General features: G+C 48.9%; 2 protein-coding genes and 1 long non-coding RNA gene across 5 annotated transcripts; 2 read left to right on the top strand and 1 right to left on the bottom strand.

Annotated features, from left to right (window-relative positions):
* The first annotated feature begins 9,073 nt into the window (after nt 1-9,073).
* On the top strand, nt 9,074-10,821 carry LOC149364895 (uncharacterized). The gene has a single exon (XM_089568767.1). It carries the CDS (start codon nt 9,074-9,076, stop codon nt 10,259-10,261), a length of 1,188 nt encoding a protein of 395 aa, XP_089424893.1. The 3' UTR covers nt 10,262-10,821.
* A 3,670-nt stretch (nt 10,822-14,491) lies between these two features.
* LOC149364896 (uncharacterized) lies at nt 14,492-15,970 on the bottom strand. The gene is made up of 2 exons (XR_016288633.1): nt 15,649-15,970; nt 14,492-14,682 (listed from the first exon to the last, which is right to left on the bottom strand). It is a non-coding gene; the product is annotated as an uncharacterized LOC149364896 (long non-coding RNA).
* Nucleotides 15,971-36,582: 20,612 nt separating this feature from the next.
* On the top strand, nt 36,583-58,136 carry LOC149364897 (tRNA (cytosine(72)-C(5))-methyltransferase NSUN6). Of its 3 annotated transcripts, none has more exons than XM_089574853.1 (9): nt 36,583-36,904; nt 37,197-37,334; nt 39,215-39,404; nt 42,429-42,584; nt 44,768-44,958; nt 47,249-47,381; nt 51,422-51,564; nt 54,115-54,240; nt 57,916-58,136. In XM_089574853.1, exons 1-9 carry the CDS (start codon nt 36,734-36,736, stop codon nt 58,078-58,080), a joined length of 1,413 nt encoding a protein of 470 aa, XP_089430979.1. In that variant the 5' UTR covers nt 36,583-36,733; the 3' UTR covers nt 58,081-58,136. The 3 variants fall into 3 exon arrangements, with proteins under 3 accessions (XP_089430979.1, XP_089430978.1, XP_089430980.1); XM_089574852.1 differs by having other exon boundaries at nt 42,429-42,582; nt 44,757-44,958; XM_089574854.1 differs by having other exon boundaries at nt 37,210-37,334; nt 42,429-42,582; nt 44,757-44,958.
* Nucleotides 58,137-59,135: the final 999 nt, after the last annotated feature.

Here is a 59,135-nt window from a genome sequence, read left to right on the forward strand (position 1 = left end):
TAGTTGAAATCAAGAGGAAGAAATGGGCTTGGGCAGGGCATGTAATGCGAAGGCAAGATAACCGCTGGTCCTTAAGGGTAACGGAGTGGATTCCAAGAGAAAGCAAACGTAGCAGGGGACGGCAGAAAGTTAGGTGGGCGGATGAGATTAAGAAGTTTGCAGGGATACAGTGGCGGCAACTGACAAAGGACAGGGTTAATTGGAGAGACATGGGAGAGGCCTTTGCCCTGCAGTGGGTGTAGTCAGGCTGATGATGATGAGGTGATGGTTTCGCTAAGTGTTTCCTATTCACCGGGACAGAACAGGTTAGCGTTTCGCGCTGCCTGCGCAACTTAAGACAAGGACTAAAAGCGCCACAGGAGTTAGTTGTTTAGACAGTAACTACACGTTGCCACAACTGTTAGTCCGTCAAAAAGACGAGTCGTTATTCCCTCTGGAGAGCAGCGGTTGGTCCCGGGTGAGTGACGTCAACCTCCCTTGACAAAGGGACGTTAGTCACATTCAGTGTCCATAGGGAGTTCGTCGCAACGACTGAGTGGTGCAGCTGTTCCCATTTTACCCGGTAGTGTTCTTGTAATTGAAGAGCACATATTCGACAAAAGCTGTCGAATGGTTACGGTCTTTCTTGGCATTTGTCGAATGCGTCGCGACGGCGGAACAATTGCCGGCAGTGTAATGAAGGCTAGTGCTGTCTGTCGCTGCAACCACTTCAACTTCTTCAACAGGGCGGCTTTTCTAACCAAACAAGGCGGCGAAGCCTACGTTGGCGACAAGGACGACAAAAATTACATGCGCTAAAAACGTTCCAAAATTTTAAAGTCTTCACCCTGGAAATGCCAAGAAGAACGGGTCTCCTGTTCCTTCAAACCACATCTGTCAAGTTATGCTGAATGTCATAGGGTTCCGCGAAAACACAGCTCAACTGGTTCCGTTTGACGTGAGGGCTGAGCAAGCGCTGTAGTAATGACATGAAAATCGTCGTGAACTGTTAGTGCCCTGAAAAACTACGTCGGATTAGGTTACTCCTTAACATGAACAATTAAGCGAAATGCTATGGCAGCGGCTGCGTTCTCTCAGTTGTTCAATTCTGCGAGCACGCCCACCGCCACCGCTATACTGTCGACCTGCAGGTACCCAGGCCCACCCCCCCTTTTAAAGTTAAAACATTACTTCACATAAAAACGTCAATAAGAGTGTGCAAATCGAACCGCTATCGCAGCTTTTTCGCATCGAATTTTATGATCGTCCTGCCATTTTTTGTTCTTGTTGTTGATGATGATGATCAATATTTAGGGCGCAAGGCCATCTGCGGCCAAAGAGCGTCATTACACAGGGTATTTTTTGACTTCTCGAGGTAGGGTCAAAGACCCATTTCCCAAGCATTTCACCCTGAAGAAGCCGAGCACCAGGCCAGGGGAAAGCTTGTACCCATTGCATAACCGGTTGGTACCCGGCGGCACTGGGGATCGAACCCAGTTCTTGTTGTTGCTGTTAGCCATAGACCACACAAGAAAAATATGATTGCTCACTATTGTGGGTCCGCATACTACTCGCATATGCATTAGAGCGACCTTTCCAGCTCCCAGACAAAGCTACCTCCTACTGCGGACTCACTCAGCTGCTCGTTGCGACGCTGTTTTCTTGCTCCGTGCGTGGCCATTAATCATGCCAGCTGACGAACCGTGGCCCGCGGCATCCAGCCTTGGGCGTCCTTGGCCACATTCCTCGCCAATGGAGACGCATCGCGGGAACGTTTCTTTTGTTACGGGCGCTTTATTCTCAATCTGCATGCGGGTCTCGCACGCATGCGGGGAGAGATCCGTGCGCACAACCAACTGGGCCTCGAGGCTTCACTTGCCATCTGCTCACGTCGTGCTCTCGAGAGTGATTAGAGGGAGGCTCGCACGGCGGAACGAGCCACTGCAGAAGACGCCGGAATTCCTTCGAGTGCACGCCGCATTCGGAATAGTCCTCCAATTAGCGCGAGACTCGGAGTGGTGCGGCGAATGATGCAAGTGCTGGGCGCGCTGCTGGCGTTGTTGTTATTGCACGCCGCTGGCTCCCCTGGCCGCGATTGAAAACGACCGTGACGAACGGCGAAGGTGTGTGTGTGCGTGTGCGCGACCCGTTTGAGGGAGCCCCGCTGCCAGTTTCGAAATTCATCCCGCAGAGTTCGCGAGTGGAAAGAAATTAACCGTCACGAGAAATCCGTTTCTGCTCCGCGTCCGGGTGCGCTGTCTTCGAGGCCGTTTTGGACCACTTGAGGTTTGACCTGACAGCGACTCCATTTGCGTATACGTGGCCAGCACATGCATGGGGCGCATACGGGTGGGGCCCGCCGTGCAGCTCGTAGCGCGTGACCTCGTTGAAAAATCGCCGAACTAGGATACCCCGTTCGACCCCATGCCGAGAAAGAGATGAAAACACGCGCATACGCGTTCGAACGCCGTATCCGCGTCGAGGTCAGCGAGCAGCCGTAGAGAGCAGTTTGCCCATATACAACTCCCGCGCTGTTGGATGCAGATCACGCGATTAACAAGATGTGTTGCCAGGGCTGTGTTGAAACGGTCGCTGAACGCTAAAGGAACGAAAGCTCGGAGAGTACAGTCGTCCACAGACCTGTCTAGAGCGCTCGAACTCCGCGCCGTCTGTGCTCCGCAGCGCGCACAGTGACGTCTAGCGGGAGTGCCTGGTTCGAGATTGCGCATTTTTGAGTGTCTTCTGAGCATCAGACATGCGCAATCTCGAACCAGGTGCTGTGGCTAGACGTCGCTTTGCGCGCTGCGGAACGCATACGGCACGGAGTTCGAGCGCTCCAGACAGGTCTGCGGACGACTGTACACGTGGCCTATAGGCGGTGCTTGGGTGATTCGCTTAAATGAGTGGTGTTCGCGGGCTTGCTGTTGCGTTCAGCGAACGTTTCAACACAGCCGAGGCAACACATTTTGCTAACCGCATCAACCCTACCACACTGCAAGTTAGTGCGTAAAAAGGCCTATCCGGCCATGCAGGTCAGTCAGAAGTCAAAATGTTGGCTCGGCAATGCAAGCGAGTGAGTGATCTATTAAGCAAGAAAGCCTGTTCAGCAGTGCAAGTGAGTAAATGAGCAAGCGATGAAACAAAATTAACTCGTCAGTACAATGACTGAGTGAAACAGTTGGTCTGGCAATGCAGGTGAATGAACGAAAATATTTTATTTGGCAGAGGCATCCGAAGTGCACGGCGTCGCGTGGGATATGCACAAGAGAGGCATCGAGAGCGGAAGCTGTAAGAATGGAGCGTGAAGCTCAACGCTTAATCAGCCACGTGAGGCGATTCCAGGTGCGCTTCGAAGCAGTGACATTTGAGCGTTTTACAACTGTCACGAATTTACGCAAGCCTCTGACCTCGCAATGGCAGCTGAAACTCATGGGCTATAAATGCAAGCAAGACTTGTGGTTGTAACAAAAAGAAATACGTAATTATGATTTGAGTGTAGATAACTTTCAAGCCTCAGCTCTTCAGTGGCGACTGTATACTACGCACTGCGCACACTTCTATGAAACTGAAACTAACATCTAGGCGTTCACGTCAAACCCTCGTCACCATCAGCCCAACTACGTCCACTACGCCGCAAAGGCCTTTCCATATATCTCCAGTTAACCCTGTCCTGTGCAAGCTGTGGCTACCTTATCCTCGCAAACTTCCCAGTTCATCCGCCCACCTGACCTTCTGCCACCCCTGCTACAATTAACTTCTCTTGGAATCCATTCCGTTATCCTTAATGGCAGCAGGTTATCTTGTGTTTGCATTGCATGCCCTGCCTATGCTCATTTAGTTTTTCTTCATTCTGAACAGAATACGTTAACTCGCGTTTGCTCCCTGACCCAGTCTGCTCTTTTCCCGTCTCTTAACATTACACATATAACTTTCCTCCTCATAGCCTGCTGCTTTGTCCTCAGTTTAAGTTCAACCTTTTTCCTTATCACCATAGGCGAGTACTGGTAAGATACAGCTGTTATATATTTTCCTATCATATATCCGCCACCAAAAACTCGAATTACGGCAGAGGTACTATGTTACTACCCGTAGAATGTTGTAAAGACCGCAAAATCTGCTTCATACAAACCTCGACGCAATATCAAAACAATACAAGCAACATGTAACTGTGGATTACACAGCGCCTAAAAGAAGAAAAAAAAACTAAAAAAAAAGAAGAAAGCGAGAGAGAGAGACGAGAATGGTACCACGGACAGTAACATCTTCACTCAGTGCATGGTATACACGCTACTCGGCTGCGCAAAGCCCAGATGCCCTACGTCCTGGAGTGCAGAGCAGGAGGGCGTGTGCGTATCATCAGCGCCAGGCGCCGCGGACACGTAAAGCCGAGAATAACTGTGTCGCAGTGCCGAGATCGTGCCAGCGCACCCAGCGAGCACACCTCTTAGCGCCGGGGTCGCGTCGTACTCGGGCGAGACACGGAAGCCTGATGCCCTCCGAGGGGCCACTTCCGAAGTCCCATCGAGAGCACAAACAAAACATTGCCGAGCTCGGCCAGACGCCTTTCCGAGCAGGGCACGGAAGAGCTCAGGCCGGGGTATACATACATACCTGCATTCACACAAAAGCGCGACATCCAAGGCACACACGGACATTACACGAAGCCCCGTCTCGACCCTGTGAATCGGCGTGAAGAAACGCCTGAAAAAGAAAGAATGTCGTTTCCGGCCAGGCACAGACGCGCACTGATGCGCGGCACTTGTCTCTGCGCTTTTAGCGCCTCTGCAGCGTCGTCGTCGCGCTGAAGGCGCGGACGTGTGTTACTCGGGCAATGCGTGAATGGTTGCAGAAAGCGGTGCTGTGTGACCGACGACTGACTGGTCTGCGCCGTCTCACACTACGCGTGAAGTAAAAAAAAAAAGAAAAAGAAAAAAGATTTCGAAAAAGTTGAATGGAGGATGAGGGAAACGCCACCTTGCTGACTTCATGACACGGAGCCCTCCCGCACGAAGTCACGGAAGAGACATGTAACTACGGAAGTCGTCACGGCGGGCAAGCCCACTCATGACTCCCCCTTCCACTCTTCCTTGACTTGGCAGGAAGTGTAAGGAACGCTGACATAAACGAAGTGCTCTTAGTGCTGCACCTGTGCAAAGTGTACTGTGCGATGTCAGTGCACGTTAAAGAACCCCAGGTGGTCGAAATTTCCGGAGCCCTTCACTACGGCGTCCCTCATAGCCTGAGTTGCTTCGGGACGTTAAACCCCAATAAACCAAACCAAACAAGTAACCACACAATTTCTTGTAGCGGAGTAGAGGGAGAGTAGGAGTGCAGCGAGTCGATAACTGAATGAGCGAGTCCGGGTAGAGTGCTCTCAGAACAATTTGACATACTCGTTTATAGGTAAGGTTTAACATCTCAAAGCTATATGGTGGGCTATGTCGGACGCCATTGTGGTCGACTCAGGATTAATATCGACCACGTGGGATTCATTACAGGGACACTGAGGACAGCTGCATCCTATCGTTGTTCTGAGTAAAAATGGATCCTTTGCAAAATGATATGCATTTATCGGAACAAAAAACAAATTAAAATGTTTTAACGCCAGTCGATTCAAACTCGTGGTGTCCTTACCGAAAAGGCCGCGTTGTCGCCGTTTTGATGTTAATGGCGGTTTAATGAAGCCTCCGGGATCCGAGTAAAATACACCGGTGTCTACGCACAAAGTTTACTTGCGAAATCGGCGGTGATGGGGGTACCTCTATTTCGTTTCTTGGTCTCATCTAGATTTAAAAGCTCTATTTTCGGGAAGTGTGGTCTCTTTGAGGTTAGAAAGCGGTATAGTATTGATACAGGCCAACTTACGTTCGTCCTTAGGGCCTCTTTAACGTGCACTGCCATCGACCCATTCCACAGGTCATATTTCGCCTCCGACGAAACGCGGTCGCCGCACGGCCGAGAGTCGATCCTGCATCCTTGGGCTCTCAGCAGCCACGCCCCGATACCATTCAGCCACCGTGATGAGTTTTCATATTCTGAGACTTCGATCTACTCGTACATGTCCACGCTAACATTATAGCGAAATTGTGTGGACAAGTTTTCCTATTTGGATTATTTTCTTCAAGGAGTACGTATAGGGGTGGAGAAGCTGGGTCTGCTAAGTAGAAGCCGCCTGTAAGTTAAACAAGTAAAATCAAGGACATAGTTCGAAAGCCGCTACGTTCCCGCTGCTTGGTCGATGTCACGACCTTCTAAATTGAAAGGCAGTGAAATAGTGAACAATAAAACTTCAGTTTTTTAATTGTCAAACGTTAAAAAAATGCACACAGCCCTGCATACATGCCCTAGAAAAAGTGCCTTCTTCATTGGGCTCTCTTTTGGCTTATGAAGCAAAAATAGAAAGAGAAAAGAAGAAGGCCTTGACCATGAAGCAAAAATAAAAGCCGCCTGAAGAAGCACTCGCGTCTTCCTCGGCGCTGCACGAACTCGTCGTCCAGGCGATGTCCACTCGATGGTTGCCAAAGCCACGCCGGAAGCAAAGATGGAACAATAGTGGGACAGACACCGGTTATACTGGCCTCAGCCGCGGTCAGCGAGTGAGCCTGCGACAGCGCCATCCTTCCTCCTAGCGGCTCTATATACGACAAATAGAGCGAGTGTTGTGCGTGAGATCTCGGCTACGCGACGAAGGCCGTTCGGTTTCCTTATGTGTGCGCATATACAGAACGTGACTCGAACACGTTCGCTGCTTAAGCTTCTCGGTGCGGGACGGGAACGTGTTTTAGAATGCCGAACAGGTATCTTCTGCGATGTTCGACGTCTCCGACTGTCCCACGAGCTTCCGGGCTTACGGGAAGAGCTCGCATGCGCACTTTTTTTTTCATCTTGTTATTAAAGTAGTTTGTTATATCGGGACACCTTTTATAACCTAGAACATTACCTTCCTTCTCACGTTTACCCTAAACTCCTGAACAGGTATTACCCACGACCTACTGTATAATGGGCGACCTGCGCGTGCGCCGTCGCCCCAGCGCCGAAGTTTTGCTTTTGCTTGTGCTGTATTTTTTAGTTCTCTAAGCCGCCACCGCTGAGAGTGGCGCTGTAACTCACCCCCACGTAGGGTGCCTCGATGCCAGCGCCGCCCCACGACGAAACTAACGAAACCGAAGAGACGGCGACCGGCTGCGGAGCACTGCAACCTACCACGCGTGGGCCCTCGATTTACGTGCTGAGCGGCCGCTAAGCTGGGTGCCGAAGAGTTCTTTTTAAGTAGGCAGGTTGTCACTTAACCGGAGGAAGCTTTGGCGTGCCGTGTGCCTGTGGGTGGCGGCGAATGCCTCCGTGTTTGCGGCATCTTCCCGCAGTATGGTCTACTGTTGCGTGCCGCTCTGCAAGTCGAGCGGGCGAACGTCAACAGGGATCTCCTTTCGTGAAAGGACTGCAGCCACTAAAACGGTCCGCAGCTGTGGTGCTACCGTCAGCTGCAAAAAATCCACTGTTTCAGTGCTCCATGGATGACTGTGTCCCATAGAATGAGGCTTGTGAAGCTCGTGTCACAAATTCATGAGGCCCTTTCTCACTAACTTCATTGGCCAGCTGACTGAGCGCAATGCAAAAAGAAAATTATTGAACACGAAACCTTGCTCTCGAAAAGTACTGAAAGTATAGCACTTATTTCTGTGATGGTGCGATAACGCACCACTGACACTTATTTCTCAGCACATGCTTTTGGAATCATTTGTTAAATCTGCATGAACAGAACACTCGCAGCTCAGCTCACCCTGAAAATTTCCACAAATATTGCATGCATTAAAGTTGACAATCTCGCCCTTTCAAAAGACTCATCACTAAAGTTTGTGTTCAAAAGCTTAAGCGCACGACAAAAAGCAAGGGGGCAGAGGCCGAGCTCGCGTATTGCACTGGACAGCCTGCCCGTCAAATACGTAACACCGAGGAATGAACGTGCGCGGGAGTCGAGAAGGGAGACTGCCAATCTACTCCAACTGTGTTGCTATCGCCCGCCAACTAAAAACAGTGAAAACGCGGTTAAAGAGCAGAAAAGGCGAGTGCCGTCGCCACTGGTCGTAGCAATCGCGTCCGTCGAAAGAACGACGGTGGCATGACCTCCCGCCGCCGCCGCCGCCGCCGCCCCCCAGCCCCGGAGCTCTTTCCCGCAACATTGCCACTCTCATTTCACTGGCCCGCGGCTTTACCTTGCCGCAACCATCTCTCATGCCAAATAATGGCTTCGCAAACTATTCCGCGGAACTCCGCGCCGCGGTCGCCGGTCGCTTGCAGGCACAGCCGAAGCGCGTGAAACGCTGCTGAGGGGGTGAGTTTTAGCGGCACCTACCGGCTGGCTTGGTCCCTACTCAGAGGTCACGTGGTATTTCTTCGGCCGCGCGCTCCCGTAGAGGGTGGCGCGATGCGCAGGTCGCCCATTATACAGTAGGTCGTGGTATTACCTATGGTGGAGCAGCATTGAAGCGAAAACACAGTCAACGCAAATGAGTGAAAATACATCAAATTCAGGCAAAAAAAAAATGCATTAGTAAAATAAGCAGAAAAATACAACTGCATTCATACAAACAAGATTAGCTACAACGAGGAATTAAAGCGTGGCGTGTGTGTGTGTGGCAGTGTGTACATCCCTGCGTTTTTCTGAAAGATGGGATATGGGGGAAAGGGGGTCGAGATAAATCGATGCGACGAGCACTATAATGCGCGCACTGCTATCATTCCTCTTCGTAGAAAGTCGGCGCTCATCGCTATCTCCCTCCCCCCCCCCCCCCCCACCCCCCGTGGGAAATCGACTAAATGCGTGAAGCTCACTGCGCAGTCACGGACACGATAAGACAGGGATAAAAATGACAGGAGCAGCTTAAAAAAAAATTGGGGGAACAAAAAGAAAATGAAGTTCGATGGCAGCTCGTATTACTTAAAGAAATGGGGAAAGAGTACAGGTGGTAACGGCAGAAAAGCATGCTCTTCATGCGGAGTAATTTACGTAAAAGCATGCGGAGTAATTTACAATGCGTACAACGGATGCCCACTGGCAGAAATTCGCGCAGGATTCTTGAAGAGGAATGAAGACATGGAAATTTTGGATGCCAGACCTTTGGGCAAGTCAAAGGCGATTCAGATCACGTTCGGGGGGAAGCGCGTTCCCCGGCAAGTCATCTATTGGAACTGTCTGTACGCTGTGATCCCATATAGAGAGTTAGTCGAGACCTGCTATAACTGCAGACGAGTGGGACATCGGGCGGACGTTTGCTATCGTCCGAAGACTAATTTGTGTCGCCGCTGCGGGAAAGAACATCCTGCACCACCGGAGGGAGAGTCGCTGACCTGCACGCCGGACTGCATCCTGTGTCATGGGGCGCACAGCACGGGAAGTCGGAACTGCAAGTTTCGCCTAGCCCGTCAGCAGCCGATGGGTCTGCAGCAGAGCAACGAGGACAAGAGCCAAACTGGCAAGGAGGAGCGACGTTCGAGGCCCAGGAAGCGGTCATCTAGCGGTGTGAGAGGCGATAGCAAGAGCAGGGACCGGTCAGCTTCCTTCCCGCCACTGCCCGGACCCGAGCCTGGCAAAGGAGGAGGGCAAGGTTCCGGTCATGGACGAAGCCCAAGTGCCACGAGGAAAAAGGTGAGCTGGCCCAACGCGGGCTCCCAAAATGAGACTGCTCGAGAGAAGGAGCTACAAAGGCAGGTGCTGCAGCAGGCCGAAACTATCAAAAAGATGGAAGCTAGGATAGCAGAGATGGAACGCGCGCTTAAAACCGGCAGAGTAGAAAGGGTACAGACGCCGTTGGCCCAGGCCCCACAGCAAGCGGCGCAGGCGAACGTTTCTCGCGTGGACGATAACACAGCTATGGAAGTGGAGAAAATGGAGAATCGGGGGACGGTCAAAAGGCCACCTCCGGCAGATGAGGGAGCTCAGGCAAAGAGAGTAGCAGAAACTTCGGCGGCGGACACGCCGCAGCCAGTATTTAAAGTCACTTGTCTTAAGAGGGACATGCTTACCCTTGCGGAGAGAGTAGGAAAACTGGAAGAAAGACAGGATAGGTTGGAAGGCCGGGTCGACAGGATAGAAGCTAGACTAGGCAACATTGAGCAGCGTCTTGACGCCTTCACCAATGACATGCGGGGTTTCCAGACCCAGGTAATGGACATGTTTAAACAGCTAAATGCTATGCTAGAGGTTAGATTGCCTCCCGTAGTCGGCCAAGCGCCGATGTTAGTGAACCTAGGGCCTCACCATGGCCCCTCGCCAGCAAATTGAGGTTTGGCAGTGGAACTGCAGGGGCTTCCGTCGCAAGCGGGGGAACCTGCAGTTGCACATACAAAATCTGGATAGTAAGCCGGACATTATAGCTTTGCAGGAGGCTAGCGGCTCGGTGAAATTACCGGGATTTAAGACATTTACACCACCAGAGATTGATCGAGGGGGCGTATCGAGCGTCTTCACGGCCGTGTTAGTCCATCGCAACACCACAGTGATTCAGCATACCATAGATAGCAGCAGGGAGGACTACGTCCTGCTGGAGATTTTGCCCAAAAGAAAGGACGATAAGAGTCTATTTGTTCTTAATGTGTACTCTTCTCCAAAAGATAAGGGGGTGGGCTTGCCAGACCTTCTGATAAAGACGCAACGGCTAGCGGCTAGGTCTCAACTCATCGTGGTGGGAGATTTCAATGCGCCTCATCCGGAGTGGGGCTACATCCGAGCCAGCCCGAAGGGAAATAAGCTTTGGCAGGTTGCCCAGGACCTGCGATGGACGATCTTGAACAACCCGCTAGATCATACCAGGATAGGCAACAGCGTGAGCATAGACACCTCTCCAGACCTCACATTTATGAATGGTATCAGGGATGCAAAGTGGGTAAACACGGGACAGCCACTTGGAAGTGATCACTATATCCTTTCCACGATATTTAGTGCTGCTAAGCACAAAGACACGGTGAAAGGAACTCGAGTGACGGACTGGGACCGATTTCGGCAATACAGGAATGACACAGTGAACGGGGAAATCGAGGACTTAGGAGCCTGGATTGTCACACTCAAGCAGGCCGTGAAGAGTACCACAGAAGAGGTTCCGACGGAGGAGGAGGGCTTTACGGCTGACTCTAGATTGTTACACATGTGGGAAGCACATGCGAGTCTCCTTCGGAGGTGGAGGAAACAAAGGCATAATGGTGTCCTCCGTAGGAAGATGGCCAAGCTAGAACGAGAAATCGAAACGTACACATTGGAGTTGCAGTGCAAACAGTGGGGGCAGATTTGTGACCGGATGAATGGGCAATTCGGATGCAAAAAAACATGGCAGTTGTTGAGGCACCTTTTAGACCCGGCGGCAACCAAATCTGCGCAGAAGGGGCAAATGGCTAGGTTAGTGCATCGGTATCAAGGCACGATTGGGGAATTTATACATGAACTCCGAAGTCGTTACATAAACAGAGAGGCGGGCGGTTGCTTGCCGGATTATTCGGGGGAGGAAAACCTTGAATCGGATGCAGACTTTACGGTGGCGGAGGTAGAGTTTGCAATGGGCCAGCTTCGTACCACGTCAGCAGCGGGTCCGGACGGGGTTACTAATAAAATGCTGAGGAACCTGGATTTCAAGTCAGTGGGGGCACTCACGAATTTAATGAATAAATTTTGGGCGGCCGGGGAGATTCCGCCAGAGTGGAAGCATGCTAGGATTACATTTATTCCTAAAGCAGGGAAGAAGCTCTGCATTGAGAATCTGCGTCCCATCTCGCTAACGTCGTGCTTGGCCAAATTGATGGAGCATGTAGTCCTGAACAGGCTTCAGGGTTATGTAGAGGACAATGAGTTGATACCTGAAACAATGATTGGCTTCAGGGCTAATTTATCGACGCAGGATGTCCTGTTACAGCTCAAAAAAGACGTGGTTGATCCTGGGTACGGCACGGGCACCAAGGCTATCTTGGGGCTCGACCTCACTAAGGCCTTTGACAATGTTACCCATGAGGCAATATTGAGGAACCTATCGGACATAGGACCGGGGGGTAGAACCTTCCGGTACATCAGATCGTTTCTGGAGGGTAGGACTGCGGAGATTGTAGTCGGAGAAATGAAATCGGATCCCTTCCCATTGGGGGGCAGGGGGACACCGCAAGGGTCGGTATTATCGCCCTTCCTATTTAATCTCGCCCTGATCAAGATACCACCCAGGCTGCAAGGGATATCGGGACTTAAACATACATTTTATGCGGATGACATTACTCTATGGGTAACAAGAGGCAGTGACGCACAGTTGGAAGAAACTCTACAACAGGCGGTGGATATTGTGGAGGAGCTAGCAGGGGAAGCAGGACTCTCGTGTTCTCAGCCCAAGTCCGAGCTTTTTGTGCTGAGGGATAAACCAAGAGGGATACATGCGAGGCACTATGTGCCGCCACCACCTTTAGAGGTGAGAGTGGGGGGAGTACCGGTCGCTGAGGTCCAAACGATCAGGATCCTGGGTATGTATCTGCAGACTAACAGGAAGAATAGCGAGTCATTGCAAAGGCTTAAAAATACGGTCAATGCTACCGTGCGGCTAATCAGGAGAATCGCCAATCGTAAGAGAGGTGTTAAGGAAAAAGACTTGTGTAAGCTAGTGCAGGCATTTGTGCTCAGTAGAATAGTGTATGCGACGCCTTATTTGAAGCTGGACGCGGCGGAAAAAGGAAAGGTGGAGGCTATGATTAGGCAGGCGTATAAAGCGGCCCTTGGGTTGCCTCAGAATGCGTCTACCGAAAGGCTGCTGGGATTAGGGGTGCACAACACCCTAGAAGAACTACGGGAGGCGCACTTGGTTATGCAGCTCGGTAGGCTTTCAAAAACAAAAGCAGGGAGGGACATATTGGAAAGGATCGGCATTGGAGTTGACGTTCCAGCCGGTGACACGAAAATTCAGGTGAGGCGGGAAATGCACAAGGGCTTGTACATAAAACCTTTGCCCAAGAACATGCATCCAATACATCACGAGGACCGCAGGAAGGCAAGAGCCAAAGCTTTACATGCTAAGTACGGGAAGTACAACGGGGCAGTCTATGTAGATGTCGCCGAGTATAAGAACAAGGATGCATTTGCAATTGCGGTGGTGGACGGGCGGGGCCACTTGATCGCCTCTGGATCAGTCAAAACCCGCTCCCCAGAAACTGCAGAGGAAGCGGCAATAGCACTAGCTATGACTAGTAGTAATGCTGACCTGATCTTCAGCGATTCAAAAACAGCCATCCGAAATTTGGCGAGGGGCAGAATATCTGTCACAGCGGCGCGGTTGTTGAATCGGGCCACAGAGCGAGGGATTACGGAGGCGGAAATTGTCTGGGTACCTGCACACTCTGGGAACCCTGGGAACGAGACGGCTCACATGAATGCTCGAGGTTTCGTCAGCCGAGTAGGTGAGCCGGACGTCCCGGGAAGGTCCACGAGAGATGGGCTGGTATCCTTTCATGACATTACTACTCATTTCAGACTTAACCGGAGGATTTACCCACCCCCGGACAAGCAATTGGTGAAGGCGCAGGAATGCGTCTGGCGCCGATTGCAGACCAGATGTTTCTTCAACCCATACGTGTTGAGCAAAATCTACCCGGACATTCAGCCGGAGTGCAAATGGTGTCACGAATTGGCAACCTATGACCACGTATTATGGAGCTGTAGCATAGCACCGCCACCGGCGGACATTATGCGTGATCCTTCCCTCGAGCAGTGGGAGGCCGTGCTGGCCAGCTCAGACCCGGTCGTCCAGACCAGGGCCGTGGAGTGGGCCACCCAGGTCGCCGTCAGCCACGGGTTGATGGCCATCTAACACGGAATCGTCCACACATGCTCTCTGACGAAAATAAAGTTTTTCCATCCATCCATCCATCCATGCTCTTCAAAGGGCCCGTTTCGTCGTCGGGCCAGTTTGTTTCATTTATCAAAGAAACTTGTTCATCCTCAGCCGCCTCGCTTGGAGTGGCCGCGGCCATTTCTTTTATGCGATGAATCAGCAGGGAGAAAGAAAAAAGAATGCGATCGGCGCGCTGCCAGCGGCTCTCTTCGTGGAAAGTTGAGTCGGTGTGAAGCTCGGCGCAGCGGCAACAATCCTGGCTCAGCGGAAGTAGAGATGCTCTGCAGGCAGGTGCAGGCGTTGGCGCGTGCTGTGCATGCTTAACTGCTGCTTCGGAAGCGGCCTCAGACGTCGGGTTAAGATACAGAAGAGAAATGGACCCACTATCGAAGGTGAGCCCTTGAACTTCCATGGCTCAACGCACCCGGTTTTTCTCTGGCTTTCTTTCTCCCTCTTTCTATTTCGTGATGTTAGTGCAAGTGCACGGCTTCGCTGCCGGAGATGAATGGCCGAAGGCACCCCCCGTATGATGTCAGAAGCTACGTGGCTGTCGTATTTATACATGGGAGCGAGTGCGTGGGTGAAAGAGTGAAGAAGAAGGAGTAGACCCTGCTCCCAGATAAATGCGAAGGCTTTCAACTTGGGCCCATGGCCCTCTCGCCTTGCCCGGTGAGCACCCGCTTGGCGCGTTTATTCTGCGCATGCGTGAGTTCTTATACAACGCTCAGAAGTCTTCCGATCCGATCACTCCCCGCTGATGAAGTCAAGGCGTTAGTCGGCGAGTAGGACCCGACGATGACGTTTGACGGGTGTGAATCATTCATGACGCTGTTCTGCTGAGTGCCTTCATATCCTGCAAGGCGAAAACAAACGCGATGAGAATACCAAAACTGACCAAGTGCGCCGCATTTGCTACAAACACACTTAGACTGACGCACAGCACGGGTTGAGTGTCAGAAGAAAGACGAGATCGGCCGGAGGAACATTAGGCGATGCGAAAGAGAAGGACAGAAATAGGGAGCGGGTGAAAGACTAGAGGTCGTGGCGTTACAATAAATTGAGCTGCACACGTGTTGTCCAGCATATAATGCTCACGTGCACGCGCATACGAGCTAGCGCGCATGCAATGCACATGAGAAATTTAGCCGAAAGACCGGGTGATTGGGAACAGCTTCATATATATCATGAAATGAAATCACTAACACCGAGCTGGAAGCGGGAATGCTAAACAGCCATCAAAGTGAAAATACTTTTAACGGGATGTGGTCAGGATTAATATTCGTTCGGCTTAAATTTGTTTAGATTGCAGATAAAACGCAAGAAAGTGTGCAAGGAATATATGAGACGGGACCAGCACGGACGACCCCGCAAGCGACAATCTGATGCCATCCGTGGAAGGCATCCAATTGAAGATTCTGTTATCGTGATAGCGACGCGCTCGATTATTAGGTGAGGCTTATTTTTTTAAACAAGAGAACAAAAAATATTGCCCTGTTCATTGTTTTCTTCTACTCATTCGGCAGCCTGCGGTATTCAGGTGAAGGGGGCAGGTCATGAATACATTTTATTCCTCTCAGATTATTTCTCGAGTATTCTCAAGCCCAAACTCTCTTGGAGGCCTGCACCCTCAGCCATAACAAAACTCAACCAAACTACTTGCACCGTTTTTAAAGAAAAGCCCGCGTCGCGCTACAGATTACCCTCATCCCAATTCGTTCACTGCTAGCTCCTCTATAGTCTCAGCAATAACCTTCCTAGTCTTCCCGGACCAGGAAGATTAGACTACTTAGCTAAGAATAGTTACTCCTGAATCACAAACCGGATGGCCGGCCTGAGCCCAGCTCGTCTACAGATCAGACACGAGACGCGGGCCTCAGGCGTCCACACCGCGGACTCCCCGCTGGCTCGCTGCAGGCAGGAAGCAGCCAGTCACGGCTCCGCCGCAGGATACGTCGGCCCATCGGCCGCGCGGCAATAACGGCATAATTCAGCGTCGCGGGACGTCGTGTACGTGCCGTCGGAAACCGAGGAGACTTGAACGCTTGCCAGCGCCATCATCGTGCGTGCAGCAGGGCTCGCGAACGCGCTGGCTCCAACGGATGAGCGACGACGCTTCGGGAGCTGTGCCAAGAAACCCCCCCTACGACCGCCGTTCAAGCCTGCGTGCCTGCGTCGTGTATGTGTGTACTAGCGCGGGCCTTGTCTGATGACCTTTATTTATGTATACTGCTCCGACACCACGGCGCGCTGCTGGTCGTAGTATCCTCCGATATAGACGCGTGCGATCGGGGCGTCGTGACTGCGAAACTTCGGAACAATTACTCCCTTCGGGACCAATTATGTTTCAATCGCTAATCGAAGCAGCCGAAAGGCAACAACACATTTTCGTCCCGCTTGATCGCAGAATCAGTGCTTATAGCTTGAAGGAAGACGTGAGAGCCGGAGGAAAGGCAATTACATATTGAAAGAATTTTCTATCTCTCGCGTCTCAATTTCAGTGAGTTCAGCCAACTCAAACGCTCCAGGAATCTTGGCAGGCCGCGGAAGTTCATGCAACAAGGAAAATTGCTGTTTGTTTTTCTTTATTTCATTTGCGAGTGCGCGTGCGAGAGGGCAAGCTAGGCTGCGAAAGCTTGTTCCGGGGCTATGGTATACCCGCGGCGCTCCTGTTGTTCAGGTTCACGGAGATTTTCGCACGCAGTTGTGCTTCGTGATTAGCCAGTCCATCAAAAGTCATTCCATAAATTATGATGATCGGCAAGCAGTCATGAAAACGCGGAAACGCAACGCGAAAAAGTACCGTCGCGATTAAAAGTTTACGAGACGCGAGTACGCACCAACAAATATATTTCGGCGCAGTCACGTAATCCAGTTATCTGCACGCTCTATCCGATGGTAACAACCCCACGCGGCTTGGCCGCGACGCCAAAGGGCAATTATTTACAATATACTGCAGGCCCTTATAGACGGGCCCTAGCAGGAGGGGCAGAAATAACAAAATTTCAAACCGAGCAAACTTTTTTCCGAGAACAACTTTTTTTCGATACAAATTTTTGTATCGAGCTAGTAGGTGTGTCTTTTTAGTGCGAAAGCAGTACTCCAGACGTACTAAACGTGAACAAGAATCTTGTCTTGTGCTCTCTTTACTCCAGACATACCAACCCAGAGCAAGAATCTCGTATTGTGCTCTCGGAGTAACTCGGGTAAGCCTGGGTTAGTTCGGAGGAGCGTCGCGCAAGCTGCAGCCAATAGGAGGAAGCTCGGGTAAGTTCGGAGAAGCGTCGCGCCAGCTGCAGCCAACGGCAGGAAGGCATCGCGCCACCTAGGTCACGTAACTTTGTGGCGTCATCACAACCTGCCCACTGCATTGCGATCAAACTGACCACCGTGGTAGGCGAATGTTAAATTAATGGTTGGCCGCGAGAGGTCGCACGGAAAGAGCTACATATAGGTCGCACAATCTATACGGGTGGCTGTGACGGGAACAACCACCTGCCAGTGCAGTGGCGAAAAGCTCAACCGCTGCGCCACTGCGCTGTGGTATGAGGACTCGCCGCCATCTATAATTATTAAGTAGAGAATGACTAATTCTGCATATACGGGCAACCCCCCCCCCTTAAGCTATCGCGTCGTACCCTTAACGCGGAGCTTAAGTGTCCCCTCCAAATGACGAATGAACACCTGCTTTCGAACGTTTACCCGGTTTACCTACAATAAACCCCAACCACTTTCCATAATGCTAATCACATTCGAGGAACTTCAGGGGCACGACAGTCCTGTTAGTGGTTCATCTACATCTACATGACGCCATGACGTCACATGCGCCATCTTGTGGCAGCGCACGCAGCTTCAGCAGTGCTAGCCGGGGGTGCTACAAGCCGATAAGACATGCCTGCAGCCTTTCGCCGTGCTACATGCACCACAAAATGGCGGCCACTGTGACGTCGGTGCATGCTCTCATAGTCCCCTTCTGAAAGGTATGGGTTTCTAAGTGGACACAGGCCACCACCCACCGCGGGTTCGAGCTTCGCGCGAGCCAAGGGCCCCGATCAGCCGTCACCACACACACACTGGGACACCGATGCTGCGCACTCAACCTCCGCTGGGAGGAGAGCGATTCGCCGCAAAGAAATAGGCCTCCAAGTTCACAAAGGAGACGTTTATTCACGTCGTCCTTCAGCAGTACACACACACTCAAACGTCACCCCGTCCCGGGGGCGCGCGAGGAGCAAGGCTCCGCTGCGCGCACGAAGCGACTCGAGCAATGTGCGCCGCTAGCACGCCGCTGCAGGAGAATGTCCCCGCGGCAGTGCTGTGATCTCTCTCTCGTGTCGACCGTTGGGCCGGTTGCGAGAGAGAGTGGGCAATCAACGCAAGGTACTCCTGTCGGAGGTCGCTGGACCCCGCTGGACAGGCTCGAGCCGCTGCAGGTCAGAGGACACGTGCGGGCGAGCTCGAGTAAGCACTGGTCCGAACGGCAAAGGCCGGCACGGACAAACAGTAACGTACGCACCTTACGCTGTCTCGGAGGGATCTCTCTCTGGGCCCCGCTCGGACGGTCGCGCGGTGCGCGGCCGGTCAAACGGGTCCCGAAAATCCCGCCAAAAGGCGCCAATGGCAAAGGCCCTTGGGGAGCCGGGGCGGAGCTGTGGCCAAATGACAGTGATTAGACACTTAGCCGCCTCTCCACCGCCTGAGGCGGGAGCAAGGGAAAGAGGAGAAACAACGCGGGAAAACCGGCACAGCCGCGCAAAGGCAACGGCGGAAAGCCAGGATTCCCACAAAGGTAAGTTTTTCTGAGGTACAGATGAGACCACAGTGATGGCTGGAGTGCTCAGTGGTACGAGCCTCTCAAAGCATACAGGCCCTATCGGGGCTGAAGTTACTTTACAAGGCAGAGCAAGGACTCCGGCAGAGCCAATAATCCCGCTTCCCTTGATGCTTGCTATTTTACAGACCATTCAACTGCTGCTGCAACTCCTTAGATCAGCTGTGCTGAGAGACTGTTTACGGAGTATTACGAGCATCTGTTCTTCTCTGATTTCATTTTTGAAACAGCGCAACAAAGACGGGACGTGGAAACTAAGGGGTAAAGACAAACAGGCGCTGCGCCTGTTTGTCTTTACCCCTTAGTTTCCACGTCCCGTCTTTGTTGCGCTGTTTCAAAAATGAATACATACCAACTTGCCCAAATTTCTGCTTTACTCAATGTTACTTCTCTGCTTTCCCTGCTTCCATCTTTCTGTCATGCTGACACCCTTTTTCCAAGGCAGGGTATACCCGCCGCAGTGGCTCAGTGGTTATGGAGCTCAGCTGCTGACCCGAAAGATGCGGGTTCGATCCCGGCCGCGGCGGTGGAATTTCGATGGAGGCGAAATTATAGAGGACCGTGTACTGTGCGATGGCAGAGCACTTTAGAGAACCCCAGGTGGCCGAAATTTGCGGAGCCCTTCACTACGGCGTCCCTCATAGCCTGAGTCGCTTTGGGATGTTAAACCCGCATAAACCATTAACCAAACTAAGGCAGCGTAGCCAACCGAACAAATGTCTGATTAACAACTCTCCTCCTTTCCCTCCCTCTCGTTTATCTCTATCTCTTTAGGCAGTATCAGCCTGTTGACATGCAGCAACAACTTGTGTCGCCGCAGAGCATCGGGACCAGCATCACATTCTTGGGACCGTGCGCAGCCGCCGGAAAACCTGAGACGGGTGCAACAGCTAGCTGCGCAGTCCGATTCCTTCCATGTCTGGGCGGCATCCCGATGGCAGCAGCGGCTCGTTCCGCGCGAGCAGCTGCGTCTCGTCGTCCCGCTACCCAGCGAGGGCCGAAGGCTGCATCGCGCTGTCGTAGACGCGTGCCCATGACGCATAACAGCACCGGTCGGTTTACGCGACCAGCTCACGCCGCGTAAGCGTGCTGCGCAACACGTTTCCCACTTGGAGCTCAAAATTGCACAACGTAGAAGGCATGCGAACTGGCGAAGAAGCTGTGCGAGCAACTAACTAGTCACGTCAGCTGACTATAGTTACAGAATTCCAAACTTACGAATGCACAGTAGCAGCCATTGTATATAGAATCCCGGTGGCTCGAAGGCAGTGGCGTCCGGCGACTTAGCCCGAGGGAACGGATGTTATCCCGGCCATGGCGGTCACATTTCCATGGAGGCGAAAAACAAAAACGCTTGTGTGCCCGGGATTCCAACTAGCACACACTAAAGATATATCTAGGTGGGAGGCATAATCCGCAGCACTCCAACTACCGCGTCCCTCATAACCCGCTGTGCAGTGGCACGTAAAAGCTTGCCTCTGAAACACGTCGGAAGGCTATGCGATGTGTATACACATCGCCCGAGGCATAATGCGTCCTGTATACAGGGCGCATTATGCCTCGGGCTTCGTGTGCGCAGCTAGTTGTGCCTTCATCACTAACCATCTTCTTAGCCCCCCCCCCCCCCCCCCTCAGATTTTTTTTATTGTCGTTCGCTTGAAATGACGTCATCATGTAGTAGGGTCACATCACCCCTCCCGAGCTAAGTAGCAGCTAGCAAGTGACATGTTTTTCTGACCGACCTCTGCTCTACCCCATATAAAGTTTTCTTCGTTCTCCCTTGGTATTAAAAAAAAAATGACAGGACGGTTACCACTACACGACCTATCACGGTATGTTGTGGGAGAGGATATGAGAGCGACCTCAGCTGCGCAGTTCTAGGACGCTCTTTTTAGTTTTCCACACATATATTTGTTTTTCGACTAGGTCTCCTCTCCAATCCGCTGCTCTAGAAGCGCAGCACCGCCGATGATCCTCCCCTCGGGCGGCGTGTTTCGCAGCAGCTGCCGCAGGTGGACCGCGCTACAGTTCTCTGCTCTAGCCATACCCTCCTCCTCTCGTTGTACCCTCCTCCTTCCACAGTCATCATCCCCCAGTTGGGGATTTCTCCGCCCTTGCGAGCGTCCACGGTAACAAACTTCCGGATGGTAAGCGATGTAACCGTCCGTTACGTACTCCCACGCTCTCTCCATACCCTACTCCTTCCATAGTAACTCTCCTCGTCCTTCCAGAGTACCTACCCTCCGTGTGGTTCCCGTGGCAACCACCGACCGGTTGCGTTTTCTTACGCTCTCGCCACACTCGGGTGACCATCCTCCGGGTGGTTTCTGTGGTAACCACCACCGGTTACGCATTTGTTCGCTCACGTCGTACCTTCCTCCTGCCACGGTACCCACCCTCTCCGAGCGGTTCCCATGGCCACGCACCCACAGGTTACGCCTACGACTATGACATACTACTAACTGCTACTAATACGACATATTGCTACTATTACTGCGACGTACAACTAATGGTTAACTTCTAATACTACTACTAGTGCTACGACAGACTACAAATACTACTAGCTAGCACCACCACAATAGTTACCGCGGTTAACGACTCATGCCCTTAATTAAGTCGCAATGCTTTGGTATCATCCCAATTTCAGCTCCACATTTACAGTATAAATTGTGCTGAGCGACTGCTGCGAGTGGCTGTGTGACAGGGTGTAGAAGCAGTATCAGGTCCTTTCCTTTCGAGTTGTGCTGTTCACCAGCAGGGCATTATTCACCAAACAAACAAAATCATGCAAAAATAACTTTGGAAGTCTCTTAATAACTTGCTTTCACACGTGCAGTGGCAGGTTGAATATTTTTACTTTTGGATCTAATTTTAGTTTCTGTCTTCTACCAGTCGTGTACGCTCCTCGTAGCAACTAAACGGTACGTCTCCAGATTAAAAGGCTTTTGCTAAGGTAAGCAACACAGCCGCGATAATTAACATGCTCATTAATTGTGTCCAGCGAGCAACCACTTTGAAGTTGCCAATTCGTTTCCGTGACCAGCACGAACAGACTCTTGTCGTAAAAAACTTACACCACTCTTGAGCTTTCAAGGTCCTTCCCAGCGACCCCTTTTGCAACATAAAATTAAGCCACCCGACGTTGAAACACGGCCGACACCTTGAAGGCTGCTCCGTTTACCGATCTTTATCCGCGACGCTCCAATAAGGATTTCTCGCTTCAAACAATCGCCTCACTTTTTATTTTTATTCATGGTTTGCGTACAACAGCAGGGGGCGTGTACCTCAAGCGGGCTTGCGTAATAGAGTAAAGATTCCAGCCACGCGCTCATTACCGAGTTGGTTTTACTGGTTGCGCAACACCTGACAGGTAAAACAAATGAAGCGTGCCTACGACAGCCAGGTGCCGGTGTGGGGTCATTGTTCGGGCCGGCTCACGCTACGCCCAGAGGTTAAGCCTCTGACGAAGCGTGCAGCTACGCAAACAGGATTGCGGGGATCAGCCTCGAATAAAGCTTTTGCGAATCTTTTTAGCTTCGCAGAGAGTTACCTAACCGCAGCTAAGGAAAATTTATGAACGCTTCTATGATATGACGTACTCGGCGCAGTCGGCTTCCTTGCCTGATTCATTTCGCTCATACATTTTCCTTTTTTTGTTGTTGCTCAAGTAACTTTCGTGTATTCCTGCAAGATACCCATCGTTCGTACTTTCTCTCAACCGTGAATCCTTCGAGTAATGCTGAACCTTCAGTAACACTCGGTAACTTGTTCAGGACCTTCAATAACAGAGTATAGCTTCAATAGAGCTAAATGAGTTAGCCACAGATGCACATAAGTGGAAATTTTGGCTGTTTAGAAGATTATTCGCAAGTAAAAGACAAACTTGGTTTGTTGTAGAAAAAAAAAAGAAAAGGAATCAGTCTTTGTGTATCGACATTCGACGTAGAAGTGATGGCAATGTCTCTACACTTCACAGCCTTCGCCTCGTGTGTGATCTTGCTAAGAACTCTTCCGACAAACCTGGTCTTCCGATTTTACGGTGCACGTGGCGTGAGCTCAAGCTCTGCTAAGGTCCTCTTGGGTAGAAAAGTACGCGCGCGAAGCTTTATCACGTGGACACATGTTGAACAGAAGGTGCTTTTGTCGCTAACCAGTGCTTCAATCGTGGCGCAATCCCATGGGTCGCTCTCTGCCCAAACTGCGCCCGAGAATGGGAACATGAACCCAGAAAGGCTCAGAATGAGCTCTTAGTGAGTCCCGATACTAAGCAGGGACATTCGCAAAAAAAAAAAAAATTGCGAAAAGAAAGTAACGATAATCAAAGACAACGGCTACACGACCCGCCACGCATTAGTACACCGTGCCGCCCTCTTGGGGCCGCAACACAGCGAAGCCCGTGGGCGCGCCGGGAAGACAATCGAGAGTCCTAGTTGTCGTGCGCCCGCCTCGGCGCCCCCTGTGCCGCTTATTTTCCTTTTTACGCGCGCACGGAGCGTGAGGCCGGCGAGCGTAGCCGGGCGGCACAGCAACAACAATCCTATCTCTCGCCGCGGTCCCGCCATCTCGCTTTCAGTCGCGGCGGCGACCACAATGAACAATTTCTGGTCTAGCTCGCGGCCGCCGGCTTCCCGATAAGGCCCGCGGGATGACCCCGAACAACACGGTTCCTCGGGAGATTAGTTCGGGGCGCCTCAGAGAGAGCGTGCGCGCATACACTTACGTTCATTGACTCGCCAAGGCATTGCTCTCGGCATTGGGCTCGCGCAAAGAACGGCAGGTGGCTCGGGCAGCCGCTTCGAGGTCCGCTAGGGCCGCTGCGTTATCGGGCGTGTGCCGCGCGCAGTATACGTTTCTGGCGCGCTGCTATACTGACCCGCCAAATACCGCTTCGTGCCGCTTTCTTTTGTTCTTTCTATCTCCTTCTACGCGCAGATTGCATCGCGCGCTTATTGGGGCAGGTTTCACGCATGCCCTCCTGCGCGAGTATCAGGCGAGAGCTTGCGACTTGGCCTCAAAAAAAGAAATAAGCTGGCGGCTAATGCCGAATCGAATCTGTGCATCTGGGGGCTAGGCGGGCGAGAGCGTCAAACGCACGCGTGCCGGCGACCAAAGGCCCGCCGCTTATTTTAGCATCTTGGGAAGAAGGGACTTTCCCGCCATTGTCCTGCGTTATGGAGCACAGAAACGTGTGAGAGAGCTCGGCGTGGCGATTGGTGGTCACAGTGGGAGCTCATTATGAACTCGCATGCCAGACCGAGTGAATCCGGTACCGGTATGGCACCCGGTGTTCGTGCGCTTATGAGCACAAGCGGGATACAAGCAGCCGGAGATGAATGCATCCAGTGTGACTCCTGGCTCCTGCTCGGTGCCTCATCCTGACCACACACTGCTCTTAGTTCGCAATCTACTTTTAGTACACCCAGAATGGACGCGCGCTTAGAACTCAGAGGTGTGGTTACGCCGGCACAGCGTGCCCTTCGCCATGTAGGTGGTTTAGAGCAAGCACTGATATGGCTTTGCATTTGCACGCTTCGGAGAATGAGATCAGCTGAATGATTTCATGAAACAATGACATCTCTACTTTACTCTATGCGAAACTTTATTGGGGCTGTTCAATATACACATGCTATGTTTCATGATTCAATTAATACACACATATTTTGTCACCATTTTGTTCTGGCCATGTGCTGATATTGACTTTAAACATATTTGCGTTTGAGTCCAAAAATAATATAGTTGCCGAAGTGCCTTATATTAATTGAAATACGACTCACTCTGACGAACGACTTCTACAGCCTTATTTCTTCCGACCAACAGTAGATTTCTTCCGGTTAGTGTGTCCATGAACTTTGCACTGTTCGTTACGACAATAGTAAACACACATGCAGGCTTTTCGCCTCCCAGCTTCCCTCCATACATAAGTTATCGATGCTCATTAAAGGAAGCCGCGCGCGGGCTTCCTTTTGATGTAGACAGTGCAATTAAACTGTGCACATGTGGCGTTAGTCTGCGGTTCACAATCGTGAGGTTCGAGCTTTGTATACTGAAGCTCATGGAAAATTTCGACTGATGCTGTAAGTACCACACGATCACCGCAACGATTCAATAAGCGCAAGAAATGAAATGGCGTCTCCTCATCGAGACGTGCCGGATGCAGCCACGACGTATCTACACCTTGTCCGATGCGCACGGAAAGGACACATATTACGGATGACGGTTCCCCGTACGCAGCAAGCGGGGCAAGACCGGAAACAAGTTAGCCTTATTTATACGGTACAGAAAACGAAAGAAAACTCGGTCCAAGGTTCACCGTGCTCAGGCGAATGGGCGAGAGCAGGACGGCGTATGCGGAAATGGATGTCCCCCGCATACAGACTGCTGTGGCCGCGCCGCACCCGATTACATAATTCGAAGTTCGCGACCCCAGCGAGCGCGTGAAGGTCAATCGCGGCATCCCCCAACGGAGGCGCGTGCCAGGTCCCTGCCGTTCAGTGCTCCCTCGCGTATCGATGCGCTCGCAGCGAGTGTGCAAGACACCACGGCGTGCGCTTACGGCTGCTTATCACTGCCGACACACGAACCCTAGGAGCCCGCCATTTAGCGGCCCGCACCACGCCACGAAACAGCGCCAAGCCTCTGTGCACCCGCCACGTGGCCCCCGCAGATTTTCCTTTCGCAACGTGCCCCATAAAGATCTCCGCAGATCAAACACACACAAGCAAGGAAAGAGAAAAGCTAGAGAGATGAAAAGCGGTGCACTCGTGGCGCGCTGGTTGCCAGGCGCATAGCGCGTGAATCATAAAATACTACCACCGCCGGGTTACGACACTGCAACGACAGCGTCATCTCACCCCCCCCCCCCCCCCCCCCACACACACACGCACGCACACACTTTTTAACCCTTGTATCTTTTCTGCTCTGCTCCTGAGGCCATGAATCAGAGCCAGTTTCCCTCCCGAAAAAGGAACGCAGCCTGACGGTTCAGCCCAGTAACGCCACCCCCTGCTCGCGCGTTGATTAAGTGCTCGAAGTTCTTTAAAAAAGCAAGAAGATAAAAGTAATGCACTCCGTGGCAGCTATGCCGCTGATCGAGTGAGACTTCCAAAAACAGATGCGCCGCCGTCCGCCGCCGCTGCACTGATGGGTATGGTGTTGCTTTTTTCTTCCTCGTGGTTATCAAGCAAGGCGTGAAGGCGGTGAGATAGAGACGTGCTGCGTGTGTGCTATAGTCTATATATGCTGTATCGAAGACACGCAGTATAGATATAACGCGGACCCTTCGCCGCAGTCGATCGTATACAGTTGTGGACCCTCCCAATCCCACACATCTTGTGTACAGCGCCGCCCTTGGCCCCGTTTTCGAACTCGGCGCGACGGCGGCGGTTAACCCGTCGCTTAGAAAAGGTAACAAATAAAATGCCGAAGTAGGGGAGTTCACCGCTCTCGGCTCGACCCCCGGTGTATACGGCGCAGCGGCACGCGACAACGCCCACGCGTCGACCTGCATTCGGCTCCGAAGCAGCAACGGGGGACGCTTCGCCGTAGCCCAGCGTTGCCGCAGCCGGCAGATTCTCGCCGACCCTTTGGGGCCCACGTGTGCAGGCACGAAGAGCGCGCGCTTTTGAGGGAAGAGACAGCGATTGTCCCATCTGACGAACCGCGCGAAAGAGCCGGGCACCGAGGTTTGCGACTTTTACTAACGAAACAAGCAGTTTCAGCCTGCCGTTCGCGCTACCGTATACAGAGGCGAGCAGGCTTGTCCAGCGCAGTTGCTTTGTTGTGGCCACTGCGCTTGTGTTTTTATCATTCGCGTAGCTATGCGGTAGACCTCAACTGAAAGCAAGGATTATCTGTGACAGCTGCTCCCTGCATTAAAATTTCTCTGCTTTTGCTACGCCGGTCACAGCGTAGATCACAAAATCTACACGCAGGTCATGAGAGAGGCCGCAGTAGTGGGAGGAGGAGGACACTATTATTGAATGAAATTATTGAAGTTGAGCGCTGTGAGAGGAGTCCTCAGTTCAGCACCGCATCAGTTGCTGCCGCCCGCTGAGCCCTCTGAACCAGGTCCCGCTGCCGGCCATTTTCTTAGCTGGACAGCTCATTCTGTACTGATCTTGCGTAGGGCGAGGAATAGGTATTAGCTCTGGGTTACGTTGACAGCACCATACCTTGTGTGTAAAGGGTGGACGATTTCCGGATTAATTTCAGTTGCCTGGGGTTCTCCTGTGCATCCTCTCTCTACGTCGTCCTATTGCGGTGCAAATAACCTGCTAACAACTATGAACCAACAAGCCCAACTTGAAATCGTGAGGTACAGAGCTTCAACACGGGGGAAAATTTAGCAAAACTAGTGTCGTGAGGCGCTCTTCATGCTAAAAGCAAAAGGCGGAGTTACAGACGGCCTATTTTGAAAGGTATATGTCTATAGTTGATGTTTCGGGCGACGACATGATTTGGGTGCTCATGTTCGGGAGGGTTCGAAGTCTTATAAAACTCTCTGCAAGAAAGAAAAACCTACGCTTATCAAGAGGCCATTCATTTGATTCGGTATAGAGACTTGGAACAGGAGGCATTCGAAAGATCCCGTTCCCAGTCGGATCCCTGATGGTGAACTAGACATAATGCTCTTAGTGTTGTCATCCTTCTCCTTTGTTGGTGGAAGGAAAATCTATGTACCCATGGCTATTTAAGGCTGTGCTTAAGGGATTGCTGTTCTTCCAACTTTTAGGCAGGCGACAGTAGTTCTTTGGTCGATTTGTCCCAAACCAAACCAAAGAAAACATGCTGTCCCCTTACCTCATCGCTCAATCTCCGAGGGGGGGGGGGGGGGGCTCAAGCTTAAAGACCCCCCCCCCCCCCCCCCCCCGTAGTCGGCGTCTATGGGGAGGAGCAACCCGTGGAAAATTTAAGGGGCTAAATGCCAAGGGGGCGCCATAACGGCACTACCAAGTATGCTCGCAATAGAACCAGCAGCTGCTTCATCAAGCTTTGGAATGTGTTCAGGTAAGGTTTTTGTATTTATAAACACCTTGTTCTCAAAAACGTTGCAGGAATGCTGTCTGTAACTTCCAGTTTCATGGTAGCAGCTGTCATTATGCTAGCGGTTAGAATCACGCGCCCTGAAAAGATCACCACATTACTATGTTTGCATTTGGTCCGCACAGTTTTCTGTGGTGTTCTGTTTAAGTTCGTGCTTTTTGTTTCTGTGTTCTGCTGTGAATTTCTCTTCCTGCTATATTTCCCCTAATGTAATTCCGCTGCAAGGAGATGCAAGTACACAATAAAAAAAAAGTATGCTGTTATGACTCATTAGGCGTTACCATAATGGCTGCAACCAGGATTAGCAGGATTAGCAAAAATGTGGAGTCGGTGCTCATGAAAGAGCGGCCGCCGCTTTAGCTGCGGGCTCATAATTTATGCACCCTGTAATGATCGGAGGCCCAGTCAGCAGAGAACGGCGAGCCCAGACGGGCGCCATCAAGCCACTTCGGGAAGCGCTGCTGTTTTTCGGAGAAGACGCAAGGAAAAGGGGCCTGGGGACGGCTTCTGGCGACGGTGTCGGCGGACAAAGGCTGTAATCCCCTTCGCCGGCGATGCTGACTGCGGCTCTGGTGCCGAACTGCGCTGCTGGGGACTAGCAGCGGAAACCGGTGAGCCAGTCAGCCGCCATCAGGTATGCGGCCGAAGCGCTGCTGCTCGGGGGAAGACAAAAGAGACACTGCGCGGGGCAGCTACTGGCGACGGCGTCGGCGTACACAAAGGCGTCTAATCCGTTCGCCGGGAAGGCTGAGTGCGGCGCTTCTCCCGGACTGACCGTGGAACGACGGACGGGACCCAGTGGCGACTACAGCGGGGGCGACTGCGCCGCCAACTCATTACCCTGTGCGCCCTGAGGAGACGACAAGCATAGGGGCGACACGGCTAATTTGTCCCTTCCACCGAACTGAAGAGGTCACCGGTGAGAGCGGTCAGCGCTCGCGTCCCCATCGATCAGGATCGTCACTCAGCTGCAAACGACCTTTGGGCCTGGGAAAACAGTTCGCGACTCAGAGACGCCAAGTTCCTCCTTGCCCGTGTATGTGTGTGTCTGTGCGGTGTGCGCCGTCACGTGGGGAGGGCGGAGCCTAAAGCCCCACCTCGATGGAGACTTCCCAGGCGTACACGCGAAGCGCCTGCGCGCCCAGCACGCGCCGCGACGGGCGTCGAAAAGTGGCATTCACCTCCATGCTCCTGGTGCTGGCTCGCTCCTCCTCCCGTGCCGACTGAAAGAATGTCAAGCCGTGAACAAAACATGGTTGGGGGGCGCTGAAAGGACGAATTAAACCGCGAAGAAAAGTTCGGGGAACACGAAGCTATGAAGAAAAGAGTCCTCGAGAGCCCCGCGGTCCTCCGATTGTTGTCAACCGGACCCCGCTTCGGACGCGCGCGCTAGCGCCCGTGCGCAGGCGCCGATATCTGACATGCACAGATATCTGCGCCCCGCCCGCGCCTGCGGGGTGCCAGATCATCCTCCCCCATTTTCTGACTTTGGTCTACTTGCTACTGTACAAAATGTAGAATAAACCTTCAAGCTCGCTATTCCTCCCGAAGGCTATTCTCTCCGTAGTCTGCCTGCTTCGCCCTAATGCGGTGAAGACCCCGGGTCCGGCTCCACCGGTCACATCAACCCTTAAATGCCCCTAAGTAAAGGGCATTACATAAGCGAGGGAAATATCGATAACATACATCAGCGATGAATAAATACATAGAAAAGATTAACAGGAGTTAGTGTATTAACTCTAAAATTTTTAATGTGTAACGATATAGTGAAGCACAGTCCGCAGTAAACTTCAGGCAACAAGAGAATAAAAAAGCGGCGCAACTATTCATTGGCACACACGTTGTCGGAAGCGAGCATTCACACCTGTCCATGTATGCCTCTGTGCGCTCGGCTCGCCGACTCCTTTCTCCAGCCCCTCTATAGTAGGGTCCCTAGAATCTATAGTCTGCCCGTATCTAGTTTCTTCGGCGAATGGAACGAGACAAAAAATACAAGCATCGAAGAAGGCGCACTCATATCCGTCTTGACAGCTTTCGTGACATAACTTGACGCTGGAGGAAGTGGCGAGGTGAGCTCACTTCGAGTAGCAGTCGTCTCCTCGCACCTTCGCTGACCACCGCCGGCGCCGCGTGTCCAGGCTATGACAGGCGTATTAACCCGCTTTAAAGAAGCGCGAACCACCCCTACGCCTCACCTCCCTGCTTGCCTCCGTCTTCAAACCCAGCCACCGACATATGCCTCCCTCGGTTCACACATACACACACCTCCCACTCCAACTCGCTGCCGCCGCGCGCAACGCTCATGGCGTTGGCTACATGAGAGCGCGGCAGATCGTGACCACGCATCGTGCATCATCGCGCAACCAACGGCGCTGCTGTTATCTCGGCCGCGAGGAGGGCTAAGCGCCGGCCACTGTGGCCGAAACAGTGTCGGAGAAAACGAGGCAGCTCGCGCGGCTAGGCCCGCTCGGCACTCGCGCAGAGCACGCGCGTTCTCCTTCCGCTGGCGTTTCCTCGCCGAACATGCAAGCATCGAGAAACGGGCAGGCAGCAGTGAGGCGCAAGACGTGCGTGAAGCCTAAAGTGAAGCCACCCCTCCCCGCCTTTCTCTCACCCTCTTTGGAGCCGCTCCTCGTGAAGTGGGTGTACAGCCCCATCTAACCACCATCGCCGCGGCCCCCTTGTTCGGGTGCAGCGCGTTTCCATATCATTGTTTTTAAGCCGCGGTGAACGCCGGGTTGAAGGGGGGAAGGGGGGAGCGCACGCAGTGCCTAGCTGTCTCGCAGTGCGGTACTATTAGCCCAGATCTCTCACGCAACGGTGGCTCGCAGTACTACGGTATACGCTGAGGCGAGCGGCCGTATCGCTTGCGCGCGCCGCATGTGTGAAAGAGGTCCGCTTGCGAGAGGCCGCCGCGGGCTCCGGCCTGGTCGGGGGAGTAGTTCTAGAGATGGGCAAAACGGCTCACTTCAGTGAGCGGCTCAGAACGGCTCCGCTCACTGAAGTGAGCCGGCTCATTTGAGCGGCTCACCGGCTCAATTAAATCTGCAACAGTGAGCCGGATGTTTTGAGTGAGCCGTGCTTCTTTTGGGGAGAGGAATCCGGCTCTCTCTCTCGTTCACACTGAGCCGCGCCGGGAGCCGGGTCTTCAGGTGGTAGTGGTTTATTTTAAAAAATAAAAAAATAAAAAAGTGAAGCAAAAAAGAGTTGCCGGCCGCAAGCACCCGAGCTGGAGCCGGCGGAAATGGAAGAGAAAACGAGAGGATAGTGAGGAGAGGGGAGCGACAGCAAGAAAGGACAGGGGCATAGAGTCGTTAATATTTAACGACAGGGGAGAGCTTTGTACACTATTTGCGATTCCGCGCCATGGTGCGAGAAGGCAACTGCTCTCCTGCCCTTCCTGGCAAGAGTGGCATCCAACCCCTCACCTTCGGCTGTCTTTTGAACCGCTCTTTTTAGAGAACGAGTGAGCCGTGCCGCCGTACGTGGTTCAGTTAGTGAGCGGCGGTTCTTCTGGAGAGCCGGCTCTCTCTCGTTCAGTTCAGTTAGTGAGCGGCGGTTCTTCTGGAGAGCCGGCTCTCTCTCGTTCAGTGAGCCGTAGCCAAAAGAGGTTTTCGCCTTAAAAACGCGGGTGCCAGCGGCAGTGCACACGCGGAAACAACTGAAGGCGAGGGGTTGGTTGCGAAGGAAGGGAATGCAGTTGATTTCTCGCACTGCTCAATAGATGGCGCGCAAATCGCACCCTGGAGCAGACCCGGCTCTGACGGAACGGTTAGGCACGGTCAGCACGGCTCACTGAACGAGAGAGAACCGGTTCTCCAAAAGAACCGCCGCTCACTTTACTGAGCCACCGCTCACTCGCTCTCCAAAAAAGAGCCGCTCAAAAGATCCGGCTCGCTCCTGAGCGACCCATCACTAAGTAGTTCCGACGATGCCGGCACGAAATCGCTCCCGCGCGCGTATCGTTTCGGTGGTTTCGGAAGTGAAGACATGCGAAACGTGTTGCGACTAGCAGCTAACGCTTTTCTCACGCAGCCCGCAGGCTGTCGACCGACCGTTTCGAAAGGGCCATATCTCGCTTTCACTCTCGCTTCGTCGCAGACGCTGTAAACCGAGATGACACGTGCTTTGCGTACTGCCGAGAACCTGACGATTCGCGTTCGTAATGCAGCGCGTTCACTGATTCTTCTGTTGAAAAGAACACGAATGGTATGCTTTCCCGCTAGCAACTTGCATGATGTCTATGGCCTCCTACATTTCCATGTGGACACAGATAAATCGTGCCGTGCTCTCAGAGTTGCTATCTTCTCCCGTTGGAAATAGGCAACCAGCAGCGCCCAGGCGGTGCTGGAACTGTTCCACTGCGTCCTAAAAACTGCTGCCGTCAGCCGCTTGGGACGCTGCGAACGCGAGACCACATTCTGAACGATTAGAAGCCCGCGTTTGATAACATTCCATGCCTAGCTTCTCTTGACGTAGCCCAGATAGCTGATGCAGAACGTGGTAAGTGGACTGGCTGCATGAAAGAACAAAGATGGTATTTCCTTCTTTCGTTCATGTCGCTCCCCCACCCCCATCTGCATCAGACGTGCAAATATTTCCGCCGGGCCTGTCATGAGACCCTGGACCAGTACATAGAACGGCCGAAGTGGCGATAGGCCCAGGCAGCATTCTAATTGCAACTCTACAGCTAGCTAGCGAGGCTAAATGCTGCAAGTCCGTCCATGTGCGGATGTATCCACAGTTTGCCTTCATGCCTCACCTGAAACATGCAGAGAAACTGGCGGTCTTGAAGGATATTGCTCGCCTAGCTCCTGAATGCACACTCGAGTCGCAGTGCATACCGGAATGCGCTGACGCTCTGAAACGCACCAAAGGGAGCCAGCCAAACAGACGGAACATCAAAGCGGTCGTGGATTTCCTTGCAACAGAGCGGTCTCCGATTAATGACCGCTGACAAGGAAGCGTGCTTTGTCATTTTTGGTGCGGACACCTTTGCTGTGAAACCATCCGAGGCCTTGAATAACTTCAGGCTACTAACATTCAAGAGTGCAGAGGTAAAGAGACCATCGGCTCAGCATCACTACGTCGCAACCTCAACCATATTGCAGCTATTTCCATGAAAACGGCAAAACTGCTGCAGCTTGAAATCTCTTATTGCGAGAGCAGTAATAGGCTCTTTTCTCCAAATCGCGACTTCAGCATGTGCGAGCAAAGGAGTGCAATCACTCCCCTCTAGAAGTTCCACCCATCGCCAAAACACTTGCCTCCACTCTCCACCAGAGCAAGGCCTCACTCCGCCCAACTCCATCCTCCAGAGACGCCACCCACTACCCACCTCCACCATCCGGAAGCCTCCGCCTTATAGAAGCCCATGAAAGGAGAGGAGCTCACCAAACATACACCTTCTAGAAAGGCTTCACCCAACCCCACCCATCAGAAGCCTGCATTCACCAGAAACCAATGTAGCAGTGGAACGAAACCAACCTTCACCCTTCAGAAGCCTTAACCCAACAGAAGCCCATGAGAGGAGCCCACCACATCCTTTCCAATTCCTCCTCTCTCACCTCATCTTCTCTCCACCCACCTATACCCTCCAGAAGCCCACAGAGCAGCGGAACGAAACCCACATTCACACACCGGAAGCCTTCAGCCACCGGAAGCCTTCAGCCACCAGAGGCTCATGAGAGGAGCCTCTGGTGGCCAGCACGCATACCCAACTCCCCTCTCGACCGACCCACCCTCATCCTTCAAAAGGCTGCACCCATCTAGGCGCTTCCAGGAGCCTACGCAGCAGCGCAGCGAAACCCACCACCACCAACCTGTTAGAAGCCGTCACCCACAACAAGGTCATAAAAGGAGCCCACCGCTACCCTCCAGAAGGCCTTCAACCGTTCTCGCCCTCCAGAAGCCTTCATCCAGCCACGCAGGAGCCCATGCAGCCGCGGAACGAAACCTACCTACCTACCTACGAAACCTACCTGCAAACTTCAGAAGCTTTCACCCACAAGAAGGTCATGACAGGAGCCCACCTTCACCCATCAGAAGGTCTTCACCCTTTCTACCCGTCCAGAAGCCTCCACCTACCCACGCAGGAGACCATGCAGCAGCGGAACGAAACCTACCTGCACCCTAAAGAAGCTTCCATCCACCAGAAGTCTACGCAGCAGCGGAGCGACGCCTCCTGAAGCCTTTAACTGGCAGAAGCCCATTAGAGGAGCTCACCACGCACTGACACAACCACCTCCCTCCCTACTCATCTACACCATACAGAAGGTCTCCAGGAGCCTCTGCCCACAAGTAATCATGAGGAGCCTGCCACCCAACCACGCATCCGCCTTCATCCTGTAGTAGGCTCCACCAACGCAGCAGTGCAACGAGAAAGCGACGGCTAAATAAAATTCGAAAACGCAATGCGAAGGTGACCAATGTAAAGAAGGCTGAAGCCCCGCACTGTCGCAGCTTCGCCGCATCAGTTAATAGGATCGTCGAATTTTTTTCACTGCCAAAACGCACAAGGACGACACTCAAATTGGTTCCGAAGCTTCCGAGCTCACTACCTGGCAGCATGTAGTCTCAGAATAACTTTAAAACAATTTGGCGCCGGTGGACGTGCAAGACACATCCTTGGTCCCAACTCCTAGGTCCTGGTTGAGTGTCTAAAGCTAGAGAGTCCTGGGACTCGGCTCAAAAATATCAGCCTTTAGGTAGCGGGCATGATGCCAGGATTACTAGCAACAACCAAGGCATGCTTGAACAGCCCACTCTGCACTTGGTCCATGCATTCATACTGAAAAAAAAAAATATATATGTAGTGCACCCCATATCTCCACCTGATCAGGCGGGATTACAAAAAAATGGGCCCAATGATCCGAAACGCGGTCAAAATGGCTCTGGGCCTACTCTAAAGCACGCCTACAGCGCCTCTTGCAGGTCGGGGAGCATAACAAAGCCGAATAACTCCTTGCCGCCCAGCGCGCCATCCAAATCAATCGACTGGCGGCTACCCGCACATGCCAGACGGTTCTCATGGACCTTAACTTTCTAGCACGCAAGGGCTCATCCAAAAGCAAGCTCTAGCGGCTGAGTGGCCAAGCTCGCTCGTAGTCAGTCCACTACCCCGCAATATGCATCCTCTGTTTCACCAAGGCCGCCGGCAAGCGTGGGCAATATACGTCTGTGACGAACACGGACAAGACGCCAATGTCTACTGCGTAGACGCAGTGAAGTCTAAGGCCGGGTACACGGTGGCAGCTGTAACTCATCAACAACCAGTCGATGTCCTCACTGTCCGCGAGGACAATGCAGAAACGGTGGATGAGGGAAGCATTGTCTTGACCGCCACTCACGCCGCCTGCACTTATAACGGATTCCATGCGGCCTATTGTAATTACATCAGAGGACGAATTGGACCCCGGCCACCACGTGCACAATACTGCAAAATAATGGCCACTCTCAACACACTCAAATGCCCCTAGTGTTCCTGTATAGCATATGCAGTAACTCTAAGTACCCCGGCCCCACAGCGACATACGCGAAGCGGCTACAAAACTGCAGGCTCTCTCGCAGAAAATATCCGCTCCCAGCCAAGGGGCTCTCCAAAGCGGAGGTTAGATGGCGACACCTCCATATTGGAACCTGCAACTTACCAGCCCGTCTCAACCTAGCACACCCTGGGTACTACGATACCAAATGCACAATGTGCGGGGAGAAGGCGAGCCTACTTCATATGGTGTGAACCTGCCCAAACCATCCACGTGATGACCTAAACGCAGGGCCAACTATAGAGGAATGGAAGGCTGCCCTGTTCAACTCTGCACTCGAATTTCCTCGTACCACGAGCACGGACATCAGCGGCAGCCGCTTGCGTCCCGGACTCGGGACCCCACCCATACATCCTCCTCCCAAATCTCCCCATAAGGTTTTTTTTTTTTAATTCAGTCATGCATTCATTCCGTAGAAACAAGGGAACATATTTTTTAGGATGCGGCAGTATCCATACAGACACAGACACAGCCACACTCCATGAGGCCCCGGGATGTAGAGATGACGAAAGTAATGTGAATGAATCTCCCGTAGACGTTAGCAAAAATCAGTTGGAAGATTGATGGCTGAAAAGCAGTGCGGGGACGAAAGGATTGAAAAACAGTCATATGTGAAAGTCAACAGAATTATCTAGAAATGGTGAATTTATAGCTAATACCGTTAGTTTGGCAGACTGGTTACAGAAAAATATAAAGAAAAACTTCTGGTGGGGGGTGGGGGACACTTAAGCTCCGCCTTAAGGGTACGTTGCGAAAGCGTAATGGGCTAATTCCATATAAGCAGAAGGTCATTACCTACTTTACATTCATAGATCCCTGGGAGTCCAAACCCTTCCCTGTGCAGCCACCCCCATAATCGCATATTTCAGAAGCATGTTCGTGGGCGCCGCGTTTCCCATCGTTTCTACTAACAACTGCTACAAGCACGGTCCTGCGCTCTGTTACTGAAGAGGTTGATGCTAATTGTACAAATTGCTGACTGCGGCCGTTAGCGTCGAACGCTGGTAAGAATGGCCTCTGAGATTTTAGAGAATTTCGGAGGCCACGGTGAACACATGGCAGAAAGAGCAACGCATGAGCAACGACACTCTGCGAATGATTCGCATGTTCGGCTGAGGTGCAAGGGTACGTGGACGAGCCACCTGTGTAGTATTAGACGTCACTTTATGCGCACCGTCACGAAGGCAGTGCGTCTCAGCCGTAGACACCATTACTTTTTGACACCACTGGAGACGAAACCAAAACTTCTACGTATTTCTATGTAGCCAGTGTCGCAGCCAGTCAACAACGGTCAATATAATCCAAAGATTAGCCAGTCTGGTTTCGTGTGAGCGGACGGCTCAGCAGACCATGTGCTTCGATGTTTACGTATTGACAGAATAGCTTTTCAGTGTTTTATTAACTTCGTAGGACACATTTCCTGTCCTAATGCGCCATTTAGCATTCGCATAAGCTGTGTGCGTAGTAAGCTGGCAGGCATTACCTTTCAGATGATCAAAGGTTTATTTAGACGATTTAAACCACCTGGGAAGCACGTAGTACCTCAACCGTTGGCGTTTCTCTCGGGATCTCTCAGGATGGGTGACCTACAATTAAACAATCCATTTGAGAAATGTCCAGACGTGGAAAGCTTGCTGCTGGAAGAGCTACAAGATGCGGGAGTAAGTTGCTTATTGTTTCAAGTGAAACTGCTCTCCTGTCCAAATGTATTTTGGGCGCAAGTACGCAATACATTATTGCCGTGCTCGTTGTTCGCCAATGAAACTTCTTGCAAATTCGAATTTAATTAAAGCACTTTCGATCGAGGCCGAACTTTCGGTTTTGTGACTTGCTTCCCTTTTTGTATTCTGCGTTTTTTCCCGTCGTGCTGCTGCTATCCGCTGTTAGTTTTCACGAAATCACTTCTTGTGAACAACCAGTTGCCTCTTAGCATCCTAACACGAGTCTTACCAGGTCACTGATGCAGAGAGCCGGTTGTCACATCTCAAGTCCTGGCTGAGCCTGCCGCCGCAGTACACAACTGTGCGTGTGAACACACGTCTCACCAGCATGGAAGACGCCAAGGTTTCGGTGCAGCGTTATCTGACCGAGGTGACTGGCATATTTGCCTCATCCTTTTGGCTTGAATTACAGCTGCATTCATTGTCAACTTAATGCCTATTTTCTTTAGCGCCCCGTCTATGCACTCACTGAAACATATGCATTAAGTATAGTTCACTGGTGCGTGCTTCCTAGACTGCACGCATCTGTTGCTAGCTTTGTGCTGAGACAAGTACTTCAAGCCATAAAATATTATCTTCTGGGGAATTATTGCTTTTGAATGCACTTTTTAAAAGTACAGTTTACACACACAAAAAAAGAACTAAGGTTTATTTGTATAAATGTCATGAGAGACTTTAAATCCAGATACTATACCTTGGATATATGGTTCATGCCTGTTATGGTTCGAGTGGCCTGTATGACAAGAGATGCCAAAGAGATGAAAATTATGTTGTTATCAAAAGAAAATGCTATGATCTGTCTCTCCCGCACTGTCTCTTTGCTATAAAATTATATTATCAAAATTTTCTCCAAGGTGGGATGCATTAGCACAGATTTACACAGCAATCATTCTGTACTTGATGTGGCACTAAATCTGTGATGGAATTCCATCTTCTTATTTTTTGAGATGCTTTTGTTTGTGTATAAGGGTGATTCAAAAAGTTAGGTAACTAGAGCTTGCATGGATAAAAATTGTTCTGGGGACTCATGTACTGATATACAATAGTCTGCCATGGTTGTCCAAACGTTTGTTCCAGCAGCATGCCTACCCATTGGAATCTGTGTCAAATCCCTGATGTTCTGTTTACTTTGGCACTCATTGTGAGCATGTTTTTCGGTTACCCAGTTGCTCATGAATGATTTCATGCACACAAGCCATTCAGATGTTAGGTTCTTTAGTTGTATGCCAGGTCAAATGTGACAATTGTTCTGAATCAGGCATTCAACACGGCACAGATCTGCAGTGGACGTGCTCTGTCGATCACATCGTTACACATTTTGCTCATCTCTGATGCCAGGATACCACTCAGTGTACCAAACCCAGATGTGTGTCCCTGGCATAACAGAGCCATATGCCTGAACAAGCTGGTGATGAATTTCTTGCTGGTGAGGTACCCTTTAGGTGAAAAAGCCTGATGAACCTGATATGCACTTCCACATTTTGACCATGTTTCTGGGAGAGCAACATCTTGTGCCTGATGTTGTGAGGCTGTAACGCAATGTGTGCAGTATCTAACAGCTGTGTGGTAAAGTTGTGGTTACAGCTGCAGGCTTAGAGAGAAGTTAGGACAGAAGAAGTAATAATACACCTGTGAGAGCTCTTGGTACCATACGCGTTTAATCACCCTTGTAATTTGAACATTTACATTGACAGCCCATGACGTGTATCTGCATTTCTTTCTCTCTTCTCGTTGTTGACTGCTTTAATACCTTCTCCCATGGTACTGCAAAATGTTCACTGAGGGTGCAAGAGTTACTGCATCTTCACATTTTTCATAACGTCCCCAACTCCATTTCTGAAACCTCAGCATCTCTTACACCGTCATAGCTGATGCTTATGGCTGGGGGGCTGAAGCTATTAAATGTGAGGTATTGAAATGCTGTTGTGGCACAGATGCAAATGTGTGCAGCACAGTGTCAGATGGCCCCTGTGGTCATTAAATTTTGCATGGATCAAATATGCACAATTGAGCGAAACTGATACTGCTGACATGTAGCTTCCTACTGCAAGATGTTAATTGGCTCCCATAGACAAAATATATTTGTTGCATCACACATGCATGTTTCGTGAACTGAATAGGCAAGAATTTAGAGTAAATTATATTACCTTTGGATATTTTACTGCACTTATCTTTTTTTGTGTGTCTTTGGCATACCGTTGCATAAATGCGCGTACAGTCAGGTCAGGCATGGTTCTTTTGATTTTCCAGAGCCATGGTGAGCTGGCACCAGAAGTCATTTGTCACCCCTCAGTTCCTGACCTGCTGGTGCTGTCAGGACGGCGAAGCCTCACTCACTTGCAGCCGTCGTTGCGAGAAGTGGTGGTCCGCAGGGACTGTGCTGAAGCTGTCCTCAGAGGAGCTCATGTCTACATACCTGGGATCGTGGGTGCTCCAAAAGGTGCACCATGCTTGAAGGGACAATGCATCCTAAAGAAAAAAAAAAGAAAGGATCTTGAAGGGGTCATAAAATGGATATCTAAACATGCTATTTTTTCAGTGCAAGGAAAAGTTCTGCATGATTCTGTCTAAAGACTTTGTTTTGGAGTGACTATGTCAGTAACATTTTGGTGCAGAATATTTACAAGGGTTTGTTAAGCTATCAGCTGTCACATAAATGAAGTCTGCTTTGGAAGCACAAGAAATCATGTATGCTGGTGAAAGTAAGAAATAGACAGCAAATGAGACCGTATGGCTGCAAAAAATGAGTACTAAGTGAGATTTTTTTTTGGTAACTGCCACTGAAATACAACAGCTGGCTGAATTATTTCTGTGTCGGTAATGTACTGACACCTGCTTTTATTGAGCAAATATTTGCACTGTTCTATTTGTCAGTGGAATGGCAGCGTGCTTCTGGTTTATCAAATTTCTCTATCATCATTAGCTGCATTTACTTCAGAAAGGATGATAGAGAGAGCACAGATATTAATAAGCATAAAAAAGTACCTTTGTTTAAAAATAAAATAGTATTCTTTAAAGACGGCTGTGTTATGTGCACCAAGTAATGGTCACGGTGGGAAACTGCTTTTTTAGCACCAAAATTTCACTACAGTGCATGGCATCTCCAGCTTTATGCCAGTTTAATGTTACACCACCTTTTTACCAGTCGCACTTTGCTTGACCCTTTCAGTATGCGAGGTCTTTTCATTTTTTCCATAATTTCACCATGCATTCTGCTCAGTCATTAGTCCTTTTAGGGTTTTCTTTAACCCTTACTTTCAGTTGTGTGAATTAAAAGCTATGTAAAAGAAGAAGACTCCCAGGCACTTTCTTGCTTGGGATAAAATAGTGGCAGCAATGAAATAAAAAACAAAATACTTCCAGGGGTTAAATTCACTTCTTGCTTAGGTGTATCTCGGATTGTGCTGTTTTTTTTTTATAACCACAAATATGAAATTATATGGCTTTTTTATTTGTGTTGAAAGTGTGACTCAGCATAAGATGTTTTCATGGAAGGCAGGCTATGTTGGCACTCCTTTAATGCTGGTTTGACATGGTTGCTGTGTCCTGTGCTCTACTTCTTGGCATTGCTTTCAGCAAGAAATCACTGTTTACTAAACGCATTTAATTGCTGAGATATTTGCTTTGTAGATTTTTAAAATGTGGCTTAACAGGTTTTGATTACTTGCATCACACCATTGCAACATATGAGCCAGGTTTTATAGCAGGCAATAAAATGCAGTTGCCTCCTTGCTGGCTTGAAACTTTTTTTGGTATGGATAGACAGATTGCAACAAAAAATATGCAGGATGCTTTCTAACAAAGCGAGAAGCAAGTTTTCAATAAGAGGTGGATAACACCAGCAATGAAAGCTACTAGCCGTGCTCAAAGGTGATGTTTCGATTTGAGCCTGAGACCTTCGACAGTTTTATCATCCAGTCTTCGACTCTTCTCACTGGAGTTAATGAGAAATAAAGAACTCACTAGTACAGTCACCTTTTATTATTCTACATAGTTGAGGCTTGTGACATCAGTCCAGAAAGTTCAGAACAAATTTTGTGTTCGATATTTGCAGTGTATTTATTTTTCGTCTACAAATGTTTGTTTGTTATTTGTTTACTTTGTCTGTTACCTGAAATATCTTCTAATGGTGGATTTATACACATAAGACTGCTCTGTATAAGCAGTCTTGCAATACTGGTGTGCACTGTACCAAAGCCCCGACTGGTATGGTCTTTATGCGTGAAGAAATATTTTTGGAGTTTCTGTTTCTTGAATGTCTTCAGCCAGGAACCTTACTCATGGGCAACCAGACATTTTCATCTATTGAACTTGCATGCTTTAGGCACTTTGTTCAGAATATGCCCCGTGCAAATTGAATGCTTCTACAGCGTACACAATGCACCTTGAACGACACTTTCATCAGGACTGGTGTCTCTTGCGGTTACCTTTAAGCAACCTCCTAATCATATTTAGTTAACATACATAGTTAAAGGGGCACTGAGGAGAAATTCAAGTTGGCTTGTATCGACAGAATACCCACTCCTGATTACAAAAACGCCACTCATACTGACAACAAAGCTCTTGTAACATAGATAAGAGCAAGAACCAAAATGCAGGTATCGCCGCCACAGGCCAAAATCGCAAGTACAAGCGTGATGACGTCATAGGACAAAGCAGTGTTGCTAGAACCAATGGTTCTAGGAACTCTAGGAACCGAGAAGCCACAAATCACTGAGGCGCAGCCAATGCATGCGCAAATCTCCTTGACGTCGCCAGATGGCGCCACGTGCCCGGCAGCTACGCGCGCCTGAAGCATCGGGACCAATCAGCGCCTGCTCGCCAGCGGCAGGCGGGCTCCCAGTATTCCGCTAGCGGTAACAAGGTACACGGTATGCTAAAGGTGTCTATTTGCGAGAACTTCGCTGACGACTTCGAGAACAAGATCCATCGTAACGCTGGCAAAACGCCAGTGCAAACTTAAGCGAAGTGACTGTAGCGACGGCCGCAATAGCCGATAGATGCCTTCAACGTGTGGCCGGCGGTAGCTTTCTTTTTGGCTGCTGCTGGGCCGCTATGCTGGCTGCCAGAAATCACGGAGTCTGCGTTACGTCATGTCACGTCATGTTTCTCGTCACTTAGTCCTGTGTCATCATAGGAGAATCCCAAGTTTGAATCAGAGCGGCGGGAAAAACTTTTTCAACTTCGAATCCAAATTTCTTGGAAATAAATGCATCTTTCGCTGCCGACCAAGCGGCAACAAAGCCATGAAATGCTGAACTATCGGATTTCGCTATAAAAAAAATATTAATAGTGCTCTCCTCACTGTCCCTTTAATGAACACCACAGGCTCATATCAGAACCTGTCAGCTAGCAGATTAGATGAATATGCTGCTGTTGAATGAACAGAAGTTGACTGGGATATGTCTTGTAAAGGTGCTTTTTGTCATCATTCACCTGACCACGTATCTAATTGCCAATGCAGGACTGCAGGCCGGGCAGCAGGTGGCAGTCTATGGCGACCTGGATGGCCAGTGCTTAAAGGGCCGCACCCGGCCGTATCGTGGACGCCGCGTTTTTGTGGGGAATGGAGCTGCTCTTGTATCCAGGGCAGACATCTTCGTCAAACAAGTGTCCGAGTGTGTGCTACTTTCCATGCTCATTTTCAAAAAGCAATTTTTGCAGTGGAGATTTTCTCGTTGAATGTGCACCCTCTCTGAACCTACCCACTTTCGAGTGGCTTTGCAGCATGCACCATTGATGAGGTAGAAGCTGTGTGCTTGGCTAGCTACACTTGCAATATTAAAAGAGGGTTTGCTTCTTGCTCTTTCTTAGTGCCTTGTGTTGTGATGCTTGATTTCTTATCTTGCGATCTCTACTCTTCAGCTGTTATTGTATTCACTTCTTTTTGTTGCTGAGGTTCTGTCCTGTATATAATCAGTAAGAATCTTACCTGAATATTACTTGTTCAAAGATTTGCCACATCAGACATGCTACACTGGCCAGTAGGCTGTGCCATTGTAGAAAGCTGGAACATTGAGCTCCGTAAACATGAAAGTACTTGTGCGCTGTATAGAAAAGACCTGGACGCATGCTTTGCAGTGGTTACTTTTGGTTGTATCATCACATTTATGTAATGTGGCACCTTATGCATTTATTGACTTGTTGCTGCGGTGGGCACTCACTCATATCACCTTGTTTGTAAAAGTGAAAATTGGGCGCATGCAATTGAATGCTGCGAGTTCTTGTTGCAACTTATAAAGAGACATTCAAATGTCTCAGTAGGTAAGCTTAAGTGACGCTGTGGACCAATTAAAGTTGGCTCATATTGATTGATAGCCATGATCTATTGACAAAGAGGCTACACTCACTGGAAGTGCAACTTATATAAAACTAGAGATCTGTTGCCATTCACTTCTCAGCGGTGATTATAGAGTCCTTCTTGCTTTCAATATCATGAGTTTGAATCAAGCAACAGGAAAATTTTTAGTATGATTTTTGGCAATAAATGTGTTTTGTTGCTGAACAAACATCATCACACCCATAGATAGCCACAGAATCGATTTTTTCTGTGAACAAAAATTGGATGCAGCTGTCCACAGTGTCCCTTTAAAGGGACAGTGAGGAGAGCTCTATTAATATTTTTTTTAAAGCAAAATCCGATAGTTCGGCATTTCATGGCTTTGTTGACACTTGGCCGGCAGCGAAAGATGCATTTATGTCTAAGAAATTTGAATTCGAAGTTGAAAAAGTTTTTCCCGCTGCTCTGATTCAAACTTATGACGGCACAGGACTAAGTGACATAAAACATGACATGCACATGACATAACGCAGACTCCGTGATGATTTCTAGCAGCCAGCAGTGCGGCCCAGCAGCAGCCGAAAAGAAAGCTACCGCCGGCCGCAGGTTGAAGGCATCTGTCGGCTATTGCGGGCGTCGCTACCGTCACTTCGTTTACGTTTGCACCGGCGTTTTGCCAGCGTTACGATGGATTCCGTTCTCGAAGTCGTCAACGAAGTTCTCGCAAATAGACACCTTTAGCATACCGTGTACCTTGTTACCGTTAGCGGAATACCGGGAGCCCGCCTACCGCCGGTGAGCGGGCGCTGATTGGTCCCGATGCTGCAGGCGCGCGCGTAGCTGTCGGGTACGTGGCGCCATCTGGCGAACGCCAAGGAGTTTTGCACATGCATTGGCTGCGCCTCAGTGATTCGTGGCTTCTCGTGTCCTAGTGTTGCTAGAAAAAACATTGTTTTGTCCTATGACGTCATCACGCTTGTACTTGCGAGTTTGGCCTGTGGCAGCGATACCTGTATTTTGGTTCTTGCTCTTTTCTACGTTACAAGAGCTTTGTTGTCAGTATGACTGGCGTTTTTGTAATCAGGTGCTGGTATTCTGTCGATACAAGCCAACTTCAATTTCTCCTCAGTGTCCCTTTAAACTTCATGAAATATAGTTCAGAAGGAGTGCATCAGGTGGACGGGTTGATCTTGAAAGCATTTTTAGTGTTTGCACAAAAGCACCTTTGTGAGCATTTTAGGAGAAACATGGCAGGCTTATGTTCTTTGAGAGGCGTGAGTGTGCTGGACAACTGCATGATGCCAAATTGACATTTGCATGAACATCCTGAAACAATTTTCTCTTGCTGCTTCTGTTCTTTGTTTTAGCTGGGGTTTGGTGAGAAGTGAAAGGTTGGCATTATGGAAGCTATTTCATTTTATTTTATATTTTGTGGTCTTGGTGTCAGTTGTAGTGGCTAGGTGGCACTCGGTGACTGTTCTACCCATGAAACGTGCCCTCTGCCAACTGCAGGGGCTGTGCAGTGCGCATGACAGAGCCGGTGTCAGGCTGCCCGCCCCTCGGAGGATTGGAGCCCTTGCGGCTCTTCTTGCAGAACCTGCCCTCTGCCCTGTGTGGTCACATCTTGGACCCCAGGCCTGGAGACACCGTCCTGGATATGTGCGCAGCTCCCGGCGGCAAGACGATGCATTTGGCCACACTCATGAATAACACAGTACGTGCCTTCACTGTGTTGTTTCTGTTTGTCGCTAGAGTGATGGTCCACAATACAGTACGAGAGTGGTCATTAAAAGGTCACTGACAACAACCCTACACAATTTTTGTTTTCAGTAAAAATCGATTCTCTGCCTCTTTCTGGCTATGTTGATGTTTATTTGGCATTGAAAAAACCCATTAAGCATGTTTTTATCTTTCACTAACTGGCATCCTTTGTTTCCTGTGCATTTTTACAAACACTTGTGCCTTCATGCGTGAACCCAAATTATGAAAGAATCATTTAACAGCATCATCTGAAAGCATGCACCAAGAATGCCTTTCTTAGAATACACATCTGCTAATTACCATCTTAGATCGAGCGCTTACATTCAAAGTTGGTAGTGTGGCCCGAGCTAACATTCTTTGATATCCCCAGTGATATCCCAAGCTATTTGATATATCACTAGAATGCTACACCATGATAATGGTTGCTTGAAGCGGACCGTTATTGTTAGTACTTTACTGGGAGAGATGGAGAACAGACTGCAAAGGAGGCTACAGAAGAAAACTGACAACCGGACAAGCATATAACTTTGGCAATGGTGCTACATGGCTAGTGGCTCCTAATTACTAGATGTTTTAGAGCATATTGTTTCTGCCAAAAAATGGAAGTCAACATGTGCTTCATTCTCAATCACAAACATCTGAACACGTCAGTTTTTCTTACATTTGACCTGATATGTAAGGAAAGCAAGAGAGAGCACACCGATTATTTTCTACCTTATCAACACAGACGTGCTCAGCTACTGAAATCGAAATTACACCTGTGTAGTCTATTTTCTAGAAGATATTTACTCTATAAAAACAGCAGAAGAGCATATGATTCTGCAAAAAATATGAAAATTTGTATATTTGCTAGAAAACTGCAAATCTAGTTAGGAGACAGAATGAGAAATAAAATGAAAACAACTCCGAATCGGTTATATTTATAGTTCCTCAGGAAGCGGGTCTTAACCATACCTCAAAATATGTGAGAATTATGCCTTTAAAGGGACCATGAAAAGAATTGAAAGCCGCTTGTAAATGTTAGAAGTTATGCTCAGAAGCACTGACACCAAGTATGAGTCTTCGGAACTGAGCCGGCAATTTATTATGGCTTTTTAAAAATCGCGTTTTTTAAAATTCGCGGGCCGTTTGGTGTCTTCGTAGGGAGCGATTTTGAAACCAAAACCGGGAAAACAGACGTCACTAGTCCCATGACGTCGGTAGGCCACCACACGCTGTCATTCGCTCGAGCTGCGGCAGCTACGACGTCACGGGCACACTTCCGGTAGCGGTGAAAATCGTCTGCTCGAGGCGCCGCGCGACCCCCTCGGGCAAGCGCGGGCCAGGGCATTGCCTTCACGCATATGTTTTCAATTTACCTCTGCCGCCTCTTTCTGCCGGGAGTTCGGGAGCCAAGAAAGCGCCGAGACCGGAGAGACGCTGCCGACGCACGCTGCTCCTCGGGAGTGCGACAACCGGAAGTCGTAAACCGAACGTCAGCGAATGACGTATTCATGGGCGGAGCCCAGTCCCGGAGCTGTTTTCTTTATTTTTTCTTGGTGCGCCGCGTGTATGAGTTGAGGGGGGAGAGGAGGAGCGTGATTTTTAATCGTCTATAACTTCGTTGTTATTCATGCTAGCTCGAAAATTCTTTCGCTGGGGTGACGAGTGATGGATTGCCTATCTTTACGTAATCTCAATTAATTTGTTTCATAGTCCCTTTAAGACAAGCTGTTTATTTCAGAGAGAGTTCCACAGGTACCTGCAGCCTTAATTGCATGCTTTCGTAAGAGATCCAGCACTAGCTTTTCATATTCTGGTAAGTGGTTTGGAAACAAGCATGACTACAACAAGGCTAAGCGTACCTAATTTGCCATTGAATGTCAGTGAAAGGTGCAGAAGCAAGACCGGAATGCTCCCTTTTGTACCCTGTGATTTGTGGCTCGTGGCTTTTAAGGGCAGCAGAGATGTCATCGTGGATGGTAGAAACATTGGAAGTACCAGCTTGGTGTGTGGTTGCTGCTTCTTCCTTACATGAGAAAGTGGAATCTTTTAAGAAAGTCTCGGCTCTCCTTTGTCTTTTATTCCTATGACATTAGTTGTGTTTTTAATGGCCTGCTTTCTTTGACAATATGTACATTTCTGTGATCATCTAGAGACTTCTGGTGGCTGTGATGTCATAATAAGTGCCGTGTGGAGTGAATGTGGTTGGCGCAGGATGTTCATGTTTTATTAAGGTGGTTTTCTCAACACATTGTCCTCAGGGTCTGGTGGTTGCCTTGGACAGGTCTGAGAATCGTGTCGCCAAGGTCCGAAGCAACTGCGAACGCTGGCAAATCTCCTGTGTTCGGGCCTTTGCTCATGACGCCAACGAGTTTGACTCACTTCTGCAGCAAGGTGAGCACTCACAACCGAGGCTGTGGGATCACATGGTGGGGATATGCTATCAGTGTGAAATGAAATGCGAATTAGTTAGCGGAAATGCAAACACTGAAATGAAGTGATCTCACTTCAGGGAGGCTCAGTATTGGTGCAGTTCATTTTCGCTTCATGGCACAATGACTGCTGTTTGGAAGTAGTAATGAAACTTGCCTATTATTTCTTGTCCTACAGTTACTATTTTCGTACTTTACTTTTGTGCTCGCATTTCATTTGACATGTACATATTACAGAGGTTTAAGGAAGTGTGCACAAGTTCAGGAATCTGAGCCATATTTATTTTGTGTACTGTTATAAAGATGTGTGTGAGGGTCTACATTTTACCTGGCATGCCTTGTTATAGACCGTTTACAGAGAGCAGTTTGCTCTGTCCACGACAGATGGCGCCACTAGGAGGTCTGCCACTTCTGGCCTTCGAAGCCGGCGATAGCAGCATCGCTGCGCAGTGCGAAACACTGTTGCGCAGCTTGTGTACTAACGCCAAGTGACTCTTAAACAACCCAGCTGTGATACGGATGTCATGCGTATTGTTGAATTTATTTAGCTGTGAATGAATTTAGCTGTTTCTTGAATTAGTATCCAGATCTCATATCCCTGCGGTGTAGTGTCGGAAAAATAGACGCGCTTGTTACATAAACGAAACCGCGAAACAATTACCGCCGTTTTTGGAGGAGCTGTCTTGCGAGTTCATGCTGCTTCCAAGCAGAACAGAACGCTAATGTGTTGTTCCACGAAAAAAATAAACATATCACAAATGCCGCGCGCCAGTTTAATTCAACGCCAGCAGTAGCTGCGGGAATGGCAGAACGAGCTTTCTCACCTTCGACAAACACTGATCCAATACATCGAATGATCGGTGTTTTTTCATACCTTTGCGATAAGTGCTTCCTTGGCGTCGGCGCGGTGCTCACTAAACTGTCGTGTCTACTTAACGCTAGCACAGTGGAAGCGGCAACTGAGCTCTTTCTAAAGTCCTCAAAGGAGACGCATCAACATGCAATTCTGTCGCCCAGTGCAAAGCTCTACAAAAGTTTTGCTAATGCACGAGACAGCGGTGAAATTTATCCTTACAGGACTTCGAATATTCCAGCCCATTCCGACTGCTTACATCTGCGGGTGCTGAACTCCGAGCAGTTTTCAGTTTTACTTAGCAAGAGAGCACGGTCGAACGTCGCTGAGCTTCTGAAGGGGTCCTTGAAAAACATCCATACTCTTCCTTTGGAAGTTGGTATGTTAACGGAGGATAAAGTAAATATCTAGACAATCGGCCGGCCATCACACGCACGCGGACGTTCGGCTGTAAGTCACGTGCATAGTGCTGAGCAGCGAACGTTCTTGATAGCTCTGAACACATATTCCTCCATTCGGCAAAAATATCGAGCCCTAAAAAGCACACTTGCAGGCATCGGCCCGCTTTTAATCTGCAGTTCGACAACAAGCTATGCGGTCCACAAATATTGTTACGTGGTGAATTGATTGAATAAATATGAACGCGCAGGTAGCTGACCGCGGTCTGTTGACACATTCGAGCCGATGCCTGCAGTCTGAAGGAGACGAGTAAATCAGCTGGTTGAAGCAAACATTTTCAAGCACCAACACATTCTATGCGCACTCAGGAGAAATTTTCGTGCCGTCCGGCAGCTCGTTATCCACAGCAAGAGCCGGAGAAGCGTCTTGCAACCGGGCACCTGCGTGCCGGCAGCCGTCGAAACGAGAAGGCCCGAAGGCCAGCGATGGCGGAATGGTCATGTGACCAAATATGGCGGCGCCCATGGTCTCGCGCTGTAAAGCGTCTATAGTTACAGATCATAATATTGCGATGTGTTTTAGCGCTCCAAAGTTTGGGCTAGTCATCTGTTAACCATGAGAGCTGCATACAGTGCTGGGTGTTAGATTTGTTGATCTGCAATTGTTTAATTTCTTAACTATCCTTAATTTCTTTAATAAGTTAATTGGTCAGAATCATGCTTGCCAAATGAGCCTACCATGTCATGTTAAAACTTTGTGTGAATTTTTCTGAAAAATGACCTCTGTGTTCGAGCAACTTCTGTTTGAGCAGGGTATGACATGTAGTTGAGCCCTTTATTTGCTGGCAGGGCGCTGAGAAGATGTATTAGTTAAGATCCCTTGCCTGCAATTCTAGCAAAGTAAACCAAAATGCTAAATGTTTTGTAATTTCTCGCTTACTCAGTTGAACCTCGTTATAGTGATCAGGTAAAACCCGTGCAGTAGTTCGATGTAGCCGAAACTCGAAATATAATATTTCATAAAAAATTGCACGCAAGAGCTGTGCAGTTTAGTTAGTGAAGGGACAGCAACTCAGGCGATCCTTACTGCAGAAACTTGGTTACCTCTTCCTCAGTTTTAGCATCGTCTCAAAGGTGCTCATGGCAATTTTGGAGGCCTCAAGAAGCCCAATTAAGTTGGCTTCCCTTCACAGCGCCACCAGTATGCAAGGGTGGCACTCCTTGTGCCAGGTAGGGTAGCTTCACTGCGTTACAGCCGTGTTTTGTGAAAAACGATATGTCAGAGCGAAAGCTATCGCTGCTATTGCAAGGCTACAACTGTCCACGTGATGCTGTTGCCACTGCCACCTGCTGGGTCAGTGGTGCATTGCTTAACCCCTGTACAACCACCAGTGGTGGTATGAATTCAGGTGGCTGGTATTACTAATTTTTTAGAGCCCTAGGCCTAGCCAGAAGATGTCGGTACATGAGTACCATTCCTAACAGACAAGGAGTTCAGATAACTAATTGCCTAAACTGGGATGCTCACATCGATATTACATGCGGGAAAGCTCTGAAGACTCTGTGGTGTGTGAGGCGTAAACTGTCAAAGGCCGCAAAACATGTCAAACTGGCAGCGTGTAAGGCTTTGGTGCGGCCTCGTCTGGAATATGCTTGTTGTTTATGGGACCCATTTACGGCCAAGAATATCTCCAAATTAGAAAGAGTGCAGAGGACAGCGGCCCGTTTCATTTGCAATCGATACAAACGAACAGATAGTGTATCAGCTATGATCAATTCTATTGGCCTAGAATCTCTTCAGACAAGGCGCACTGAAGCAAGATTGAAATTTTTGTTCCTAATATATAATAATCTGATTAGGATAAACACCCATGATTATATTACTCCTGTTTCACGAGCAAGTACGCGTTATAACCATGGAAAAATGCTGCAAGAATTTCGTGCATACTCTAACACAGTAAAACACTCATTTTTTTTTCAAATCAATAGCAGAGTGGAATGAATTGCCGAAGTGTGTAGTGAACAGCCCAAATGTGGAAACGTTTGTTGATAATTTGAGAGCCTTTTCTATGTGAAACCCATGTCTTTTTGGTTTCTTTTTTCGCATTATCGTTTGCTCTTGCATGAAGTTTGTGCATATCTTGTGTTTTTTATTTGTATCTGTGCTCATGCCCGTGCTCATGCCTGCTTGGAGTCGAGCGACTCTGCAGTATTAAATAAATAAATAAATAAATAAATAAATAAATAAATAAATATGAGCAACACTGACTCAATGTCTGTTCTCATTTGTCAGTGCTTGTAGCATGTCTCATTGTGGTTTGAGCAACAAATTATTGCAGCTGTCTACACCATGTGATATTCTTTCTAGCCAGAGCATTTAGACTATCTAGTGCACACTCACAGACATGAAATGCACTGATTTTCTCATCACACCTGCATTACAGACTTGGAGGTGTATATATTCGACATTGTAGCAAGCACATATGTAGGCATTCATGCGCACTCACGGCAAGGAGTGTTGTGACAGTGCAGTGCTGTGTCTTCCTTACTGTGTCCCTTCTGTTGTGCTGTAGCCAGAGAAAAATCGGGGGTCAGTACAGTGAAAAACTGTGTGTCACAATGGTTTTACTGGGGAAATGTTTCAAGTATTACTTGGTGCAGTCAGATATACCTTTACTTAGTGTTGACAGCTTAGTACCAAGATGTTTAGCAGCAAGAGATTTACATACTACTGCTTATTTGTGTGTGCAGTTCCGGACATCCCAGACTGCTTTGACCGCATTCTGCTGGACGCCCCCTGCAGCGCCCTTGGAGGCAGGCCTCGTCTGAGCTACGAGCAGTCCGCAAAAGCAATTGGCTCTTATCCACCTCAACAGAGGGCACTCCTGGAAACGGTTGGTGTTTCTGCTATGTAGATATTGCACCTTATAGTACTATTACTTCATCTGATCATCAGTGAGCTGCCAAGGCACTTTCCTTGTTTACTGTCATGTGACTCTCCTCAGTGACTTGAACTTGAAGACTTGAATTCAGGCTGCTGCCCTGTGCTCTGGAAAGCTGTGTGAGCACGCTGGGATTTTTCGTATACTGGATGTGACATTCATACGGTACCAACTGTGCAAGCATTTTTAATTTACCAAACTCGTGCATTTATCGTAAGGAGAGAGATCTACTGTAAGGCTGGACTGAAATGCAAGCGGAGTATATGAGTATAGTCTGTAGAATGCTGTCTGTGCTGTTGCAAATGAGCAGTGACCATGGCTCAGCAGGGGCATACGTGGCTATGGGGTGCCATTGTGTACTAAACTAGTTGCTCAGGTTGATAGGAGCGAAGGCAACATTTGTCTGTATACCTTCGTAGTTTTGTGCCCTTGCCAGTCTGCGCTGCTTCCTAATTCCATCATTCTTGGTCCACCAGTGGGGTCATGCTTGTATTGTGCTTAAGTAACTTCCTCTTGCAGTTAGCAAACATAGGTCACAACATTCACCCATATCACACACGGCACACAGAACTCTGGGAAGTTCCCTCATCACGAACAAACTATGGAATGCAAATGTTGTGTAATGTAATTCCAAGACTGTTAAATAATCTTAATAAAGGCCATACAATGCATGAACATATTAGAAACCTTGACGTCTTGTACAGTTGATTTTATTTATGGTATATGAATTATGATGAATGCAGTTAATGTGTATATGTGTGTGTGAAAGTGGTGTGTATTATGTCGACATTTTTTACACGGCAATGGAAAATTGCCACTCTCTGGTTTGTCAAATTTGCATGTTATTATAGTATTTATAGAGTTGTCATGTGTTTTGATAATAATTGTTATCTAATTACTCTAATGGCTTTACAAAATATGTAATTCCTGATGTTTCGCGCATGTACTGTGTCTGCCCTTGTCCATATGTAACAGGGGGTGCGAGCTTGTCAAGCTGCCTGTAAGACAGCTTTTTTCTCTCGCCCCCTCATGTCCTTTCAGTACATGAAATAAATGAAGTGAAGTGAAGATCTGTTGTTTGTTCATAATTGCAACTTAATGGACTACAGCTGGAACACACATGAAGCATTTGTGTTTGATTTCATGCATGCATTGTTTCTACAAAGTCAAATGTAATACAGCACACTACATCTGAATGGAATTTGAAGGTACCATTTTGTTGCACTGAAGAGGGAATGTCCGTGTTATTGTTAGTGACATCTCCCTTTGTGTTGCGTGCTTTAAACAACTTACTGCATGTTTATTATGGGGTGTTACCTTCTGAAGTAAAGCTGTCTTCTTTAAGCCTTTCCTAAATAAAGCAGCATTTTTCTCGAAAGTTTGCCCTGTATCATAGTATTTTAGCCCACCGCGGTGCTTCAGTGGTTGAGGCGCTCAGCTACTGAGCCTGAGTTTCTGGGTTCGAACCAGGCCATGGTGGCTGCGTTTTTATGGAGGCGAAACGCAAAAGGTGCCAATGTGCTATGCAATGTTAGTGCACATTAAAGATCCCCAGATGGTTGAAATTATTGTAATCTGGCACTGGCGTTGTGAGCGAAAAATCCACATTGGTCAAAAAAAAGGTCGCTACGTTACATGTGGGGCGACGGATTTGAACAGTGATTAGAAGATTAGAAAATTGAGGATTACAAGTTCATAGCATGACTCAAACATCGCTAGAACATGTACGTATATAAAATAAACGAATTGTGCTGAAAAGAGAATTGGGGTAATTAGTCGGGAATCGAACCCCTGACCCTTTACTTGCTACTCACGAATGCAACCACTAGGCCGCTCAGGCATGTCTGTATGGCTTTGTTAAAGCGGGGCTTTAGATGTGTTTCATGTGGTCTTTCACATAATGATTGTGAAAGAGGAAAAAGTGTCCATGTGGGCAAGAGGATCTGCTGATGGGACCCATTTACGCTGTCATGTCAGACCTTTAAAGGCAGAGGTTAAGTGTCCCACCAATGTTTTTTTCTTAATCACATCTTGCGTTGAATTACTATATGTTGGGTGCTTCATGCTGACACTAGATGCCTTTCTTGCTAAATGTCAACCATCAACATTCTGCGAATGGGATGTGGTTTTCTGAACCTTTTACTGACCTTGTCTGCCTTGAAATTGTGAATAAATTATTTATAATTGATGAGGATGTCGTTACAAGGGAAATGATTAGGTCTTTGAAAGTAAACAGTGTATATTATCATTGGTTTAGAGTGGTGTTGTGTGTGACCTGCATGAAGTATATCCAAGCCATGTGATAAGCATTTTTAGCATACAATGTTGTGTTGCTGTAAGCTATAGTAGCATTAATCCTGATGTCTTCTTTACTAAGCGAGTATGTTATGTTAATGCTGTTGATGAATCAGTGTGAGTGATGGTCAGTGTCTTTAGAGGAGTGTGTAATCTCTCCTGCTTACTCATGCTTTTTTTTTCTTTCTGTTTCTACAACTGTCACAGGCTGTGAGACTGCTCAAGCCGGGTGGCCTGCTGTTGTATAGCACGTGCAGCCTATCAACTGCTGAAAATGAAGCCACTGTGGCCTGGGCATTGCACCGGTTTCCGCAAGTCTGTCTTGTCAAACAGGTAAAGGTGAACAATTGTCACCTTCACGCACTCAAAAGGCTTACGTCAGGAGCTTCAGTTATGCCAGTGAGGGTTTGTGCCTGTAGTGTTTTTTGTGACATTAGCACGTTTTCCATATTGAAGTATGCTGATCTTCGTGCACATTTTTGTCCTGTATCTGTGCAGTGGAATTTTTTTAGTGTTTTACAATCATAAGCTGCGCACACTTTCTAGCCATTGATGTCAATAAAAGTGGAAAGCTCTAGTTCAAAACACCCCGTGGGTGTTTGGGCGTATCTGGTAACAGAATTGAAAAGCCCCAAGCTGTAAAACGGCATAAAGGGTTTGGGCAAACTCTTGGAAACAAGTGAAAAAGCTTTTAGTCTAGATATTTTTAGGCCCTAATTTGTGGTTTGTGATGGTTGTGTAGCAGAGGGCACTCTACCTATGAAGGGTGTTTAGCCAACATTCACTAACACGACTTTGAAGTCTCTTTCTTGATGACATTAATCTCACAATATTTCAGGGCTGCTCTTGAATGATGCTAGCCACCATGAGGACTCTATAGAACAAAAAAGCGCAGTGGAACCCTGTTAGTGTGTTGTTGGTAGAATGCCTTACAGGTACGCACTAAGCTGTAGTATGAGCTGACCGACTATGATGAATTTGCGCCTACCTACCTATCAAAGAACTTAGCCATGATGCTTGCTCAGGGACTCAGGCACGCGGGCTTTGCAGCTTGATCCCAGATATATGGAATTATTATGTCAAGCAGTCGTAACATTCCCATGAAAATCCCATGCATAGGTATAGTGCTACTGTTCTAATTTATCAAACTCGCTCTGAGAAAAACATTTCATTACATATCAAAAGGCGCAGCGCACCCCAGCAAGTGCAGCTTCTCTCAACAGCAGGGATGTGTGTGCTTACCGCAAAATATGTGTGCTTATTGCAGAATACGTGATCACCAGAGTGACGTCAGAAACCAGCGCGCAGATCTAAATGCGCTTGCCGAGCACTTGGTGTCCGCCGCACATAACATAAACTGCGCAGAAGCACGTGTGATCGCAAAAGAAAGGGACAAGAAATCACGGCTCTGTCTGGAATCGCTAATTATTCAGACGACAGCACATACGCTTAATCAGAATGATGGAAACTTGGCCCCAATCTACGCATGGTGCTTGGGTTCGCTCATGCACTGTGTATAAACAAACAACGCAGCTACATTATGCCTCATTGTGAACTAGGTTCCTGTGGGAGAGCCGCAATATCGGCGCCTTCTATTTTCGTCATGTAATCTCTCAACCAGATGGGTTTCCATCAGACAGTAGACAGTAGAACCTAAAATTTTTCTCGACTGTTTCCCATGACAACCATTGTCAGGAAAAAATCTCTTTCAGCTGCAACTGCTGACATCTCATCTTCTATGCTGCAAACAATCAGTTTCTTATCAGTGCTTGTCACATGGTACTGTTCATAGATATGGCATGGTTTAGGCATAGTACAGTCCTAGCGTACAAATTTGTTACAATGCTTTTGGTTTGCACCACACTGAAAGCATGAACACATTGTATGTCTCACTATATTGCAGCTACACACACACTGTGGACACGACAGACCAGAGGTGCAGAGTGAACAAAGCATGAAAAATATTGACTCCAGGCAGTGATCTTGTTGCAGTCCAGACTATTTTCCAATGGATGATCCTCCTTGGACATTCTCTGCTTGCTGCAAGCTTGGCATGCTGTGTCCAATGGCACGGCTATGGTTTGCAGCCATGTCTTGTTGACAGCCAGATGATGGTCTTTTGTAAGCAATGTGAAAACGCTTGAAGAATGCCTATGCCTGGTTTCTTGTTTGGTGACTAACTGCACCTTCTCGAACCACTGGTCTCAGCTCAGAATACTGCTGCCAGAGCCCTTCTTGCCCACTACTTCACCATCCAACTTGTGCAAACCTTGGCGTCCGGCGTCGGTTATGCTGGCATGTCTTCAGGATGATCACTGTCCAACATCTCCAGCATCAAGCTTCATAAATAGACCTTTCCTGGCTTACGTCATCAGCACACCTGTTTCTGGTCCTATGGGCAAAACGTGCGCCGTACTGAGAAGGCTCACACACTGGGAGAAGAAAGGCTGCGAGGTGTTTCGAATCGGGGAACAAAAGCGGTAGGGGAGCGCTCGACACCAGAAAAACCGGTTCAGAACCGGAAGTCGACGATTTTGCTCCTCGGGTCATGCCTTTTCGACGTCACACTGTTTACACCAGGGAGAGGTCTATTCTGGCTTGAAAACATATTTGCGCACTGTAAAGTCATGGGGCTAAAAATGTGTGCCTAGCTCGCAGTGTACGGAGCCTGTCCAAAGAGGCACTTCTTCATCGTCCATTAGCGTGCGATCTGTCACGTGATACTCTTATCCGCAGAAGCTGTGACTACTAGTTAGTTCTGGTGACATGCATGTGATGATGTCAGTGATAAGGCAGTCAAGAAAATGCTAGGCTTCCCCCCCCCCCCCCCCCCCCGCCTCCCCTCCTCTCTCCCGCAGTCTTCACTCTGCCCACTGTATTTTTCTGTGCACCTGTGCATGCTTTATATAGACATTGGAATTGCCAGAGATAGGCATTGGAATCTGCCATAGTCTGCATAATCACTGCTCTCTGCATTGAGTACGCTTTGCTTATGTGTGGCATCACAAAAGTTGGTCATTAATTGAAAAGCAAGGAATTATCCACTGTACGCTATGTGCTTAACTGAGAATTAGTGGTTGTTAATTTGGTGATTCATTGCAGTCAGTGATTTGTTGTGACTACATGTAAACCATAACTACATTTTAAGTACTAGGTGTGTAGTAACAAGATCTTACGGTCAACTTGTCTAGAGCACTCAAGTAGTGGGCAGGAGTGCATCAAGAGTGAAAATAGATGCTAGCGGATAGTTTACAGCTAATGTGCTCATGGCTGCCTGCCTTCTGCCTCTACTGTCATGCAAGGCTTTTTTTTTGCAAGGCAGTGCAACATCCTTGCTCTGTGTGCAAGCCTGATGCCGACTGTACACATTGGCTTGTGTTATTGCAGGAGATGCATATGCTCGGGTGAAACTTCCTCACCGATTCGATGAGCTATTTTTTGCTAGCAGTTTAATACATCATGAAATTCGTGTGTAGTGCATTCTTTTTTTACAAGCTATTGACTGCATTGCTGTTTTATGCTTGTAATCTGCAATATTTTTGATCAGTTCAAAATGTTTCCTGCTCAATCCATATGGTGTTTACATATACTGGCATCCTTAGTATAGAGTTTTAATTAAGGTGTTGAGCTACACATTTCGCTTAGCAGCCACAGAATTTCTCTTGGGTGTTAAATTCTAGCTGTTATCTGATACCTGGGTTCTCTCGGGTTCAAGGAAAAAAAAAAGGGCTGTCTTCAGAAATATAATAAATTTGTTTTGGTATGTGTCGGGGACCCGGGCATAGTGAAAACAAATATAGGCTTGGCTATCTAGTTGCAGTGTCACTGAGAAACTTCCAACTATTGAGGCTAGTAAAAAGCTGTTTTGTGCATAGGTCATGTTACCTGGCAAAATTTATAAAATTACTGTAGGTATCTTTTTTGCAGGGAAGTAAAGTACTTTGTATGTGCTGCAGTGAGATAGCTGTTGTGAACATTGATTGGTAATTGTTCTTGTATGTGTTGCAGAAGCCCCACATTGGAGGAATTGGACGAGCAGGAGCTGGATTAGATGACGTTCAAAGATCCCTTGTACAAAGGTTTGAAGGAAGTCACTGTGCTCTAGAAGGCCGGGACTATGATGTAGATACCATAGGCTTTTTCATTGCTTTGTTTAGAAAAGAGGGGTTGTGACCAGAGGTCAACCTGTGGCACCTTTAATCTGTAAATAAATGGTGTATCCCACTAACCGTCTTTGTCTAGCCTCTCTTGTTTTGTCTTGTCATTCCTGCCATTCAGTAAATCAGCCAATGTCCTGCTGTAGTAGGATACAACTTAAAAAACAGCAGTTGGTAACAACAGGTAGTGGTTCATGGCATCCTGTGTTACTCCACTTAACAGTCACAACAGTAAATAAAATAAGCTTTTCGAGATTCGCCTATGTCAAACATGTCATAGGCAGTGAAATTCTTTAGCTTATAGTTTTTTCTCGTGACCAGCTTCTTTTCTTTCGGTTAACAAGAAAAACTACTTTTTTGCCATGGAGTAATCGCGTGTCACAGTCCTAAGTGTGGGCAGAGCTTCACTGAAGAGTTAAACCCTAAGGTGTATCCTAAAGAGTTAAGTTGTATCCGACTACAGTATCTCTTCTATACGGCTGTATCAGTGAAGGCTGAAAAATAACTGAAAATAGGGCGGTAGGGATAGAAAAAAAATATTTTGAGCTGCAGCAGACGTCTGTTCCGCGGATGTAATGCTAATGAACAAATTTTTCTAATTGTATTTTTTAATTAATTTCTAATTAGCACAATCCAATGGTTAGTGCCATTGGTGAATGTGTAGCCATAGACAAAGTGATGTCAGAACAGTTTATAATATGAAAAAGTCTCTAAAGTCCTGCTGCGCAAGGAAGTTAAGTTTTTTTTCCCCCAATAAAACTGAAACTAAGCACATGCGGTGTGTGGGAAGTTAACTGCAAATGCAGCTTCTGCTGGTAATCTGATACAATGCCTACGGCACCCATTCGAATAGTGCATAATTATACTACGACACAACACAATTGTTGGCAACGCCTTGGCTGATGATGCTGCTCGATCGGCTCACATTACAACCAACACTGTCTGCATGCCACTAACAAGAGCTGACACAGCAAGGCACCTTCACCTGCTCGCCCGAAACGTGGCTATACAGTTGTGGTTTACCCCTGGAGGTTGGCTACCCGGCTCGCACCACTCTGACGTCTTGCTTCA

The sequence above is a fragment of the Amblyomma mixtum genome, chromosome 2 (genome assembly GCF_055824585.1).
Source record: "Amblyomma mixtum isolate Tamu chromosome 2, ASM5582458v1, whole genome shotgun sequence".
Classification (NCBI taxonomy): Eukaryota; Metazoa; Arthropoda; class Arachnida; order Ixodida; family Ixodidae; genus Amblyomma; species Amblyomma mixtum.

Coding starts and splice junctions, on each gene's coding strand:
- LOC149364897 (XM_089574852.1), top strand. CDS start 36,734: ATGATCAAAGGTTTATTTAGACGATTTAAACCACCTGGGAAGCACGTA. Junction 39,405..42,428: donor GATCGTGGGTGCTCCAAAAG/GTGCACCATGCT, acceptor TTGCCAATGCAG/GACTGCAGGCCGGGCAGCAG. Junction 47,382..51,421: donor TGACTCACTTCTGCAGCAAG/GTGAGCACTCAC, acceptor TTGTGTGTGCAG/TTCCGGACATCCCAGACTGC.
- LOC149364895 (XM_089568767.1), top strand. CDS start 9,074: ATGGAAATTTTGGATGCCAGACCTTTGGGCAAGTCAAAGGCGATTCAG.